This window comes from Notolepis coatsorum (assembly GCF_963971535.1).
Source record: "Notolepis coatsorum genome assembly, chromosome: 10".
In the NCBI taxonomy this organism is placed as follows: Eukaryota; Metazoa; Chordata; class Actinopteri; order Aulopiformes; family Paralepididae; genus Notolepis; species Notolepis coatsorum.
This window is the reverse complement of record NC_140174.1, coordinates 59,303,322-59,364,269: the sequence shown is the minus strand read 5'-3', so window position 1 is coordinate 59,364,269 and position 60,948 is coordinate 59,303,322. Positions and strand designations below refer to the sequence as shown.

The following is a 60,948-nucleotide window of genomic DNA, read 5'->3' as shown; positions in this document are numbered from 1 at the left end:
ATTTCAAAGGAAATATTGTACTTTTTACTCCACTACATTTATCTGAACCCACTAGTGTTACTTCAAAGAAAAATATTTTGCTTTGTAGAAAACATGGCAAAAGATTCATGAAGATAATGTACTTTCAAAATTGAAGCCTGCCAACTTCAAGAGGACCAATCAGAGCCAGCATAGCTGGACCACATATCACTTTAACTTAACTTTTATAGGTCAATGGACATAGGGTTGAATGTTCCAAAGCAATGAAATACAAGAACATCATACAGATGTGTACCTTTACTTTTGATACTTAAGTACATTCAATATCAAATACTTCTCAACATTTACTCAAGTAGAATTTGGAGTATAGGCTATTATTCTATCTTGGTATTTGCATTTTTACATCAAGTAATGGATCTGTGTACACAAAACAGACAACCTGCACCAGAGGTTGAATATTGTAATTTAAAGACTACAATTATGCACAGAGCCAGGACCGGACCCAGCACATTTGGCGCCCTAGGCAAGATTCACCACTGTGCTCCCCCCCAAAACAATTATAAGATACTTTATAAATTTTTTTGAATTTTTTTATTATGTCAAAATATTGGTTGCAGATATAGAGGGGGTGCAAAATTTTTTAAAAAAATATATATATTTGGGTGCAGTCAAATATGTCACCTCCGCCCCTGGTAGCGAGGCAAGATGTTGTACCTTAACCCTAACCTTAACCTCAACCTAGGGCTGGACGGTATGGTCTAAAATTTATATCACGGTATAATTTGAAGCATAAACGGTAACGGTATATATCACGGTATACATTAACTGCCACGCTTATATCCATCAATGTATGATCACTGCCACCAGTCTAAGCCTATGGAGATGTTTACCTTCTTTGCAGGGCTATAACTTTTTAAATTGTATTGCTAAATTGACATTACTATGGCCCATTCAACATCGATTATCTATCGTTCAGGATGTAGGAACGTTTTACTTTTTCATTCATAGATTCATAGATTCATACGAAAATACGTCTAGAATATAAATATGTTTTTATCGTTTTCTGCAGTAATTCCTAGAACGCTAGTTATAGGCATAAACGCATATATAGATTATCAACTGCCGTTTGTTGGCGATACACGCTATATTAAAAATTTCAACTGTACATGATCCTAAACGTTATGACTTATCATGCGCGAATGAACGGGGGGGGGTCGTTTATAATTCCGTGATCGTCAGTAAATGCTTTATGTAGTATGGGTGAATAATAATAAACAAACGCGCTGAAAATGACATCAGCGTCCTCTTACCGTTCGCCGATGAGACTGGAGGACAAATATCCCACTTATTTGACGGTGATCTCCTAGATCCTTTTCCGGTTTGTATAATCATAATAAACGCCCAAATCATATAGATTATTGCGTTATGGCAGCGATCGCTACACACGGACGTCTGTCTAGAGTCCCGCAACAATATGTGAGTGGCGGACGCATTTGCCAGATGCACGGAGATCTCCAGAGATCCATTTCCGGTTGCAACTCGCCGATCATCCACCAGGTGGCAGTATTGAAGCGTTGCAGAGTTGTGCAGGCTCCCACTGTATCAGACCAGGCTCCGTGAGGGAATAATGAATACCATGGTGAAAAAATGAAATATGATCTCAATAACGTTGTACGCCGTGGAATGGCAGAATTAGAATTAACTTGAATCACGTTGTACAACGTTTTTGGCGCAGGATGTGTTAACGTATCTTAAAATGTCTATATAAATGCTTCTGATGTACTCTTGTATAACCGTAATTGCCAGACTATAAGCTGCACCTTTTTACCCATGTTTTGAACCCTGCGGCTTATACAACGATGCGGCTAATCTATGGATTTTTACAGCGAACGGCCACCAGGGGCGCTCTCGCAGGTGTCTAGTGGACACCTGCGGCTTATAGTCAGGTGCGGCTTGTATATGTACACATTTATTTTTCATTCTATATCTAGCTGGTGCGGCTTATATTCAGGTGCGGGTTATAGTCCGGCAATTACGGTACTAGGACATTTTTCACATAGTACAGAGGTATTTTAAGAACATTTATTGTGCAAAATAGAAAAATGCAAAACTTTTTCTCAAGTGTCTGCAGGCAGGTAACGCATATCTTGGATCCAGTGCTTTGACCATGTCTTTAAAGCAGTTTGAAAAGGAACCATGTCCTTACACAAGTAAACAGTGACAGCGTTTGTTATGTCGGTCCACCACTGGCTTTTTTTGTCGTTTAACTTAAAACGTAAATAATCAAAAATAATAAAATTATTCTGTTACAGCTGCTGAGCTATACTATAGCTAATGTCCATCAATATCTTCCTTTTTAATGAAATAGGTTCAAGAATCAAATCAGGATTGTTAGGAGGGAGAGAGAGAGAGAGAGAGAAGGAACCATGTCCTTACACAAGTAAACAGTGACAGCATTTGTTATGTCGGTCCACCGCTGGCTTTTTTTGTAGTTTAACTTAAAACGTAAATAATCAAAAATTATTCTGTTACAGCTGCTGAGCTATACTATAGCTAATGTCAATCAATATCTTCCTTTTTAATGAAATAGGTTCAAGAATCGAATCAGGATTGTTAGGGGAGGGGGGGAGAGAGAGAGAGAGAGAGAGAGAGAGCGAGAGAGAGATGGGGGAGACAGAGTGAGAGGGAGGGAGGGAGGGGGCTGCTAGAGTGGAGCTAACGTTGGCTTGCTGAGGCTACATCAACAGGCTGCTAGGAGTGGAGCTAACGTTAGATTTCTGAGGCTACATCAACAGTTAACATTACATAAGGTTTTAGCGCGACGTGGTCATTCCAGAATGGCGAAGATACAAAGCATGTTAGACGATTGGATCCGTCGCAGAGTTTAAATTACACATAGAAACTGCGCGACTCGCGAGAGAAGACGTGTGCAATGCAGGGCTGAAGAGCTAGTTCGCTTCTAGAATTGAAGGTCCGCTCTGTGCCTCTGTGCTCCAAAATAATTTTTCCAGTTCGCACATATCTATGTTTAGGGGCAAATGCGAGTGAAATAGTCACACTGTAGAGCCCTGCCTAAGCACGCTAACGTTAGCTCCACTCCTAGCAGCCCCCTCCCTCCACACTGTGGTTACTTTAGAGTTGCTCTACCGGTCACAAGGTATAGTCAAAATCCATACCGTAGCGCAAATTCATACCGTTTATACCGTATACCGTTTATACCGTCCACCCCTACCTCAACCTCAACCTCAGGGAAGACTTCACATCCCTCCCTAACCTAAAATAAGAGATTCAATCGTTCATTGATGACCATTAACTGAGGCGCTGTACTTTTCTGGTGGTGTTGGTGGTTAGGTTCCTCTGAGTCATGGCTGGGGGAAGAAGACATAACGTCAGTATGCAGCTTGGGTCTTACATGATTTCAGCATAAGTCATGTGACCCTTGCTGTAAAATAAGTCATGGTAATGGTCTATAGCCTCTATTCATAATGGTACAGACTCCATGTGTGAATGAAGTCTGTGAAAAAGAATGAGGTGCTTAACCTGTACATTTTGCTGGTCTACCAAGCTGTTAATGTAGCTATGTTTCATATGAAGCACAGCTACAAACACAGCCGGGGACCAGCGACGGGGGTTACGCTTGGCTCATTATTTGTCATTTCCAATTCATTATAATACATTTTTCGAAAATGTTTCTGAACTCGGCGTATTTCAAGGTGAATGTTGTTGCTCACCTGAGAAGTCCAGCTCATAGTTAAAGCTCTTCGTAGTGAACGACACGGTGCCACTTGGGTTCTGTTGGTACTGGTTCTCAATGTCCAGACTGGAAACGCTACAGTGGGTCTTTCCCTGCAGCAGAGAGAGAGAAATGGAACTCTTCGTCATCAGCAGCATACGGTAGCTTTTTTGCATGCCCTCTATAGTACAGTAAGTCATTTTGGTCTTATGTCATGCTCAGGATGGGATTCCTTTCCTGGGGATGGAAAGGAATCACAACCTGAGCATGACATAAGAGCAAAATGGCCACCGTGTGAATTATGGCAAATGCCACAAATGAATGAGAAAAGGGTAGAACACAGCTGAGATTTAAAGAACTAAACAAAAATGACTAAAGAAAAGACTGCAATGTCAGGTTGTATTACTTGGTTATTACTTGGTAGTTGGTACTTGGTACTTGACTGTGACGTACGTGGGTTGGTCATTATCATTGTTACTGTATTTGGAAGACCATGTGAACATCAGGTTAGTATAATTAGTATGGGTTGTGTTATTTTTGTTTGTGTGATGTGTCATCTTCTAATTCTGTTTTTCTTTCTCCCTTCCCCAGATACCACTCATCCCCCTGATTGAGCTGATTGCACCTGCTTGGTGCACCTGTGGGCAGCCAATGGAATGAGTGGTTATAGTCTGGAAGATGACACACACACGGGGCGCCTCATTTGAATCACTGCCACGTTCCAGAGTGAAGTGAGGAGGTTGCCTTCTCGCCTAGCTGTAGCTGTGGAATGATACCGTGTGGTTTTCTCTTTGTGTCCCATGACTGGCACAGTTACATTTATATTATTTACTAAGTGTTTGTTTGTATATATGTATGTCTTGTTTGTTCTCCCCTACCTTTTTCCCATGTGCATTATGGTGGAGGTTTCAATCCCTATCACCATAAATATATAATTTACTATTTGGAAAACATCTTGTGTTGTGGCTTTCTTACCTACCTGGGACACTGCTTTAAACGCATTTACTGAGAGAGGCTGTTTTTTGTTCATGTGCAGCCGGCTCCAGTTATTATTCTGTGTGGTCCTTAGACCTTTGTACATGACATTGACCCTTTCAGGTATATGTTTCATATACCAGGTATTCACGTATATATTTTTCAGTTCTTTAAAGATTTATTTTTTGGCGTTTTTATCGCTTTATTTCTACTGGGCAGTCCAGTAGAGAGAGATAGAGGAGGAATGGGAGACAGAGTGGGGGGAAGACATTCGGCAAATAACGACGGGTTCGGGAATCGAACCCGGGTCGGCCGTGTCACGGCTAAGCGCGCTATGTGGTTCGCCACTGGGGCGCCCATATTTTTCAGTTCTTAAGAAGAACTTGAGCTCGACTGCAATCACAATTTTCACGACTTGGGAGTAGTGTTGTCAAAAATATCGAAATATCGATACTGAATATTTAAAACGGTTTCGATACTCATTTCCCAAAATATCAATACTTTCTGCAGTATCGATACCAGCTGGCTTGCTCGCAGTGTTCTACCGCAAGTTGTTGACACGCTGTTCAGAGCACGCTTGCCCCTCCGCCTCCTCCAGCCCTCCCCTTCACAGAGCCGTCTTCAGTTTGTAAACAAACATTTTAGCTGAAGATGGCAAACTTGTGCTTGTGGATAAAGAAAACAGCAGAAGTGCTGTTTGGAAGTACTTCGGGTTTGAAGTAAACGACGAAGGAAAAGCTAAAGCGTTGTTACAGAGCAGTGCCAACGATACAGCTATTAGCTAACGTTAGCTTATGCTAGCTAGCTGGCCACCTTTATAATTACTTCATGGAAACGGAGTAACGTTAAGTCGAGTTCATACTAACTACACTAGTACACGTATGAACTCGACATAACGTTACCCCGTTTCGGGAAAAGCTAAATATGCCCATTTGCAAGCGTTGTTACAGAGCAGTGCCAACGATACAGCTATTAGCTAACGTTAGCTTATGCTAGCTAGCTGGCCACCTTTATAATTACTTCATGGAAACGGAGTAACGTTAAGTCGAGTTCATACTAACTACACTAGTACACGTATGAACTCGACATAACGTTACCCCGTTTCGGGAAAAGCTAAAGATGCCCATTTGCAAGCGTTGTTACAGAGCAGTGCCAACGATACAGCTATTAGCTAACGTTAGCTTATGCTAGCTAGCTGGCCACCTTTATAATTACTTCATGGAAACGGAGTAACGTTAAGTTGAGTTCATACTAACTACACTAGTACACGTATGAACTCGACATAACGTTACCCCGTTTCCATGAAGTGTTTAAATAGCAGCAATCTTGTTGAAAATGTAACGTTAATAAATGCTCCGAGTCCGAGCATAGCTCCGGAGAAATCTCTCTCTCTCTTTCTCTCTCTCTCTCTCTCCGTCATGAACATTGTTGTAGTTGTTGTTTTAACCAAATAAAAAGCAGCAGCACTATTGCATAACTGAGTCATGTTTGCTATGTATTTCTTTCTTTAGGGGAGTTTGTTTCACAGTTTTAGCATGATGTTTTATAGATGGCTAGGTTAAACAGGGTTTTGTTTTTAAGAGGGGTTTGATTTAGATTAGATAATTTAGTTATTTTTAAATGTCTGATCTAAAGATAAACAAAGGGTTTTATATTAATCTTCTCTTATAGTACCAGAGAGAAGCTGAGGAGAATCAACCAGCAACAAAAGCAAAATTTGTTGGGGAGACATTTTAAAGTCAGAGTGAATAAGTGCAAAGTGAAAAAAGAAATCTATGGTACATTTTCACAACTGAACAAACGAAGTGTCCTCAGAGGAATATGGAGTCCCTGGAGTTGTTAAGCTAAGCTACCTGGAAAGTTACTGTTTCACTGATCTTGTTTGAAGCTAAGCTACCTGGAAAGTTACTGTTTCACTGATCTTGTTTGAAGCTAAGCTACCTAGAAAGTTACTGTTATTTTTCGTATAGCTTTGCGTTCTGCTCTATTGGAACTGTCCCTTTAATCATATGCTATCATGAAAACTTTCAACCACATGCACGCTCCTCACCTGCCTGGCCACGCCCACATCCGCTCATACATAAGCGGGGCCATGGCCATACTACCAGCTCCTTCCCTACTTTCACCACGTGAAGTCCGTGTATAGCACCGCTTCAAGTTTAGTGCTTTAAAGTAATTAGTTAGTTATAGGAGCTGTGTTGGTGTTATCTTTTGTTTCTCCCTCTCTCACAAATTTACGGGAGAAAGAAAGGATAATGTCGTCACCATCGGAGAGTCTAGAGCAGGGGTCAGCAACCTTTTTGACATGGAGTGCCTGTTTGAAATATAGTTGTAACTAGTGTGCCTCAACAATATTCCATGCATCGTAATTTTTTTCTTCTCATAATCAGGTCTTTTTAACACTATGATCGCCGGGGACGAGTTAAGACGTCATTCCTAGCCATGCTCATTCTGCCGAAGACGCCGTAACTCGTCTTTGATGTCAATATTTCAAAAATCTGTCATCGAAATCATATTTCCTTTCTGGAGCCCTGAGATGTACTGGTGAGCTCCACTCAACTGTCTAACGGTTCGAGAGCGCCATCTGGTGGCCGATCGGCAGATCGGCCAAGAGGGAGGGGCGCGCCAAACAGGAAGTGCTCATCCATATGTGATCCGGGCACTCGCGATCGGTAGCCGGACTCCATCTCAACACACTGGATGATCAATCGCTCGCCCTAACTCAATAAACAACGTTATTTGGACGTATATAGTATTATACAACCTGGAAATGGTTCATCAGGATCAACATCCCATAATCGAAAACGGTCTACTCCACGCTGATCGTCCAACGGCGCGAGGAACATACGGTAAGATTCAGCGTTATTTTCTAACGTATTCCATATAAACTGCTATGATGAACATATGACCCACTCTGGATGAATCATCTAACGCTGCCCACGGAATTATAAACGATCCCCCGCCCATCCGGTCATCATCAGATCATACGTAGATCATTCTAGAAGTACGTCCAGTTGAAATTTTTCATCTCGCACAGATTCCTACCAAACTGTATTTGATCATCAATATAATGCATTTAGGGCTATAAATCACGTTCTGAAGAAAGCTGCAGAAAACGATAAAAACATACTTATACTTTAGACCATATTTTAGTATGAATATGTGAATGAAAAAGTTTAACGTTGCTACACCCTGAACAATACATATAGGACATTGAATGGGCCATAATAATGGCAATGTAGCAATAGAATTTAAAAAGTTATAGCCCTGCAAAGAAGGGGAACTTCTCCATAGACAAATAGAGCTGGCGAGGGATGGTAAATTATGAATTTAACCCATGGCGATTAAAGTGTTAATGATAATTTTTACATTATTACATCATTATTGTTATTGTTATTATTAACAATATTATTATGATGGTTGTATCAACCCTAAATCTGAGTTGGGGGGGGGGGGGGGGGAGAATGCAATGCAGACAAACAGCTGCATACAGTGCGACCATTTCACTCACATTTGCCCATTCATTTTTGGACACATCACACACCATCAGCACATGTGTGCTGTCATAGCTCCACCTACAGGCCTAATGGAGAACACCAGGAGAACACCAGGATGTGAATGGAGGGTGAATGTGAGGTATATCGTGTAAATAAGTTTTGATTGATCGCAAGACTACACTGTAAAAAAATAAAAATAAATAAGTTACCAGAACTTAAAAATATTGAGTTCAGACTTCCGGTTTGACCGCAGAAGAACATGGCTGCTTAACTCGCGAGCTCCCCGACAGCAAAATGACTTAGCCCCGGAAAACATTTATTAACAACACCAGGGTACATATTTAATAGGGATGAAAAAAGGGGCTATCACGAGACGTATGGCGCACACGATTCCAACTGAAAAGGACGACGGAATGGCAGAGAATGACGAAGTAACGGGAGGAAAAGATGGCGACGATGACTGTGAACAAGAAGCCACGCTGTTGAACATATACAACGAGCTCAAAGACTTCAGAAAAGACAATGAGCGTCAATTTCGGGAGATAAGAAATGACATGAACAAAATGAACGACAGGCTCGATGAAACTGAGGGGAGAATCGGAGAAAATGAAAATGTGCTTGATGCGGCGACGGCTCTAATAAAAAAGCTAATGCAGAGGCAGGCCGACGTGGAGGCTAAACTACTCGACCAGGAGGGCAGGACGAGGAGAGAGAACCTGCGGGTGTATGGTATCCCGAAGGAAAAAGAGGGGAAAGACATGCATGGATTTCTAGACGCCTTGTTTAAAGATGCCCTCGGTCTGCCTCATGACATGGACCTTCGTATCGAAAGAGCACACCGGGCACTGGCCCCGAGGCCTAACAACCCACAGCTGAAGCCACGGTCAATCGTGGTTAAGTTTGGGAGTTACAAAATGAAGGAAGAGATAATACGCCGAACATGGCAGAAGAAGAACGTCTCATGTGGCAACGATCGCTTCTATGTCGACCATGACTTCCCCACCGAAATACTGAAGAAGCGAGGAGAATATGCAGAGGCCAAGAGAATAATGAAGGAGAAGAATCTCAAGTTCCAGACACCGTATCCAGCGAAGATGAGGGTATTTTACGAAGATGGCACCCGCCTGTACCAGAGCGCGGCGGAGGCGACGGCGGATATGGCAAAGCGTGGATTCAAGATCACCGTGGTGAACCCGACTACCGACCCGGACCGAGAGGAGATAATGCGGCTGTCTACCTGGCAGACGATGGGAGGAAAACGGGGACCGGGGGACGACATGCAGACGACGGGGACTGAGCGCCCCACACAGCAGGGCAATGGTCATCTCGGATACCGGGAGAAACTACAGGGATTCAGACGGGGACAGTCGGAGGCGGACAATTGAGATAAAGTTCATGAAGCGCATGAATACAGATAAGTCACGGGGGCATCGTCATAGAGTAAATAACATCAAAAAATGTCAATATGTATATAGAAAAAAAAAAAAAAAAAAAAAAAAAAGTGAAATGAAAATAGAGGGCAATGGTTAGAAGAATATAATAAAAGTATGGGAGGGGAAATATCCCAGATGGATACAGGAAAAATATAACGAAATGAACCACAGGCCATCATGGCTATGTCATAGAAGTTACAATGTACCAAGATATATCTGAAAGATATACAAATGTTAATGCTTGGAAACGTTACCGTTTTGTCAAGTTCAGTTGAATTGATCGCACTGTATATAGATTACAGTGTGAGCCATACGTTACGTCAGGGTTTACAAGATAATAGGGGCACAGTTTTGGGCAATCTGCCTCGTGCTGTATGCACTCCTCTGTTAGTCGAGGGGGACCAAGGTGCATGGGTGAGTATCGATTTCACCCTCGGTACGACTGTTCTATCTGGGGTCATATCGAACGTAGCTTGGGTAAATGTGGGGGGGGGAAGTGTATTTATGTTTATATATGTTCTTTTTTATTTCATTGTATGCTATACTACTGTATATATATCTTCACACTCTCAGGCACTAGACTACGTCATGGATTGCACAGGGGAGATGCACTACGAGAAATATGGGGCTGATTAAAATAATATCGTGGAATATAGACGGATGTCATCATCCCATTAAGAGAAAGAAGATATTGACGTTCTTGAAACAAAAAAAGGCAGATATTGCACTAATTCAGGAATCACACCTGGATGAAGAAGAGTCGGCCAAGCTTAAAAGGGATTGGGTGGGACAAATATACTATAGCACGTTCTCTTCTAGGAAGAGGGGGTGGCAATATTGGTGAGAAAAAACTTAGACCTAAAGGTACACAATAGTTTCTCACATGATGAGGGAAGATGGGTTATACTGGATGCTGAGTTAGAGGGACAGAGGACTACTTTAGCTAATATATATGCGCCCAACGGGTCGTCCTCAGACTTTTTCCATGAGGTATGTGAGGTGATCAGGAAAATAGGGAATAGCAACGTAATCATAGGGGGGGACTTCAACTTGGTTGGAAACACCTTGATAGACAGATCATACCAACCCAAAACCGCTGACAACACAGGGAGACTGGCGGTTGGTGTTCTGATAGAGGAATTGGGTCTAGTGGATGTTTGGAGGGTTATGAACCCACAAGAAAGAGACTACACGTTTTACTCTCACCCACATTCCTCATACTCTAGAATAGATTATTTCCTGATCTCTAGCGCACTTGTAGAACAGATTGCAAGTACTGGGATAGGGAACATTGTAATATCTGACCATGCTCCGGTTGATTTAGTGATCACATCCATGGAAGAAGGGCAACGATCTCGGAGATGGCGATTCAATAACCTAATGTTAAATGATGAAGGATCGTGTACATACATTAGAACTATATTTAAGGAATTTTGGGAACTTAATGAAGGGTCAATAGATGATAGTGGCATAATGTGGGACACATGTAAAGCTTACATGAGAGGACGACTCATACAATACGGTGCGATACTAAAAAGGGCGGAGAAACAAAAAATGACAATGTTAGATGAGGAAATTAAAATACTTTCGAAACAGCACAGCCAAAGACCAGACCCAGAAACGTGGAGGAACCTAAGCAAATCCAAATACGAATTGAACAACATATATCAAAAGAAGGCTGAATATGCGTTATTTAGGACCAACCAAAAATATTATGAACAAGGGGAGAGAGCGGGTAAAATATTAGCGAATCGGGTCAAACAAATGCATAATCAGAATATTATATCCTCGATTCGTAATAAAGATGACAAGATTATTACAGACAAAAAGGAAATTAATAATGTCTTCAGGTGCTTCTACCAGGACTTATATACCCCACAGAAGGCGGTGGATCAGCTAAAAATGGACGCGTTCTTCGACAAAATCAAATTACCGTCATTATCGAAACAACAGGTAAAATCAATGGAGGGGGGGGTCTCGATAGAAGAAATACACGCGGCAATCAACAGCCTTAAATTGGGTAAAGCACCAGGAGACGACGGGTTTACTCCCGATTTCTACAAACAATTCAGTGATATAATCGCTCCGAGATTATTAAAAGTATATGAGGACTCACTGATAAAGGGGGGATTGCCCACTAGCCTGAGATCTGCCACTATTACATTACTACAGAAAAAGGGCAAAGACCCTCAATGCTGTGGAAGCTATAGACCTATATCCCTGAGCAACTTGGAAGAAAAAGTATTGGCAAAGATACTTGCGAATAGAATAGAAGATGTACTACCAACTTTGGTGCATTCAGATCAAGTGGGCTTTGTGAAGGGGAGAAACTCAGCTGATAATATCCGCAGACTCCTACACATAATGTGGAAGGTAAGGAATGATATAGAACCTACAGTGGCCTTCTCATTGGATGCCGAAAAGGCCTTTGATAAGGTGGAATTTGCATTCTTATTTCACACGCTAGAGCGCTTCGGGTTTGGTCCATCGTTTACTGGGTGGGTAAAACTGTTATACACAAATCCGATGGCATCAGTATTGACCAACGGGATCGTGTCCTCGCCCTTTAACCTAGGGCGGGGGACGAGGCAAGGTTCCCCGCTTTCTCCCCAAATGTTTGCGCTTTTCCTCGAACCACTTGCTATCGCACTGAGGAATAATCAGGACATCAAAGGGATAATAGCGGGGCAGGTAGAACATAAATTATTTGTATATGCGGACGATATCTTATTGGTATCCAGCAATCCTCGAACAGCAGTTGGGATCATTGGAAATGTTATCGAGTCCTTCTCCGAAATATCTGGATACACAATCAACTGGAGCAAGTCAGAAGCAATGCCTCTCTCTAAATGCTGTCCCCCTGATATCATACAGATGGATGCCGTCAGGATTGATATACCTAGGAATAAAGCTGATCCCAGGTCTGAAAGAGTTGATGCAAGCCAATATTGCCCCTATAATCGAACACATTAGTGCTCTGACCCAGAATTGGGCCAAAATGAATATGTCCCTCCTGGGAAAGATAAACCTAGTGAAAATGATATTAGCTCCCAAATTAAACTATATCCTATATATGTTGCCGCTGACTCTCCCGACCCAGTTACTCAAACAGTATGACAAAGTCATTAATGTATATCTGTGGGGGGGCAAAAGGCCGCTGTTTGGACGGACCAAAATGTATGCAGCAAAGGAAAATGGCGGTTTATCCCTGCCTAAACTAGACTGGTATCACTATGCATTCTCGCTCTCCCAGCTCTCCAAACTGAATCACTCGTCTGAGGAGGCACCTGCTTGGGTCAGGATCTATCTAGGTCGTCCTCGGGGTCAGGATGGAGGAGGAAATGATATATCCCTCATCTCTGGAATCCTTCCTGACACAATCAGACAGACCTACACCTCTTAAAAACCCTTTGATGGCATTTATCAGGGAAACTTGGAATCAATCGCACAAAATGACTGGTGATAGCCCATACTTAACTACGAGAGCCTCTATATGGTATAATAAGAAACTAAAGATTGGGAAGAAATCAGTCATATGGGACGATTGGGTTAAAAGGGGGATACATGTACTGGGTGATATAGCCGGGGAGGATGGGGTTTTGCCTTTTGAGGATATTAAGGAGGATTTTGATATAGATAATAAAAACTTTTATAAATTCCTACAGATTAGACATTGTATATCGTCATCAATAGGAGGACCAAAGTGCGGCCCAATTACTGCAATTCAAGAAATATTCTATAAAGGATGGCGCAGGAAAGGCGGTGCGTCAAGATTTTATGATGTTATAAGAGAATACAATGCACCCAAATTGGCGGGTTTGAGATTGAGCTGGGAGAACGATGTACACGAGGAGATTACTGAGGAAATGTGGGAGAAACTGGTATCCAAATGGAGTAAATTCTCTAGGGAGGCGCAATCACAACTTATTTTTTACAAAGTACTGAACAGAAGCTATTGGACGCCCAGTAAACTGGCCAGACTGAAATTAAGGGACAGTGACATCTGCTGGAGATGTGAGAAGGAGACAGGCACTTTACTGCACATGTTGTACGAATGTGAGAAGGTCCGGAAAATGTGGGATCAAATTGTGATATTCCTAAGTAAGGTCCTGAATGTGAAGATAAATAACGCCCCAATGGCATGTGTTTTGGGTATAGTACCGAAAGGGATTAAGCTGCCTAAATACCGGGGAATGTGGTATAGAATGGCCATGATATCAGGATGTAGAATTGCATTACGACATTGGAAATCACCTGTTGATATTACTTTTAAAGAATGGATGGAACTAATGTTTCGGACAGCATCATATGAAAGGGTGACGTATAGAGTCGCAGGGAGAGAGGATATTTTCGCTGAGATATGGGACAGTTTTCTACACCTGACTGAACGACCTGAGGACAAATGATTAAGATGGGAATACAATATTATCAAGGATGAATATGAAAAAGGGGATTTGATCTGATGATACTTGTGCTCTGTGATATATTATGTATATATGTACATATATTTTATGTCCGGATGGGGTGTCTATGGAATGGTCAATGTCTCTATCACACTCACATGTGCGCAGATATAGCCACATACAAGTATCTAGGATACACATATTCATATGTGTACATAATAGGTTTACACGCACTCATATACACAAGGATAAGGTATACACGTCAGGGGCACACATACATGCACATACTCATGTATAGGAAATAGACATACATACACCTACATATACACATAGTTGAGATATAGGCTTTCACTGACACATAGGGGGATACACAAGTATATAGGAGACACACACATACGTAGCTGAAACGTGGAAAAAAGTAAAAAAGGAAAAGAAAAAAAAAGGGAAAGAAAAGATGCAGCACATACCTGCCCGCAGGTAGATCGGCCTACATGTAACGTATGACGTATATATATATATATATATATAACAGGGATGTATATGCACAATGTATAGTATGTTTTTTTTTGTACGTGTTTTTTTTTATTTCCATGTCAGTTATTAATGTGTTTGTATGAGTCTCTTACATGTTTTGTATGTTGCTACAAAAACGAAAAAGGCGAATCTTGGATGTTGGATACTATGCTGTGAAAAGATACACTGTGAATAATGGAAAGATTTGTACAAAAATATCAAAAAAAAAAAAAAAAAAATTGAGTTCAGTTACTGTGCATTAAGGTTTTCAGTTTTCAAACCATAATAAGTTAACAGAAAAATAAGTACACAACCACATTATTTCAACCTAATAAAACTATGTTTATTGTCATTGTTTTAAGAACACAAGTTGACTTGGTAATACTCACATTTTGAGAAAAAAATTGCTTTTAACATGTGCAATGTTCAATGAAATAGAAAAATAAATAATACAATTTGTTGATTAATCCCACTGGTCACAATGGTTCAGGTTTCAGGTTTTTATTTAGACTCCACAACATATACAGATCATTAATCCAGCATACATTGCTGTCAAGGATAGTAACGTAAAAGCCTCTTGACTTATTTCCATCGTTGTCCTTGGGTGTCAAGGATGCTAGAAACACACAACTCATTACAGAATTAATCACAATTATTATCTTTGCATAATAATAATGGCACAACCCTAAATTAATACAAACAAAGCACATTTGTTGATACAATGTTCATTTATGTCGAAAGTCAGTGAGCTTCAGGAAGCACCCTCGGGGGAGGGAATTTGGGGGATGGGAGGGAGGGCGGAGAGTGGGGGGTGGGAGTTAAGGATAGGGTAGTGGCTTAGGGTTTTGGGCGTGTGACCGTAATAATGTTTTTGTTATAAGGCTCTGCAAATGTTACTGAATGATGTAGCAATGTATTTCCAGCTAAATTGAAATAATAAACAAATAAAGGGTCTCAATTAAATATGTGGTAGTAAAAATAACCTGTGGGAGGATTTCAACAAGATAAATGTGAAAAAGAACAGTGCAAAATATTTTACTATAATATTTAAAAAATAAAAATAAAAATAAAATAAAAAAGTATAATATATATATTTCTTTATGCTGCCCCCTGTGCCTATGAAAATGCCCCTGCGTGCCTATGCAGGCATGCGTGCCTAGGGTTGCCTACCCCTGGTCTAGAGGATTATTCTGACCCCCACCGGCGCTTCACATTTGGGGAGTGCGCGTCGCTGGGCAGTTCCCCCGCCAGCGTTGCACTCCGGCTGTGCAGCTGGATACTATTGCCGCGAGAGGCAGTCAGCTGGCCGACGGTCTCTCTGGGCGGGTGGTGTCTTGCGACGCGGGCCGCAGATGTGTCAGTTGTGCGTGGTCGGCTGCGCAGGCTTGCGGCCCCGCAGAACAGCCGGCTCCAAGCGAGGATTCCTCCGTTGCCTCTCCATCGCGGGTGTATGGAGGGGACGAGGGGTTCTTGTTTGACGCCCCACGAAAACAGAGGCTTTGTTTTCCTGGGAGCCCAGATTCCGAGTCTAGGGTTCGAGTCCCAAGTCTCTGAGGAGGGATGCCCTCTGCCAGCCGCACTGGACGTTGGCCCCCGCCTTTCAAGAAGAAAGTGGGCTGGCCTCCCGGCGCAAGGGGTGCGAGTTTGCATGTTTTTTAGCCCGAGCTCAAGGCGGCAGCAGGCCGCATAAAACGGGGTTTTGCTGCCGACGCCACTGCATCTCTGGTAACACCGTCCTGCTAAAGAAGAGGCAGTCGGCTGTCTGAAGTGATCAGGCCTGCATCGCTATTCCTCACATTACACAGCTTCAGTAGTAGCCGGTAGCTAACAGTGGTTGTAGTGCACACACGCGCCAGCAGAGGGCGAGACCAGTCCTCACTAGTGGAGCGAGTGGATCCCGTAGATGGACTTGGCTGATGCGCCGTTCTAAATGTCTGATCTGATACCAAACAGTCCTTGTCCCAATGATACAATGCAGGCAGCTTTACTTGGAAAATGATATTTATTTGCTTCACCGTGCAAACAGAATATCTTTGCTTTTGTTCCTTAAACTGATTAAATAATAATGAATACAATACCTAATTGCCTACAAACATTTCGCCCTGTGGCGTGTTCGTGCGTGCGTGCGTGCGGTCAAAAACCATTGCCCTTTCCGGGACAAAACTCCTCCTCATACAGGTGTACCTGACACTTAAATAAAAGAAGCGCCACCCCCTGGTCACATAAATCCACTGCACATTAAATCCATTTTGGCCGTTACATAGGCTATACATTATCCCGCTTATTACATGGCTAACTTACTAACAATATACATAATTCATCAACAAGACGAGATCAAATGCAGACGCAGTTGTTCTGTGGCTCTGTCAGCCCAAATAAAGTGATTATTATTATCGGCAGCCGGCAGGTCTGTGGTCTGATTGCATGACTGAGTGCAGCTGTGCATATGCTGAGCAGCACTGATACAGTGTGTGTAGTGGGCTTGATTGGTCCAGCTGCGCACAGCGGCCATTATTGTTCGGCAGAGGTCCGTTATCGAGTAATATCGGACCTTTTTTTTTGATCCACTTTTTCTCCCATTTTTCTATATTTCCTCCCATCCCAATTTCGTATCATCCAATTTAACCCTGCCCTGTCACGAACGCTGTTTCTTGCCTCCCACAAGCCGGCTGCAATGTGGACTAAGTCATACATAGCACAAGTCCCCTCCGGTACTTGAGGTAACAGCAGTCGCATCTTTTCACCTGCGCAGCTCGATCTCTCAGTGTCGAGGAGTAACGCGTGGGAGGCTCACGCTGCCCCCGACACTTCCTGATTCTACTGCGCAGGCGCACCAACCGACTTGTAGGAGTCGCTTGTTCACAACGTTCGATCCCCACCCTTCAGTTTTCCCTCCCCGTAATACGGCCAATGTGTATTACTGCGGACGACCAGCTAAACTGAAAACAATGTGGAGAGCTGGATTCGAACACGCGAATCCTAGCGTCTCCACAGTGGTGGCGAGTGCCTTGACCCACTACACCACCTAGCCGCCCACACCATGTAATAACTAAGGTTATCCTATAACCCTAGTTATTTGAGTATAGCGAGCACTCTGCTCTGACTCACTGAGGACCCCACGGTCTTCCGTTTCGGCGGTGAAAGACTGGGGAAGGAGCTGGTAGTATGGCCATGGCCCCGCTTATGTATGAGCGGATGTGGGCGTGGCCAGGCAGGTGAGGAGCGTGCATGTGGTTGAACTGTGTAACGGCCAAAATGGACTTAATGTGCAGTGGATTTATGTGACCAGGGGGTGGCGCTTCTTTTATTTAAGCGTCAGGTACACCTGTAGGAGGAGTTTTGACCCGGAAAAGGGCAATGGTTTTTGACCGCACGCACAACGCAGGTCTCAGGTCGAAATGTTTGTATCTAATTAGTTATTGTGTTCATTATTATTTATCAGTTTATGAAGACATCCTGTTTGACGGTGAGGGGAAAAAAAAAAAGCTGCCTGCACGTATCATTGGGACAAAGGACTGTTTTGGTATGAGACCAGGAGTATAACGGCGCGTCAGCCAGTCTAACTACGGGATCAAAATTGCTCAGTAGCTCCGTATAAGACGGGAGCTCCTTTAATATTAGTCAAAAACCACGCACCAGTTAGACTCTCATTTGGAGACTGGGGAAGATTCGCTGCGTTTGGGACGTCGGGAGAATCTCCACCGGAGATAGCATATGATTTTTATTTTATTTTTTTTTTTTAACTTTGGCCATTCCCCTGGCTCTTTTATGTGTTTATCACATTTATACTGGTCAAGGATGACCGACAGAAACAGGCTGAAAGGGTTCAGATGGGGGGGAAGACACTCTGGGAAAGGCACGGCTGCAGTCGGGATTCGAACTCGCTAAGCCCCAGATCCGTGACGAGCACGGTTGTCCACGGCGCTGAAATAGCGCTCGCGGTACGTGGTGAGCTACTGGAGCTCCCCCGATAGCATATGATTAAAGGGACAGTTCCAATAGAGTGCTCGCTATATTCAAATAACTAGGGTTATAGGATAACCTTCGTTTCACTGATCTTGTTTGAAGCTAAGCTACCTGGAAAGTTACTGTTTCACTGATCTTGTGTGAAGCTAAGCTACCTGGAAAGTTACTGTTTCACTGATCTTATTTACAAACATTTTCTGTTGGAAGTAGTAACTTCTAGGCTTATGTCTGGCTCAAAAAACGATTTTGTTTTGATTTATGATAACATAAAATTGAACAATTCTAAGAATTACATATAGCAAATGTTTTCTAAACTAATTGTAATTGCAAATACCCCTCCCCTGAAACTACATTGTGCACCTTTAACATTGGATTAACTTAACGTTAAGCTAACATTAAATTAACACAAGATGGTTGATCATTACTCTGTCCTGGTACAGTTGGATTCAAAGTTTAGTGACTTGAGTACACCACAACCATTACTATGGGTGGGGGAGGGTCAATACAGCATAGTAGCGCAATATTTTGCGTGCCGATATTATATCGATACACTGACACCAAGTATAGATATTTTTATAATAATAATAATAATAATTTTAGCTTGACAATCCCATTTTGAGGTGAAAATGTGATATCGTATCATGGGGCCTCTGGTGATTCCCACCCCAAACTGTTACCTAATCTTTATAAAGTAGAAAAAGAGAGCTGCATCTTACTTTGCTATAATATTTCCATGCTCCATCAGCATCTTGGAACTGCCACCGTGGACCCGCACTGAAAAATATACCATATTTAATAAAGTTACAACTACATATTCTTTTGTTTAGTTTTTCTAAAAGACAAATAAAAACTAGCATACACCTTTCTGTACTAAATGAAAACACAGGAAAATCAAATGTGTATTCCAGTAAACATGTCTCTCTCCTCACCTGCGTCTCTGCTGACTCCCACAGCCAGCGGTCCTCCTCACCGCTCTTCTAGTTCCAATACTGTCATTGATTTGACACATTCCTATAAACGCAAGTAGAAGGTTTAGTGTCATGTAATAGAGATAGGTGTTTCAGCCAGTAAGCACGTGGGAGGACAGAATTCCACCGAACGATTGCCTCTGTGGTATAATATAATGTTCTCATGTAAAGATATTCCCTTGGCATGGCGGAGTGCACAGGCTGAAAACACAAAATCGTGTGAATAATTATTAGGAATAGGATTTACACATAAGCATTAACCTAGTGGCTAATGTGTACAAAAACATTTTAACAACCGTTAACTTAGTGGTTAATAAAACTAACATGATTGATTATGGGAAACTGTTCAAAAATATATATATATATATGCACAATTTATAATGATTCTTGATGAAATTACTTAGGATCCAGTTGTATTTAACCTGAGTTTGAGTGTCACTTTCATCTGTGATTGCCTCAGTTTTGTTGGTCTTTACTTAGAATCAGGCAATTTTGTAACCTAAGTAATTCAAATGTGATGTAATGTGATCATGTGACCACTTCTTCCTTCAGCAATACATTTTAGCTCATTATTGCTAACCATTGTTAATGCTTTCTCATTGATTTCTTTTCATCACATCCCTAGTTCATCATTTTGCAGATACATACAATTGTGTGAAAAGTTTCCTGCTTGTGAAGGTATTAATCTGAATGATGTCGCATCGTTGTTGACAAGGTGTTCTCTGTCTGTCGTGTGGCAGGGCCAAACAGTAACACATAAAAATTTAATAAATACATAACAATGTGGACAATGTGTGTTCAGAAGTCTCTTGGTCCACAGGTCTCTGATGATGTCTCTTCTTGACGATGCAGTCGGGAACATTCACTGGTCGCCGTCCATTCCCTGTCAAGGGTCACCTGTAGCAGTGGGGCGGTCAACTATAGTGGCCTTGCAGACTCTTTCCCTGGAGTCTATGTTGTTCTTCACCACCATCACATGTCTGCCACTGTGCTCACGCTTGACCTTTATCAGGCCTAGAGACATGGCTGTAGGGTGGTCTTGAACGTGCTGTGTGGTGGTTGGTCCCCCCGTTCCTCATCATCGCGGTACTAGAGGGGCGAGGGGGCGGGCGTTTTTGAATGTGTTGTGCTGGTTTCGCTGTCCTCTCCTCGTCATTGCGGTACCACTTGATGGAGGGCGAGGGCCCGCCGGTGTAGTGGCTGGTCAGTAGGACGCTCTCTCTCACACGGATGGCAATCTTGTCATCGGAATCCATCTTGATGGTCAGGGCTCTGGTTCCCTTCTGTAGATGGTCTGCCGCGGGCCGCCGGGGTGAGGCTGCATGTCGTCCTTTCTGTCTCTGCTCCCCTTCCTTTGGGGACATCTGTGTTGTGTGGCTGGGTTGGATGGCGGCTCTCCCACGGTTGCTGTCGTCGTCCTGGTTGTGTCCGCAGTTCCTTGGCGGCGTCCCTGGTGGTCCTATGCTGTCGTGGGTCGCTCAGGTCGCTGGGTTGTGTTCCTCTCTGCCTGGTCCTGCCGTCGTTCGTGGTTCAGGTCACGCGTCGTCTCACTCCTTCTCACTTGTCGTGTCCTCTCACCAATATGATCTGAGGATGATAAAATTGCCTTAGAAAACCTCCTCACATAAATGATTCAACGCCTTTCTGCTAAAGAGGAAAATCAATTTGGGATTAATTCAATTCATTGTAAATAAAATCACTTAATTGAAAATAGGAAATGCAATCCAATTGCATTAGCAGTGATTCCTTATGTCAAGAAGGTCACATTCACTACAATCTTATCAGATCTTGTATCTAACTAGATCTTACAGCATTAGGCTTTAAATAAAATTGTAAATGAATGGCCAAAGTCTTGAATCAGATAAAATAGCTCTTTGTCTTCATAGTCTGTGATGTTAAATTGAAGTTGATCTTACCTGTGCGATGGGTGTGCCTCAGGATACTTACCTCGTCATGCCTTCTCTGGCGTTCTTCACATCTCAGTGTGGCTCATCATAATTTAGCATGGGGAAAAAAACATAAAATTCTAGGCAGCCAGTTAATTTTGCATGAAAAACAATCATTCATTTTCTCGTCTACTCTTAAGTAGCATTAATTTAATTACCTCTAATACACCTTGTGCATTTTGATAATCATTGTGTAAATGATTATCCTGCTTCCAACTGATACAAATAAATCTAACCCTAGCTTGTAGCACTTAACACTTTGATGAACATTGTTACTCAGCTGATAGAGTTGTGCCCTTTTTGATGTCCTGTCATACAGAACCTGTGAGTCGCTTTTGGATAAAAGTGTCAGCTAAATGATCAATGTACGTGTATACCTTGTACATTTAGATAATTGTGCTCCAATTTTGGTGGTTGATATTTGCAGTCATGGAAAGTAATTGAAATTTTTGTAAGGAGTTATTGGTTAAGCAGAGAATAGAAGTAGGAGATTGCAAGTGAAGTTGTTTTCATCATTAATCTTTCATCTCGGGCACTTCTACTTTGTCTGGTTTTATTCAGAATTCATATCTCTAATTCGTGTGCCTCTTGAAAAGAGATGATGAAAACAACTGGTTAGTTATTGTTAGTATGGGAATTAGGTAGACTTTCATGACTGCAACATCATCACTTGTGTCTGATTCATGTTAATTAAGTGGTTCCATCCATTGCTATCCATTGTCAGGTGAGTCCACCAAGCCTGTGGTCAGAGTGCAGGCATTTGCATTGCTTTGTCTCCCTCACGCCATACCCTGTGGGTTTCGAGTGCCCACTCTGAATAGCGTCTGTTATCGTCTTCGTTCCTGTAAAAGAAATTTACATGTGGGTGTTTGGATGCAGATTTGTTTTAAATGGTCAATTTCAATTTTCTCTCAACTCCACACCATCTTCGGTTGAGTCTTGTGGTAACAAAAGAGAAAATCTGCATCTAAAGCGATACTTCCTACTATACTAAGTATAGTGGAGATACTAAGTTGAGTCCCTATAGGTGTGGTCAGAGTCCTCTCTAGGCATTTGCATTGTCTTTCAACTCCACATCGTCCTCAGCTGGTTTGAGTGAGTGTTTAAACACTGCTTTGTAATTCTATTTAGAGTTAACTCAGTCTGCCTCTCCTGTAAACACAAAAAACATGTTAATTTTCCCACTCCTCTAAGATAATTTTTGAGTGTGTTCTCTTTGATTTTGAGTTCAAACACACATCATCTAGTCTTCATCTTATACTGGGAGTAAGTGTGTTACTCATAAATTGTGTTGTGTTCAGTTTATGATGTATGATTTTCTATAACGTGGGAGTTAAAACATACACTGTTTTTAAAATAGAAATGATTTGTTGAATAAACATAGCATGTTTGCCTTATCACTAGCCTTGTGCACATTTCTAAGATATAGAAACCCATTTATGAGGAGCGAGCCTGCCTGCGCGCCCACAGATACATTTACACATCTGAAACAGGCATTGAGTTTATCTTTCTGTGACTTATAACGTGTACAGTAATGAAAAACAATCACTCAAGCGATATGGGATAGCTGTAATTTACTGCAAATGAAAAGATAGTTATGTCATGCATCTCAAGGTTTGTTTCATACTCACCGGAAAAAGCTGCCGTGTTCACGTTGGATCCTCACAGTTCAGTTCAGTTATTGAATAACCATATTAACTTACCCCCTTTTGTGCCCATGTGTATCTTTAATCGAATAGTGGTTCCTGAGGCTGTAGCACGTTACGTGTCGTCAATGTAATGCTCGGCTCGTTTCTCCGGTGGTCTGGGATAATGCAACCCTGGAAACACTCTTCTGCATCTCGCCACAGCAACTCAACACTTTCCAATAGCAGCGCGCACATACATATACAAATGAAACATATACTACACGTGGATTTCACGCACCCTCGGCCTCATTAAACATTACGTTCGCCCATGGATAGTTTCATATAAAATCATAACTTCATGGCGCACACCGTATGACGTCATTGCTCCAAGCGACGTTCATGCGTTCCCATTCGCCTCGGAAATAACGCTTTTCAATCCATGCGGTACTCTTCCGCGAGCTCTCAATAGCCTGGAATTCACCTAAACGAGCGTTTTGTTACCGAATGAACGCGCCTGTGCATATGTGAAAACGTAAACAAACTGAAACGATAAAACTATACTTCCCAAATGGTCGTTCCCGTGGGCCGGTTTTGTTGGTTCCGGAAATTACTATCCTAGTTTGTCGCGTGAATTGCACCTCAATGTTATTCTCTGTATAACGGTAACTCGTCTCTCAATGCTCGGCGCGATATCAGTCGGCATACTGTGCGCATACAAACGAGACTTTAAACAGACAAACAAACTAAAATACATAAAAGTTAACGTGTGTGTATATCTGACTGTATTGGATCGCTGTTCGTTTAGTCGACCAGCACCCGCTGCGACAAGGCTTGGTTACCCTCGGTTTAACTATACATCGTTATTAAAATCATAACGACCGAACCTGACTTTGAAATTTACCAGCGATATATTAGATGTGAATATACCGTTTAATCATACTCTCGGTCTCTTCAACCCGCGACTAATGTCCCGTTTAATGTAGTATGGCGTACTACACCGGGACATCGCGTAATCAGCTTCCCGCTATCTGTATGATCAATTGGTTAATTTAATCCGAATACATCGTTTTCAGGAATGGAAGAGATTGTGGGCTTAGTTTGAGGTTGAAACAATGAATATTATGACGTTACTCTGGTAAATCTAATTATGATTCCATCAGCTTCTCGGTCCTAACTTCCCGCCTCTTTGCAGAGGAATCACAGAACGTTTTTAACAGAGTAGCGTTTTCAAGGATATCACATCTAATAAGCCCACGTTTCTTACCTTGTTGCCTATATTTTATATATATATTATATATATCAGCTAGACTTGGGTTAGCAATCCAACAACCTTTATTGTGCCCTAACTTTCGGTTTGGCAACAGCTCAAATCCGGGAATAACAACCCATCCTCTCAGAACATCTGTCCAGATAAGGACCCAGGTACACGCGTTTCCCCGGTACGATTCTCAATACAGATCAGATATATTAATACACGCTATTCTTACTCAGCCATGATCTCAATATTTGACAACATTCTGTAATATTCACCTGGCACAGAAAAAAGCGGGAAGGTTTTAATTCCTTGCCATACATTTTTGGTCGACCAGTCTATTATACTCACTTTTCTCTGTATAGCTGAAACAATACAGCACGCCGGGAGGACGCAAAAAGGTCCGTCACAAGTTCGTAGACGCCAATTGTGGGATATTTGTGGATATCCTGAAGAAGAATGTTCTCAGTCAACCGAGGTCAAGATAATATGGTTTATTATCCAGACAGATAGAAATATACATAGTACAAGAGAGAGAATGGCTGAGGGCTCTCCCCAGGTAGTCAGCTGAAATGACCCAGGTGAAAAGACCTGGGCCCTCATTCATCAACGTGGACTTTGACCTTGACCTACTTCCACACGTAAGCACGGAATTTAGAACTAGCGCACGCACAGGGAAGTCGGCATTCATCACACGTGCGTAAGCAGGCTCTACGCACACCTGTCATGATGAATCCCACCTTGGCCCTGCGCCGCAGCTCGTGCACGCTTTCACGTATTTGCATACCAAAACCGCCCCGACCAACCAAATATGGTCAGGCCCTCCCCTTCAAATACCATGAGGGAATCCCTGTGCGTGGAATGTTGGAGGATGGCAAAGCGAACGAAAAAGAGAAACTACACAGACACCGAGGTGGAGGTCCTCGTAACGGAGGTGGATAAATAAAAGGCGGATTTGTAAACGGTGATGTCAGATATCAACGGCTCCCTAAGACCATTGCTGCAATTCTGCCTGGACAGCTCAAAATACTAATAAAGACCGTTCGTTGACCACTGTTTGGCGTTGGTTGTGTTGTGTGTCATTATAACCGTGCTGTACAATATGAATGCCTTTATTAGTTGTGTTCGATTGGCTATATGATTTTTAGAGGCATCTATTTTGTTGTCGGCTAATAAAGACCGCGCTGGAATATGACTGCCTTTTCCCGTGTTGTTTGATTAATACCCACGGATTAAAGTTCTCCTCAATTCTATTCCAAATCGCGATGGATCTCCCGTCAATTTTCTACCTGCTGCATGATTTCTAGAGGCATACTACTACAATCTATTTTGATGTCAGTATTGGGTAGCCTATATAAACAATATAATACGAGAGCATATACAAGAACAATGAATCTCACTGCATGTATGATGTATCCTGCCTTTCAATACATGAACTTGAATTCCATCATATAGTCTGTCCACTATCTGCATGGTGTCATTGCAATGCGTTTTCTATTCTTTCTTGTACAGTAAAAAGGGGGAAGAACACTATATGCATATGACTTATTCTGCTTACAGCTTCGAAATTCCACTTGTTTCGTTTAACGTAAAGCCTTTTAAATATAATCAAAACGTTCCCGTGTTTCGGCGGTCTGTGCGCAAAATAATAACGAGTTGAGCTTTATGATTTATGATGAATTGAAAATGGGGGACCCTGATGTAAACAGGACGAAAGTTGGTCTGCATCCCCAATTAACAATTGTATGTACTGAGCTGTACTGTACTGTACCCATTCTGCAATCTGTTAATAAACTTTTCAATCAATCAATCAATCAAGCTACGCGGAGCGCAGTCAGTCAGTAGCCTACACCCCGTATATTCCGATAACGCTATATAAACCATGAATGAATGAATGAATGAGAACTTTATTAACAGATTGCAGAATGGGTACAGTACAGTACAGCTCAATACATACAATTGTTAAGGGGATGCAGACCAGAGAAAGACTTTCGTCTTGTTTACATCAGGGTCCCCCATTTTCAATTCATCGTAACATATATGATATGCTGCATTCATTCTGAGAGAAAGATCTATTATTCCAAATGCTATTTATAGGGTTTTGACCATAATTACACTACTGTTGCTATTTTACAATGAACTATAATGAACTACGGTTCATAGAACATCCAGTGTTATTATGCACAGAAGCTCATTTCCTTGTTGTAATAATATATTCTACCACTGGGCGCGAGGTACGCCAGGTCCGAAATGTGCGTAGATGTAAGCACGAAGTCAAGTTCAAGTTGAAGTTGATGAATCCCACTCTTTGCTTAGGAATGATCGTACGCACGGGTTACGCACAGATCTGTGCGTAGAACACGTTGATGCATGAGGGCCCAGGATTGATCTCGGGAGGAGACTTATATAGTTAACAAGGGGGGGATGTGGTCCCAATTGATAGGTCAAATGGGGGGGGGATACAGGTTTGGGGAGAGGGGCACAGGATTGGGGAGAAAGGGGGGGGGCACAGGATTGGGGAGAAAGGGGAGTGGAATGTCTTATTCCACAGAGAGGGGGGGGGGGCACAGGTAAGGGGACACAGGGGAGGGGAATATCTTTACATGAGAACATTATATTATACCACACCTCCATGAACCACAACAAGCACAACGCAGAAGATCGAGAGATAACACCAGATGGAGGCAATGAAGGATGATAACGATCGATGACAGGCTGGAAACACCGTAATCTTACAGTGTGAGTGTGTGTGTGTGTGTGTGTGTGTGTGTGTGTGTGTGTGTTACCTGAGAAGTCGAGGGTGTATGCAAACCTCTTGATCTTGAAGTGGAGCTGGCCTTGGGGGTACTGCTGGTAGTGTCTCTCAATGGCATTGCTGTCAAATGAACATATCTACACACAAACACAGACACGTGTACATAGAAAACATAACGTTACATACAGAGACGACACCTTTGATCTGCACCACTGTCACCACACTAAAATTAATCATAAGTCATAAATCACTTTTATTTTCAAGTAACCTTTATGCATTGGCTTTTTTGTTGTTGTTGAATCAACTAAACAGAAGTTGGATAAACTACAGTGGCTCGGTAGGTAGAGCAGTCGTCTGGTTATCCGGGCAGCGTGTCGAAGTGTCCTTGAGCAAGACACTTAACCCCTAACTGCTCCAGATGAGCAGGTTGGCACCTTGCATGGTCGCCTCCGCCGTCGGTGTGTGAATCAAGTCAAGTCAAGTCAAGAGTTGTCACGGCATACAGGTATACAATGAAATGCGGCTGGTCTTGCCCGCGACGATGTGCAATACAGTGGTACAACATATACTAGAATCCAATAAAAAAACAGTGGTACAACATATAATAGAATCCAAGAAAAAACAACAGTGCAATAAACAGGTAACATGGTGTGCCATCTCGGTATGTGTGAGTGAATGGGTAAAATGTGAGGAACAAATTGAAAAAGCGCTTTGGATAAAAGCGCTATATAAATGCAGCCATTTACCATTTACATAGAAGTCGAATCAACTAAATAGGAATGATGTAAAATGTTCACTCTCTCCAATTAGTTGATTAAACAAAAAAATAAACAATGCAAAAGGATAGTTGAACATATAGAGTGGTCATTATTACAAATGACATAATGAACTAAATGACAAAATGTAAATACAGTAGGTGTTAACACTATGATCGCCGCGGACGAGTTAAGACGTCATTCCGAGCCATGCTCATTCTGCCGAAGACGCCGTAACTCGTCTTTGATGTCAATATTTCAAAAATCTGTCATCGAAATCATATTTCCTTTCCGGAGCCCTGAGACACACTGGTGATCTCCTCTCAACTCTCTAGCGGTTCAAGAGCGCCATCTGGTGGCCGATCGGCAGATCGGCAACCGGATATTAACCTTTGAACCGGTAGTACTCATCCATATGTGGTCCGGCCACTCGCTATAGCTCCCGCGACTCCATCTTGAAACACTGGATAATAGATCGCTCGCCCTAACTCAATAAACAACGTTATTTGGACGTATATACTATTATACAACCTGGAAATGGATCGGGCATTTCTACATCCCATAATAGAAAAAAATCTGTTCCACGCTCATCTGCCAGCGTCGCGAGGAAGCCACGGTAAGATTCAGCGTTATTCTCTAACGTATTCTATACTAACTGATCTGATGAACATATGACCCGGCCACTACACTGGATGAATCATCTAACGCTGCCCACTTAATTATAAACGATCCCCCGCCCATCCGGTCAACATCAGATGATGCGTAGAAACTTCTAGAAGTACGTGCAGTTGAAACTTTTTATCTCGCACAGATTCCTACCAAACTGTATTTGATCATCAATATAATGCATTTGGGGCTATAAATCACGTTCTGAAGAAAGCTGCAGAACGATAAAAACATACTTATACTTTAGACCATATTTTAGTATGAATATGTGAATGAAAGAGTTTAACGTTGCTACACCCTGAACAATACATATAGGACATTGAATGGGCCATAATAATGGCAGTTTAGCAATAGAATTTAAAAAGTTATAGCCCTGCAAAGGGGAACTTCTCCATAGACAAATAGAGCTGGCGAGGGATGGTAAATTATGAATTTAACCCATGGCGATCAAAGTGTTGATCTGTGGTATCACTGTAACCGATACTACTTTTCCACTGTCGATACCGATTGAGAGTCCTACACTTTAGGTATTGTTCGATACAGAGATCCGATCCATTACTTTTACTGAACTCTAACTGACCATTAGATTGACTGAGATTTAATCCACTATTCTTCATTAGTTACAGTAGATCTATCAAAAGAAATATCAAAATCTATAAAAAGCAGGACACTTCGATTTGATTTCTGAAACGTTATACAAGGCTCATGGCAACACAGTTTAGTATCGGGGAAATTTGCGGTATCAGCCTGGTCTTGGTATCGTCCCTGACAGTATCACTCATCTGAAAAGACAGTGCAGCTACATGAACGTGTCGACCTGAGAAGCTGTCCAACTCACATGAGCTTGATACTCTGTCCATTCTCCCTCGTCCCCCATGAACTCCCACGTGTGGTGGTCAGCAGCAGTGGCGGGTTGTGAGGAAGGAACGGCTGCGCTAAGGGAAAAGCTGAAAGGAAATAAATGGCAACACATTATCATTAAGAACTTCATAAGGTGCTAACAACTAACAACCAGCTTTGACTCTGAAGAAAACACAGTGTGTTGAAACGTTAAGTCGTTTGCACCTTATTAATAAAATATTGAAGTGAATCGGTGTGCTCCAGTATATTCTTTGGGTTCAGTTTGTTCCAGATCTTAAAGGCACTTAATAGGGAGTGTGCAGATCTTATGAGGAGTCAAATCTGAAATCTATGATTGTCTGGCAAGTTGTTGGAAAGCATTGTTGAGTCGTTTTAAGATAAGATTTAAATGTGTATAGTGTATACCTATTTATGACATTAGGACAACATTTCTAATCTTGACATGTCACACCTTGCTGTTGTGGGGAAGACAGAGTTGAACTTTGGACGTCTCCGGACATTCTTGGCTACACCCGTGTAGTGGTTTGTTTGGATCATGGCTACAGAACAAATGGATAGCACACAGAAACATGCCATAAACACACACACACACACAATCAAATTATCAAATTATCAAATGACACCAGTGATGCAACTAGGGAACATATTTTCTTTTAATAAAAAAGAAATAGAACATGTTTAGATGTCTCTAATGGAGAATCATTTTTGTCCAATGACCCCAAACTAATGGTCAAAGTCTATATACAGTTCAGTATAACTAATGGCCAATGCATTCCACCATTCCAATGGACGTCTCCGGAAAATATGTCACATCCAGTTTGAAAGTTTGATCAGTCAACGTCAAATAATGACATTTCACACATTGTTTTGGTGGCGCTCTAGTGGCATCTAGAGGCTGCAACTACTTATCATGCCTTTGAATGCAACCACCTCAGTCAACCCTGCCTGCGCCCATACCTGAGAAGTTCAGGGTATATCCTCTTGAGCCCACAGTAAATGTGAAGCTTCCCTGAGGGTTAAGTCTGTACTGCTGCTCCAAATCTGTGCTGCTGACCGAGGAGACAGCCTGACCGCCGCCCTGCTGGAGGGGTGGGGGTTGAGGCACTTGCATGAGTTGCATGAAATTGATTTATGATATATATATATATCTCACTCTCTCTCTCACTCTCTCTCTCTCTCTCAGTCTTAACCTCTTTAAACAAATTCAAATTTGTTTAAAGAGGTTAAGACTGAGAGAGAGAGAGAGTGAGAGATAGAGTGAGAGAGAGATAGAGAGAGAGCGATAGAGAATGAGAATGAGAAAGAAGTATTTTATATTCAGTACAAATATCCAATCTCACCTGGGATCCATATTCACACCATAGCTTGTCATCTCTGAAGTACCAGCCAATGTCCTCTATCTGCCAGTGAGCTAGGAATGTGAGTCTCTGCACCCCCAGAGCCCCCTGCCGAGTCTCCATCTCATCAAAGTCTAGGTACACCCGTCTGTTAGAACACAAGAGAGTTAATGACACATTGTTGACAGGAGCCTGAAAGTGCCGATTAAATGTGAAATACTGACCCGAGGCTTGGTGTGTTGATGGTCATTCCTTTGGCTCCAGGTTGGCAATAGTGGGTCTCAATCACATGGTCGTTGTGGATGCGCAGCCACCGCTGTCCATCTGACAGCTGCCACTCATAGTGTTTCCCGTTGACTGTCAGGAGGAGGAACATGCAACCGTTGATCATTTGTAGTTCTCAACAAGAGGATTGCGAGATGATTTTGGGGCTTTGAGAAAATATACTGTATGCAAAATGATCATGATCATGTTTATAATATTTGGTATAGATGCTTTTATCTTGTGAAATAATCAGTATTTATAAGTCTAAAGCCCGCCTCCTCCAAGCATCCATCAAGTTAAAAGTCTAAATCCCACCTCCTCCAATCATCCATTAAATTAAATAACACAGTCTGAAATGGGTAAAAAAAATTATAATAATTTTTAAAAACAATATGTTCAAAGTTCACCATTCTGTTTATGCTTGACTATGTTAGGGGGGTACATACTGTATGTGGAGGCCACAAAGTATTCGACCTTGAATATAGAATATTTATTTAATTTGAGTGAAAGTAAGAATCTTGAACATTTTCATATACATAAATGTCTATTTTGCCACTCTCTATCGTCAAATAATATAACACAAGTGACACTAGTGATTCTACTATAACCAGTTTTACATTTACTGTTCTTGGCTGTTCTAAACACTGGTGTGGTAGGACATTCCCGGGAAATCAACTGGCACACAGGAAGTGATTTAAATAACCAGCAGCAACAGCAGTTTGTTTGGAATGGAATGAATAGAAGAGTTAAGTAGTTTGCATACATTTTCAAGTTGGAAAGCAAGAAAACTACATCAGTAATGACCACTTATCACCAATAGATGTCACCAAAATAAACAAAAATTAGAATATTAAGGATCGCTACTTGAATACAAAAGTAAAGTAACACAAAATACAGTAAATTATAACCCTTAGTTAGTGCATACATTAGCGTAGCCTACCTGAGGCAGGCTGGCTTGGTGTCACCTGCCGAAAATCTTCCTCATCTTTATATTCCTGAGTGGAAGAACAAAAGTCCAGGGTATGAACTACATTAATTAAAATATATCAAACTTTGAAGTACCTTTTCTGAATCAGATTGATATCCTGGATTTCTTTGTCCCTGATTGTTTGGTTCATTGCTAAATAGAAATAATAAAACTGAGAATAAAAAAGTTAACATACCATATACACTGCTGTTCCTAATAGGGGAGGTCCGACACGCTGCAAATGCAATACATTTGATAAACCATCATCTACTTTGATCAACGAGATTACAACAAGCATAGATACAACACTGGTTATAATTAACTAAATATAAGAACACTACTACCCGTCCCTTACTTACTTCCTTGTGACCGAAGCAGCGACGTGAGTGACTTTAGGTTTCACCTTCTGAGCGCATAAGTTACCGGTCTTGATTTCACTTTCATTTCAGGCAAATTGGGAAAGCTTCTCCACTGAACAGGAAAGAGACGAAACAACAGCCATCCAGGTACGATTTCTTGTGGTTTATATATTAATAAAGTAGGCTATATAAATTAAAGTACGCTTGTTGTCGACAATCAATGTTTAGTTGATTGCGACTTTTGAAGTCATAATTTATTTGACTATCGTAACCTTTTTAATAGCCAATTGGCTTTGATACATTTAAAACATACATTTCTCAAGCTTGCTACCCTACCTTTAATATAATTATAGTAACCAAATTAAATTGAGTCTTAAATGAATGAATGAATGAATGAATGAATGAATGAATGAATGAATGAATGAATGAAAACTTTATTTAACAGATTGCAGAATGGGTACAATACAGTACGGCTCAATACATACAATTGTTAAGGGGATGCAGACCTGAGAAAGACGTTTGTCTTGTTTCCATCAGGGTCCCCCATTTTCAATTCATATAGACATTTATGACATACATAACATACATGACATTTATGGCATAGGGACATATAGGTATTTAGTACTGATACATTTGTGACATAGGCGGTATTCAAATATACAGTACTGTTACCCCTAGATCCTGACAGAGTATATACATATGATGGGGAGGGGACTGTACATTAGGAGGGGGTGGGTGGGTGGGAGGGGAATATACATACGGCGGGGAGGGAATATATACATGCGGTGGGGAGGAGACTGTCTATTAGGAGGTGGTGGGGGTTTTGGGCATTTACGGTGGCCAGTTTCGAATTGCAGCCTCCCGTAGGTGCTCTTTAAGGGCGGTTTTGAATGTGGGCAGGGATTCACATTCCTTTACAGCTTTGGGTAGGGCGTTCCACATTGTTGTGGCATAATTGCGAAACGTGTTTAGTCCCTTGTTTGAGCCGAATCTGGGTTTAACATGATTTGTTGAGCTTCCTCTGGTGTAGTGGTTGTGGTATTCACTGACCTTTGGGAAGTATTTTGACATGTACATGGGCACCCCGGTCGTATAGTGTATCTTGTAGACCAGGCCCATTGCAAGTTGCTGTACTCTGTCGTCTACTCTAAGCCATCCTAGGTTGGCAAAGTGGGCAGGGGTGAGGTGGGTTCTGGGGTTCAGGTCAAGTAGTAGTCTGACCAGTTTGTTTTGTGATGTTTGTAATTTTGTTTTAAGCGCCTTTGAGGTGCTTTGGTACCATGAGGTGCACGCATAGTCATAGTACCCTTGAATGAGTGCTCCTGCCAGAGTCCTCAGGGTATTCTTGTTTACCAGAGAGGAGATCCGGTACAAGAATCTAGTTCGTTGGTTGACTTTTTTTATTACATTGGATGCCATTTTGTCACAGGAAAGATTTGCCTCTAGGATGGAACCCAGGTAGGTAATTTCGTCTTTCCTTGTGACAATATTGTCACCCACTGTAACTGAGAAGCCGTCGGTCTTGCTGAGTTTGTTATTTGAACCGAAGAGAATGGACTCTGTTTTGCCCATGTGTAATGATAGTTTGTTATCAGCGAGCCATATGCAGATTTTGCCTAGTTCCGTGCTGAGGGTTTTTTCAACCTGCAATTTGTTCTTGTCAGAGACCAGCAGGGCTGAGTCGTCCGCAAACAGGAACAAGTTGCAGTCACAGGCTGACGACATGTCATTTGCATAAATTAGGAAGAGTAGCGGTCCTAGTATGCTTCCTTGTGGAACACCACAGCTCACTGTGAGGGGGGGGGATAGAGTACCGTTTACCTCTACCATCTGTTCTCTCCCCTCCAGGTAGGATTGCATCCAGCTCACTGATAGGCTATCAAAACCAATTGCTTTTAGCTTGTCCATTAGAATGGAGTGATTGACAGTGTCGAAGGCCTTTTGTAGGTCCAGCATGACCATGCCGCAGTATTTGCCAGCGTCCACCTCTTGTTTGATGTGGTCGTTCAAATAGAGGAGGCATGTGTCAGTGGAGTGGGACGTTCTGAAGCCAGATTGGAATTCGTAGATTAGGTTTTTTTCCGCCAGGTACTTTTCGACCTGTTCGTAGACTATTTTCTCCATGACTTTCGAGATGGAGGTAAGAATAGAAACAGGGCGGTAGTTGCCTGGGTCTAATTTGCTGCCCTTTTTGTGTAGAGGGGTCACTCTCGCAATTTTGAAGTCCTTGGGGACGTGCCCCTGTTTTATAGAGAGGTTTATTATGTGTGTGATGACTGGGGTGATGGCGGCTGCTGCGTCTCTGAGGAATTTGGAGGGGATGTTGTCATGGCCAGTGGCCTTGTTAGGTTGGAGGGCGCTCAATTTTTTTAGTACCTCATCGGTTGTTACCATTTCAAGTTTGAAGTCGTCTTTGTGGACCCCTAGGTTTTTGTAGTATGCTACTATGTGTTCTACCCCATAATGCCCTGAGTGGGAGGGTAGTTTGTTTACCAGTGTTGTGGCTATGTTTGTGAAGAAGATGTTTAAGTAATTGGCTACATCCAGCTTGTCTGTGATGAGCGTGTTGTCCGTCTTTATGTTTATGTTTGAGAATCTGGTTTTAAGTTTTTTACTGCAGCCTAGTTGATTATTGAGTAATTTCCAAAGTTCGCGGGGTTTGTTTTTGTTTTCCTCAGTTTTGTCGTTGATGAAATTTCTTTTTGCGGTTCTGATCATGGTGTTTACGTCATTTCTTAGTCTGTTTCTTTGGATTTTTAGTTCAACCACGTGGGCTTGGAGTTCACTGTTTGAGCTTTTGGAAAGCTTTGTCTGACTTTTATGAAGTTCAGAGCATTTTTTGTCTCTGGTTTTCATAGCGGCCAGTATTTCAGTGTGCATCCATGCCTCAGCGCGATTTTTAACCCTGGTGGTTCTTATCGGTGCCATGTTGTTGAGTATTGCTGTGAATTTGGTTTTGAATCCAAGCCATGTTTCTTCAACCTGTGTACCACTGAGCTCATCTGACCAGTCCAAGCTCCCCAGTTCTAGGTTAAAGGCCTCTCTAGAGTAAGTTTTGAGGTCTCTAGATGTGACTGTTTTGTGACAGCCGGCCTTCTGTTTTAGCTTTTTGCGGGTACAGAAAATCATATAATGATCACTTAACCCGCATGCTATCACCCCTTTACTGGAGATCATGGACTTGTCAGAGGTCAAAATGAGGTCAATGGTGGTTTGTGTCGAATCGCATACCCTTGTGGGTTGTGTGATTAGCTGGCTGAAACCGTGCAGGTCAGAAAATCTACTGAAGGCCTTGAAGACGGGTGCTGATTTACGCAGCATATCCGTGTTCCAGTCCCCAATAAGAATTTTTTCTACCCCCTCCACCCCAGCTAAACACCCATCAAGTGTGTCATAAAACCCACTCTGTTCTGGTGGTCTATAGATTGTGCCTACTAGTACCGGTTTCGCCCTGTCTAATAAGATTTCAATCCAAACAGTTTCAATTTCATCATGGTTAAGGTCAGTACGGTTGATGTATTTGGTATCCTTGTGTATATACACACAGACGCCACCTCCATACTGGTTCCTATCCCTCCTGACTATTGAGTAGTTTTCAATTTCAATCTCTGGATCCTGTACAGATGAGTCTAATTTTGTTTCTGTGAAACACAATATGTTAGCCTTACCGTTTAAAAACATTTTGATTTCAGCCAGTTTCGGTCTCAGGCTATTTGTATTCAGATGAAATATGTGAAGTCCATTTTTGCTTGTAATAAGTTTGATGTCGTCACAGTTGAGGTAACTCTGTTCCATTGTGTCCTGTCCTGTGGTGGGGGGAGGGGGGGCGTTGTTGCTGTTTGTGCCGTGGGTGGGGAGGGGGGGGAGGGGTGATGCTTTGTCCTTTGCTGGTGTCTGTATTCCTTTGTGTGAAAGCCCGCGATGTGGGGGGGGGGGCTGGTTGATTACAGATATGTCTGATTGTACTCCATTGTGGGGGAGGGGGGGTGCCTTTTGTCCTGGCCTCGGCCCGGGTAGACTTGCTGGCATGGCGGCCTTGGCGGGGCCAGCCAAGCTAACCGTCGGGTCCTTGGTGGTCTCGATGTCCCGCGCCGCTCTCCCTTTAGCCACTCGCCGAGTCCGCTGGGGCTTCTGTGAGGGTATGTCGCCGCTTGCTGGTCGGCTGGTGCAACTGCTGGCTGAAGCGTCAATTGCGTGGATGCTGTTGATCTCCGGCGCCGGTGTGAGGAGCGATGCCTCGCTGTTTTGTCCCCGCGACGTGCTGGGCGCCTCGGTTGTGAACCCCGGTTCCTTCCCTCTCGCTGTGGCCTCTCGTGGGTAAACACTAAATTGCTCGTTCCACTGTCGAAACATCTGCCCAAACAAGAAGAAAAGATTTACATAATTGAATATCACTGTTTCTGCAGACGTGTAGGCCTACAGTCAGCTCTAGTCTGTATAGGAGCTTGTGTACTGTACGTGGTTCTCAGTGGGGTCCGAGGACCCCCAAGAGCCATTGAAGGGGTTCCAGCGGGTCCCCAGCAAAATGGGGAATCGTTTCATTACCAGGCACGCGGGAACTATAAAACGGCAGGGGGTGCTGGGGGGTCGCCAGATGAAAAAAAAAAAAAAAAACGTTTTTTTTTTTTTTTTTTTGTCAGGCCACTGAACTTAGAAGCAGGCCAGGCCAGTGTTTCTATTTGCACCAGCGCAATAGTTAGATAACCTAGGTGGGGAACAACCAGGAGATCACTGCAACTCACACAAGTTGGAGAACTATCTCTCTCTCTCTCTCTCTTGCTCTCACACACACACAAAGGGAGCCGCATGTGATTGGTGGAGGCGGGATCCTTACGAAAAACTGCTAATCATTGACACATGCTAGCCTGTAATAATCCCCCCCAGAAAAATTTACTTTGCATTTGATTATTGCAAATATATGCCATCACACACACTGGCATTTAAAGGGTTCGAATTATAAAATTAATATGTGGTGTTATGATCAGGGCTGAAGTTGAATAAAATATTGTATTTATCAATTACAAAAAACTGAAAATCCATAAAAATCTGTGTTGTTGCTAATCATACATATGCTAGCCTGTTTTTTAACAATAAGTTGTGATGCCATCACAAACACTGGCATTTAAAGGGTACAAATAAAAAAAATGCCTGCACCAGAATGCAGGAAATTAAGTCTTTGTAACAAAGAAATTCCTGGTGGGGGACCCCCAGACCCCCTGCTTAAAAAGTGGCCTGACTGGGGCTATATTTCCTGGCCTGAATGATTTCCCCAGTCCGGCCCTGGTTAAAAGCCTCCAATGCTTATTAGTGTGTGTGCGTTTGAACGTTTGCATGTTTCAACCATACATTTCCATTTAAAATAATTTTTTTTACCTCCTATAATAGTGGGGGTCGCGGCTCTCTGACACCTTTTTTTTTGGGTCGCGGCCTGAAAAGTTTGGGAACCCCTGGTCTAGCCTGTACCCCCCAGACATGTTGCTGGCCCCGTCAAAACAGTATCCTATCAGCCTCTCCATGGGCAGGTCGAGGCGTAAAAGTATTTTATACACAAAAACAGCGTCTCGGCTGTTGTGTCTGGGCCGGGCATTGTAAAAACCCCAAAAGAAGTTCTGAGCTTCCAAGTTGTCATCGGCTAACTGTATATTACACGAGAATTGTTCTTTTCCAGTGAGTGACATCAGTGGTTCCGTCAGCGCTCAAGCCAAAGATTGGGCTTTTGGATGCTTTGCCTCTAATTTGTCGCTGAATATCATGGGCAAGCAGCTGTAAGATTTTCGTTTTGGATGTTGTTGGACATCCAGTTGTCTCTCTTTTGGAGCCAATTCTTCAACTCGGGATCAGACTCGGTGCGCACTCTTTCCATCATGAGCTGCCATAACACCCCATCCCTATTTGCATCACCCCTCAGTGGAAGCCCCTGGCGCCCGAGGGGGGGTATAGGGGAACAGACTCAGTTAACTCTTCAATACCTGATGCTGAGGCTGAACCTGTCGTCTCTGTCTCTCTCTGACGTTTATCAGATTTAGTGGGACTGTCACTGGGACCGGCGGGACGTTTCGAAAATAAATCTGATATTTTTCTTTTCTGCGAGTGAGACATTCTGTGCTAGCAAAGTCTGACTACTAGCTCAAATCGACTGACTGCGCAAGCACTGTATCACAGTAGCTCAGTGGTTCGTGGCGCGTGGGAAGGGCGGGAGACAGGAGGTGAATACAATTAGTTGTTTCACCTGTCATTCAATCAGTCTGTGACAGTCTGTCATCACTCGGAAATCTACTCGGTTTTACACGTATGATTGTGTACATACAGTAGTGTAATGAATGAATGAAAACTTTATTTAACAGATTGGAGAATGGCTACAATACAGTACGGCTCAATACACACAATATTAAAATGGTGACGTGCTTTGAGCAGGATAAACTTATAATATACAGTGTTACAGTTATACAGTTACAGTATATACAAATATATAAATACTGCCATAAAAAAAAAAAAAAAAAAATTATATATATATATATATATATTTTTTTTGTGCAATAATTGAGAGGGGGTGCTGCAGCACCCCCCGCACCCCCCCTTCCCGCGTCCCTGTTCATTACTAATGTTTTCTTAAAATTTGAAGTTATTACAGTGAGAATTTGTATAAGAGTGTCTATTCTATGTTGTCTCCTCTGTTATCTCCACCTATACAGTATATAGACAGTTGTGGAATTCTGGATTAAATCATATGTAACAGCAAATCTCTTCTCAGATGGGGGTCCCTGGGACATAATCTTATCAAATGGGGGTGCTTGACCAATTACGTATCAATTTGGGGGTCCTTCACACAAAAAAGTTTGAGAACTCTATGTAAATAATAGCCTAATCTCGTGGGTGGAAGTGTTTTCTATGGGGGTACAGGGTACAGCTTTTACAGCTACACTGTAAAAGAAAAATATTTTTTTTCACAGGAAATTCACTGTATTATTTACAGATTACTTTTGTTTTTCTACTTTAAGTGTAAATGCCATACAAATACAGTAAATGACCTTTTATGCAAAATCTGCATATGGCTCGCCGATAACAAACTATCATTACACATGGGCAAAACAGAGTCCATTCTCTTCGGTTCAAATAACAAACTCAGCAAGACCGACGGCTTCTCAGTTACAGTGGGTGACAATATTGTCACAAGGAAAGATGAAATTACCTACCTGGGTTCCATCCTAGAGGCTAATCTTTCCTGTGACAAAATGGCATCCAATGTAATAAAAAAAGTCAACCAACGAACTCGATTCTTGTACCAGATCTCCTCTCTGGTAAACAAGAATACCCTGAAGACTCTGGCAGGAGCACTCATTCAAGGGTACTACGACTATGCTTGCACCTCATGGTACCAAAGCACCTCAAAGGCTGGCTTCCCATCCAGGTCAGATCTGACTTTAAAGTGTTGCTACTCACTTATACAGTTTTGAATGGGCTCGCACTGCTCGATCTATCCGATCTCATTACACAATACTCGCCTCCTCTTCTCCTCCTTTTTCCTCCTCTCAAAAAAAATTTGCTTTTCATTTATCTATTTATTTAACTGTATTAAACAATATAAAACGAATTCGCCATAATTGACTGAGCAAACTAATGCTTGCTGCTGTAACCTACTAATAACACTTAAGTAAATCTGAAGATTATATAGCAGATGCCTTGGAGGATAAGTCGTGGACAACTGTAGCGTGTGCTTGTTTATACATAACCCCTTTCATGACTGTGATGCTTGAATACAGGGGCAGGGCTTGCATCACAGTCATGAAAGGGGCTAGTTTATAGAGCTGGTGGTATGACTTGCTGGCTGAAATACGGACGAGAGGGAACTAGGTAGCGGGGCTATATTACTTTTAACATGTGCTTAAACCCAGTGTTCTCGACAATGGAGTATGGTCGCAGATCTGCTGCTATAAAAACACCTATGGCGTTTGTTATTGCTTTGGCCCGGTCTGAATTAATAGCGAGATGCTGCTTTGAATGCAACAGGAAGCTGGGTTTGCACTAGGATCGGTTTCTTCCGTGTACCAGTGATATTCACATTCGGGTAATGCCGTTTCAAATGCGTGATAAAGTTCGCAATAAAGTTGAACAATGACATGGCTCTGGCTCAGTGGCTTGTCAGTTAGTATTGACTCGCCATACTAAGGCTAATATGCTATGCTGAATTACAGCTATCGTTCAGTGTAGCTGCGCGCTGCGTGGGAGGAACAAACAACATCCGGTTAGTTGTGCACGTTATATTAGGGCCGGGGGGATTTAAGTTCCGCAAAAAAAGGTTCCATACCGTTGCAATCGTTCGGTGCACAGCGCGTACTGTACCGGAAGACCACATTGAGGCGGTACAGTACGTATCCGCGTACCGTTACACCCCTACAGGCTATATAATGCATCATTAGCAGGCGTTTTAGGTCTAAATGGGTTAAACATGTTAAATTTGTGAGGAGATGATAACGAGGAAGAGTATGAGGAGAATGAGAGCCACATTCCCATCTCCAATCTTCCCTTCTTATCCAAAATATTAGAACGGATTGTCGCATGGCAACTCGCTGACCATCTATCAAGTAACAACTGTAGAGCATTGTGTTAGTCCGATACACAAGCTTGATACGTGATGGCCTCCGTACTACTCTGACGTCACTCTGGAAGTAAACACCGGTCAGGATAGCAGCAATACGACTAGGCTGTATCGTGTCATCCCCTGTAAGCTATCTATATTAAATCACCATCTATGCTCACCTGCCTACCTCTCGTCTTTTCTACATGGTGTCAGACGTTGTGGACACAGTCGTCAACCCGCGTCCGAAAGTGAAAAGTGAAGGTTTAGGAGGTAGCCTATAACTAGGCTATATAACGCGCGAGAGGCTCCCGCCAACCGGAGACTCATATTCAGCATGGCGGAAGGATTCCGCAAACCAGGTCCACTCGTGTTTGACAGCCACGTTGCGGAGAACTGGAGAATATTCGAGCAAGAGTATGATATATTCATTGCTGCCGCACACTATGACAAGCCGCCTCGCTCTCAAGCCTTCATCTTGCTAAACCTGGCTGGCTCGGAAGCCATAGAGCGGGAACGGGCATTCGTATATGCAGCAGCCGTGCGCGATGGAGAAGAGGGGGAGGGACAAGAAATAGTCCCGCACAATCAAGAGAAGACCCGGAGTGCCTGAAAAGGAAATTCTGTGAGTTTTGTAATCCACAAACAAACGTCACAATGGAAAGGCACAAGTTTAATACAAGGAGCCAGAAACAAGATGAGACAATTGAAGCCTATGTCAGCGATTTAAAAATCAAAGCAAAGAGCTATCAATTCGGAGATTTGCGCGAAGAGCTAATCAAAGATAGACTTGTGTGTGGCATAATGAATGATGGCATGAGAAAGCTACTACTCCGTGACAGCAAACTAACTTTAACCAAAGCAGTTGAGATATGTCAGATCCACGAAATGACAGAACAACACACTAGGACACTGGCTGCACCAAAGCAAAGCACAACCAACGTAGATAGCCTACGGCACAGAATGAAAGAACGTGTTTACAAGAAAAAGCCAAATACAGAGCATACAACTCGGTCCATAGCCAGCTGCAGCAACTGTGGAGGCAGCCACGAGGCCAGACGAGAAAGGTGCCCTGCATTCGGCAAACAGTGTCACGGATGTGAGAAAATGAATCATTTCAAGCAGTACTGCAAATCCACTCCAGGAAGTCACAGAGACAATCAACAGCACCAATACAGAAAAAAGCACGCTGTGAACCAGATTGACAGAACAGTATCGTCAGGCGACAGCGACGATTCGTTCTACTGTGACTGTGATGGGGTCACAGTTAGAGCTGCCGCGATAACCGCATTACCGCGGTATCGCTGTTGCATCACGCCCACCGCAGAGTTGGGCTGAATACCGCATCACCGCTGATTTATTTAATAATAATAAAGTAGCGCCCAGACGTTGGACTTGCGGCTCTGCAGATATACCCTACTCGGTTCCAAGCGACCCTATTGGGTAGAAGTGGTACCAGAAAAGTCATGTGAAACATTGCAGACCACTGATTGGTCAGAAGAGAGACGCGTCACACATTGGAGTGTCTGAACAAAAACAGAAAGCCGCCATCTTTACTGCCTCGCTAAGGATGTATTTCATTCAGGATTTGTTTGCGACAGCACCAAGTGTAATAAACAGAAAAGGATGGATTCACTGTGTATTCGGCCTCATTTATTGATGAAACAAAACCGACATCAACCCAATTTACCACAGAGCGGAAAGTTTAGTGTCACAACAAGATCGCTGATGTGTTAAGTTTGTTGTTATTAGCCTAATACTAACGTCAGCAGATATACACGAGAGGTAACGTTAAACCCGGGTTGCTTGGTAGAATAGACACAATGAGGTAACGTTAGCTTTAGCACAATAGACACAACGAGAGTCTGGTTAATGTTGTTATTGATTGATTGAAACTGTGTTAAACTCTGGCTTGCTGCAAGCCCTCGGACATGCCCACGGAGCTTTCAGTGTACACAAGCGGCCCCGCCTGCATCCCCACACGGAGACAAACGGATTTTTTTTTTTTTTTTTTGCACTGTGCGGTAATAACCACGGCGGTAGGAAATATTTCGCAAATTTGTGCGGTAAGGAAAATATCAATACCGCGGCAGCTCTAGTCACAGTAGCGACGAACACAGTCAATACTGTGGGATCACCAGCGACACAAAAGAGTGAAATATTCTGCAGAGTCCAGGTCCACGGAATCCCCGTCGAGCTCAAAGTGGACACCGGAGCCAAGTGCAACGTGATATCTCGCAAAAAACGTTCAACCAAGTGAAATACAAAGAGAGAGTGGATCGCTCCAGAACAGCGAGGCTGATTGCTTACGGAGGAAATGAAATATACACCTTGGGGACAGCAACCCTTATAGCATGCTACATAACAGACAAGTCCCACTCCCTACAGTTCCACGTGGTGCAACAAGACGTTCAGACGCTGCTGGGTTTACAAGACAGCCTTAGCATGGGACTGGTCACACTCAGTAAGGAGATACACCAGCTACAGCTGACAGACGATCGACGTTTTTCACACAAGATGTTTTCGGACTATTCAGACCTCTTCAAAGACGAGGTGGGTAAGCTCCCCTACACCTACTCCATGAAAATCGACCGAGAGGCCACGCCGGTTGTCAGGCCAGCACGCCGGATCCCAGTCGCTATGCGAGAGAAGGTCAAGATGGAACTGGACAGAATGGCAAGCACAGGCATCATAACCCCAGTCTCAGAACCCACTGAGTGGGTATCTTCTATGGTAGCAACCCACAAGAAGAACTCAGACGACATACGCCTCTGCATTGATCCACGAGACCTAAACAAGGCGCTCAAACGCCCACATCACCCAATGCGCACTGTGGAGGAAGTAGCAGCGCATATGCCAAACTCAACCGTGTTCTCAACACTGGATGCCAAGAGCTCCTTTTGGCAAATACCACTGGATCACAAATCATTGCTACTGACCACATTCAGCTCGCCATTCGGACGATTCCGTTTCCTCAGAATGCCCTTTGGCATAAGCAGCGCCAGTGAAGTCTTCCAACACACAATGGAGCAAATCTTCGCAGGATACCCCTGTGCAGTGATAGTCGATGACATCATCGTTGGAGGAAGCAGCGAGAAAGAGCATGACGAAAATCTCAAGAAAGTCCTCGACAGAGCATGTGAAGTCAACTTACGGCTCAACTCCAAGACATGCAGGTTCAAACTGAAGGAAGTCGGCTACGTTGGACACCTGTTCACAAGTCAGGGTCTAAAGCCAGACCCATCAAAGATGCAAGCGATCAGCGAACTGCCTGCACCAGAAGATGTAACGGCTCTGCAGCGGTTCCTCTGCATGGTAAACTACTTGGCCAGGTTCGTCCCAAACTTCAGTGAAATCTCAGCCCCCTTGCGACACCTAACGCACCATGACACGGAATGGTGTTGGTACAAGCAGCACCAAGATGCATTTGACGCGCTGAAACAGTGTCTCTCAAACCCACCCACGCTGATGTACTACGACGTCCGCAAGCCTGTCACACTCACGTGCGACGCTTCCCAGTATGGCCTAGGTGCGGCATGTCTACAGGACGGTGTCCCAGTTGCTTATGCATCCCGCACCTTGACGGAGACGGAAAGGCGATACGCGCAGATTGAGAAAGAGCTTCTCACAGTGGTGTTCGCATGCTCTAAATTCAACGACTACATATACGGAAAGCACATCCAAATCGAAACTGATCATCAACCGCTGGTCACCATCCTGTCAAAGCCCCTACACACGGCTCCAGCCAGACTGCAGCGTATGATGCTTAGACTCCAAAGGTACGATTTCGAGCTGAGGTACAAGAAGGGAAAGGACATGTATCTTGCGGACACGTTGTCACGTGCTCCCAGACAAACCACAGACCGGCTTAGTGGTGAAAAGACAGACTTTGAGGTCATGGCAGTGAGACACATTTCCTCATCACGCCTGAACGAGCTCAAGGAACACACAGAAAGGGACCCAACCCTGCAGAAAATATGCAACATCATCAACCACGGATGGCCTGCGAGGGAGTGCCGGCAGGGGCTCGCCAATACTTTGCATTCAGAGATGAGCTCACACTCGACGATGGCGTCATCATGAAGGGCTCAAGAGCCGTCATTCCCAAATCTCTGCAAATGGACTACATCACGATCCTGCACAGAGGCCACCCTGGCACAGAGTCAACCAAGCGCAGGGCGAGGGACATTGTGTTTTGGCCTGCCATGGCAAAGGATATCGAGGAGAAAACGGCATCATGCCACGTCTGCAACAGCACAAAACAACACCAACAAAGGGAGCCACTCAAGCTGCATCCCATTCCAGACTTACCGTGGTCAACCGTGGCGACCGACATCTTCGAGTGGAATGGACGTCACCACCTGGTGCTGGTCGACTCATACTCAGGTTGGTTCGAGGTGGACCTGCTGCGTGACATCACATCCAACACAGTGATAACAAAACTGAAAAGACACTTCGCTGTGCATGGAGCCCCACACAAAGTAATATCGGACAACAGGGCCCAGTTCACAAGCCAGCGCTTCAAGGAGTTCGCCTCGGCCTGGGACTTCGACCATGTGACCAGTAGCCCCGAGTTCCCGCAGGCGAATGGACTAGCGGAGAGAGCTGTGCGCAGCGCGAAGCAACTCATGGAGAGGTCCAGACGGGACGGAACAGACGTCTTCCTAAATCTGCTCAACCTCCGTAACGTTCCACGTGACCAGTCACTTGGGTCACCGGCTGAGCGGCTCATGTCAAGACAGACACGTACCACCCTACCCATCTGCAAGACACTACTGGTTCCTAAGGCGAAGGACAACAAGATGATCAAGCAGGCCCCTCCAGCCACTGGCCCAGGGACATGTAGTGAGGTTACAGACTCCACATGGATTCGACCGGATGGGCACAATCAAGAGCATCTGTAAGGAACCAAGGTCCTACGTCGTGGAGGCAGAAGGAGGAGAGTACAGAAGGAACCGGAGACACCTTCTTCCCGTCTCGGAACCGGAACCGCCACAGGGTGACCTCAGCGACCCCAACATCACTCTCCAACCTCCGACTGGCCAACCTGAAGGCAACAGTCACCCCGTCACCGAGGAGGCAGACGCTCAACAACACGCCCGAATACAAGAGACTGTTCAAAAGACTCACCCACACACTCAGTCTCCGCACATCTCACGGGCAGGCCGCGTCTGCAGGCCAAACAGTAGATATATGTAGTGTTTGTCACAAGGACTGTAAAAAAAAAGGGGTAATGATGTTCATACTGTTATACCTGTTGTGTATTACCACTTGAAGTACAGTTAACCTATGGTTTGTTCAAATAGCCACATGCTAGATATTAGTAGTAATCACTTTCTTGGCTTAATTTGTTATAGCCTACTAGCCTGTAGAGTATTGTTAGTATTTGCATTAGAGCACAACTTAAGAGGAAGAATGTAGAGCATTGTGTTACTCCGATACACAAGCTTGATACGTGACGGCCTCCGTACTACTCTGACGTCACTCAGGAAGTAAACACCGGTCAGGATAGCAGCAATACGACTAGGCTGTATCGTGTCATCCCCTGTAAGCTATCTATATTAAATCACCATCTATGCTCACCTGCCTACCTCTCGTCTTTTCTACAACAACCTTCACAAATCTTTTAAATCTGGCTTTAGAACCTCCCACTCCACTGAAACTGTGCTTACTAAAGTCACAAACAACCATTTAATGCGCATATAATATTTTTTACCAAAATTACCTTCTTAAATCCGTCCTTTTTAAACCATGGCCGATGCACGCCCAAACCTTCATTTATGCGCTTGTCTCATCACGACTAGATTACTGTAATGTGCTTTTTTCAGGCCTACCTAACTCAAGCCTGAAAAATCTTCAACTTGTGCAAAATGCAGCTGCATGGATACTATAAAACTAGAAAATGTTATCATATCACACCCATTCTGTCCTCCCTCCACTGGCTGGCTTCCCATCCAGGTCAGATCTGACTTTAAAGTGTTGCTACTCACTTATACAGTTTTGAATGGGCTCGCACCGCTCGATCTATCCGATCTCATTACACAATACTTGCCTCCTCTTTCTCATCGATCACTAAATGCGGGGCTCCTATCGATCAGACAGATAATTCATCCCCAGATAATGTTGCCCCTTTAAACATTGTCAAAACAAAATGTCACAAATTCAGGTTGGTAAGCAGTGTTACTGTACTTAGGAAGTCACAGCCAGTGGTATTACAACATAATAACATATTGATAATGCTGTTACATTATGATTCTGTTGCAGAATGTCAGTGTTGTTCTTTGGCTGGGAGACGTATGACTCTCACGGCAGGGAGCTTGGGAAGACACAGGCTCCTAAAGACCAGGGCGTCTATACCATGTACCACGGCACCAGCGTTGCCAGAGCACGCCTCATCATCAGCAACGGCTTCAGCCAGTCATCCAAAGGCATGCTGGGACCCGGAGTGTATGTGAGTCGCAGCCGGAAGAAGGCTGCACATTATCCGTTAAAGTCTCACCACAGTGACCGGGTGATCCTCGAGCTGTGTGTGCGCGTTGGCCGCGTCAAACGCATCGACGAGGACCGCCACCCGCTGCAGTACACCTGGAACAAAGAGGGTTACGACACCGCCTGGGTGCCCCCACAATGTGGTCTGAAGGCCGTGCCCAGCGGCCTGGAGGAGAACTGCGTCTTTGACCCCGAGCGGGTAGAGGTCAAATGCATCGCCAAGGCACCGAGCACCACCATACTGAACGAGCTCAAACAGCTGATCGCACAGAGTCCCAGGAAGCGCTGGGAGGGAGGAAGGAGAAAAGGAGGAGGGGGAGGTACACAGGGGAACAGTGGGGGTGTTGTGTGTTCTCTGTGTCGAAGCAAGACCCTGCATGGTCACACACATGCCACAGAGCAGTGCTGGGGCTGCGGGCAGAACTTATGCATTCTCATGGCCAAACATGTCTGTCCCGCCAGAGCCTTCGATGGCGAAGGAGGAGAGGAGTGTGATGAGTGATTTGAGAGATGCTGGGGGTAATGCTGATGAGGCATGTGATGAGATACCGGTATGTAGGGTATCAGTATGTGTCAGTAGGCTGGAAAGAGGGGTGGGGGGTGGCCTGTGTGGAGCAGAAAGTGGATGTTGGGTAAGAGGGGGGGTATACTGGAAGCAGGTTGTTGTGTCTAGATCCCATCCCCTGGGAAGGATGTTTCCTGGGATCCGGAAGGGGATAGTCACTTTTGGCCATACTGCAAAGTCACAGCTATAGTTTTCACCTAAAAGTTGTTTATAGATCCATCCACTTTCCGTGCCAGCTATGCCAGTCCTATTAACCCTGTTGCGTGCCACCGCTCTATTCAATGACAGAGCTCTCACATTTGTGAACGCATAAACTATATCTTAAATTATGGCTATGTGTCTAATATATAATAATATGTCGCTTATCAATGACTTGTTTGCAGTCAACATTGTCAAAACGGATTGTTTTTTAATCGGTTCATTTCTGTTTTATACCATTTTGAAAAACGCTAGTTTTTTTTAACTTAAAAAAAAAAAGATTCTGCAGGAATCGCGCTTTACTGTAATACACAAAACACGTTGTAATTTTTCGGCCTATTTATGAATCGTTTTCAAATAAACGCTAGATTATTGATAGTATATGTGTACTTATGCACGCTATAGAAGCGGGCTGAAAAATCCATTATCTTATTTCCTGATCAGCTACACACACTCACAGCCACATACACACATAGGGGACACGTTGATATATAGGTGAAAACAGCTCTGATTATCCCAATACTGGTAAAATAAATTCCTTACCTCAGATCAGATGTTTTAAAGATTATTCCAATTCCTGATCGCCATTCCAAATATCGATCGCGTTTATTGATCCAACGCTGGGTGGTCAAAAGACATATTCCACGGTGTTCTGATGGTGGGATCGTCTCCGGTTACTTGCCTGACAAGTAAAATGTGGAATCCGGACTCTTTCTTCCCCATGCGTTTCATTCAATCCAATCTAATGGGGTGCAGTACCATCTGGAGAGATGATAGGGGGCGGTATTTTCCCTGTTCGAGCTCAGACAGATCCCCACTGGTAACGTGAGGCTATATTGATGAAATATGAATGGAAATCGCGAATTAAAAAAATAACGATTAAATGACGAGATTTCTCGTCGTTGGCACTCAACGGTTGGCATGAACTAACGAGTTTCCTGTCGTTGGCACTGAAAGTGTTAACTAGGCCTGCCACGATAACACATTTTGCTGGGCGATTAATTGCCCCCGAAAATATCGCGATAAGCGATATTATTGCGACCGGTTAGAGAATTTTTTTTGAGAAATTTATTTCCCAAAACTTTTATTTTGAAGCCCACCGCTCCGTCTTTTCCGGTGTTTGACTTTTATTTTGAAGCCCACCGACCGGACCGGAAGTATTGTTGTTATTATCCTAAGCAGAAACTATGAGCCGACAACATGTCTCGTCCGGTTGTTTTTGAGCTAATGATAAAACAAATTGTTGGTGAACAACTACCTTTCGGTTAGTTTTAACGTTAGCTACTAACGTTAGATGCAGCTACTACAGGCAATCAACGATGAGGAGGAAGCGTCAAAGCAGTAATAGAATAGCTGTGGTGCGTAAGCACTGCAGCATGACTCGAAACTACCGGAGTGTTATAATAAATTAATTCATGTTTAACTTGTCCCCGTGTCCAGTCCTTTGACTAGCCCCACCCGTTCATTGTAAACAATGATGCATGTAATTGTATTAACGTTATTCTGTGTTGTACTTGTAGCTATGCTATACGTTGTATTTCGTTTGTTAGATATTTAGCTAATGTTGTTAGCATGGAATGAGAATCAAAGCTCTATCTTTCATCTTTATTTAGCAGTCCAGTTTCTCCGGGCAGTAGCGAGTAACTACTTGGGTCTAAAAATAGCTAACGTTACACTACAAATAATGCTACTTGGTTAAAAGGAGCAACACTATTGAGAAATGTCTATGTGGCGTTGCCCCACGGAGCTCCCGTGCTGTACTCTAGTAACGTCAGCGGCCCGCCTCCCAACACGGACAGTGACTGAAGGGGCACTGGTTCCGCCTCATTAAAACAAACGCGCAAATAGCAATTAATCGCGCCCGTCAAAATCATTGCATTCATTTTAATTATCGCAGCAATTAATCGATTTATTGCTTATCGCGGCAGGCCTAGTGTTAACCTTCTGCTATCTACCAGCTACAGAAGGGAGATCCCCCCTTAAGGTTTTTCTCCTCCACATTGCCTGTGGTGCATTTTTTCCTATTGCTAGGTTTTAGTGAGTTTTTCCTTACCTTCGCGTGGGGTATGTCTGGGAGTGTTGCATTTATGGTGTTTTGTTTTGTTCCTGATTTATTGTGATGTTTCTTCTTGACTTGTTTAAAGAAGATGTGTCCAGCTCATGGGGACATTAACGTGTGTTGTCGGGCCTTACAAATACATTTGATTTGATTTGATTTGATTTGATTTGATTTGATTTGATTTGATTTGATTTACAGCCAACAACCTTTCAGGCAATGGGATCTAGACACTACCAAACAAGGTTAGGCCCGATATAGATAACAAATTTATAACAAATTTATAACGTTGGCTGTTATAGTAGTCGGCTATTCTACTCTCCTTCTCTCTCACCTTTAAGAAATGTAATTCTTCCTAAATAATGTGCAGTTGTGTAATTATTGAATTAGAATAATCGGGCTGGATGCAGGAGCCATATTTGTAAGTCTCAGTGTTTATTGGGGCCCTGGCGGTAATGGTAGTAGTCATATGTGATTTCATTCACCTGTTCACCTGTGTTGACATTGACAGAGAGAGGGGCTGTATATATTTTATTGACCACAACCAGGCACGCATGTAATCTATAATCCGGTAGCTGGTACCAGTTTATGCTTTTTTACATGTTGTTGTTCATGAAGTGGAAGAATAAATTGTCGAATGCATATTTTGGACATGGAATTTAATTATTTTACTATGTGTGTCAGTGTTTCTACTCTGTTTCTACTGTTTTGCCCCTCACAGCTTTTTTGAACAGCCTACATGTAGCCACATCATGTATGTTAATAATGTATATTGCCAACCAGTTTTGATACTACCTTGTTCCAATAACAAATATTATCCACAAGGTCACGCCCTTCAAAAGATTAGCATGCAGTCTTGGGCAGGTGGGTAGCGTAGACCGTAGAGGTCTAAGCACTCGCCTACCACCGCAGACTCTGGGTTCAAATCCAGCTGTCAGCGGTACCTTCGGCTTGGTCAGTCGTCCCTATGGACACAATCGTGTTGGTCGGCACGCCTGTTCAGCAGGGGGGGATCTGGGGGAAATAGCATAAACCTTTGCATGTGTTACATTCCCCAAATGAAACTCCTCGCTGTCAGGTGAAAAGAAGCGGCTGGTGACTCCACATGTATCGGGGGATAGTCACATGTTACGGGGGATGTAACGTGATAGTCTACACCCTCCCCAGACCGACAGTGGGGCAAATGCACGCAACGAAGGGAATTGGCAAGAAAAAACAGCCAGGCTGATGGATTAACACAGTAAATGACATTTTGTGTCTGGTAATCACAGTTCACATGGTAACCACTCAGTACTCCCAATAACAATAATCATGCTACTAATAGACAACTAATCTTGTGTTAAATAAAAAATCTCACAAATGTATCTTGATGAACTGTCTCTATAAAACATGGCTTTCAATGGAATGTGAAAAGTTTCCCATAGAGCAATGGAAAGATAGGCAACATTGTGAATACATGTTGCCAGCAAGAAGCATAATTATTACAGTATGGAAAAACATTCAAATTGATGCATTGTGGTTATAAAATAATAATTGAAATCACTTCATCACTCTCTTTTCACATTCATCCCAAAATACTTTTCAATACTGAAAAGTCAAAGACGCTTTGTATTGTTTTGGTCCCAAAATATGAATACAATGAAAATAGAGGATGATATTATTTGGTTGTACTTCTGTAAGGCATTCAGTGCAACAAACAGTAGAAAATGAACTACAAAAATGAACACTATACAGTCAGATAGCTGTGTTTGGTGGTTGCATGTTGTTCATTGTGCCTACCAGACCATAATATAACAGTCAGATAGCTGTGTTTGGTGGGTCAGTGCATGTTGTTCATTGTTCCTACCAGACTATATATAATATTATAACAGTCAGATAGCTGTGTTTGGTGGGTCAGTGCATGTTGTTCATTGTTCCTACCAGACTATATATAATAATATAACAGTCAGATAGCTGTGTTTGGTGGGTGATTGCATGTTGTTCATTGTGACAGAGCCCTTTAGATTTGTTAGGCCTAATTACATTGGATTTAAGTTTCCATCAGAGGGCTATAGACATTTGCCTATAGCATTCAATCACAAACATCTTGGTTGCAAACAACAGGTGATTGTAATTAAATAGCAGGCGATTATCATTAAATGACAACTGTGGCCAATGAGCTGTGGCCCTGCACCATATTGTATGGCAAGAAATGTCATGAAAACTATGAACAGCTCAGGTTAAATATTATTAGATGTAGTGAAGCAGTTTGAAGAAGCTAAATAGAAGGTATTTGATGTGTAATCAATACATATTTAGATGAATCCCCATTCCCCACCCACTCCAACTATAGTGTTGCTACAGCAGTGAATATGTTTGAAAAATGCAAAAATCAGATCTATTTGGGGACATCAGAGAAGTGGGAAAAATCGTAAGGTATATTTTCACAACTGAATAAAGAAACTGTCCTCAGAGGAGAATGGGGTCTCTGGAACATTGTTTGAAGTAGAAAGTACCTTAGTGACTGTTTCACTGTTGTTGTTGTTGTTGTTGTTGTTGTTGTTGTTGTTGTTGTTGTTGTTGTTGTTGTTGTTGTTTACAAAGGCAGGGGATGTATTCATATTCATATTATTATTAATAATAACAATAATAAGAATTATTATGATTACTATTATTTTCTTTTACAAATATATAGGCGTATGTTTGGTTCAAAGTGCCTCAAATGGAGTTTGTTTTGATTTATGATGCCATAAAATAGAATAATTGTAAGGATTGTATAGTAAATATGTTTTGTAATTCCATGACAGCAAAACATCGAATTAATGTAAACACATTTCCCTCCCTAAACGGCATAATGCACCTTTAAGAGGAGGGAAAGTATAGAAAGTATCTGTCCCTCTTCTCCACCAGATGGCACCCACTGAACACATAAAACTCCACATAAAACCACTTGAATCAAGCACTTGATAGTTAGGTCATCTAAATTAGTTGTATCCATATAGGCCGACTTTATTGTGTAGGCCTACATTTAGAGGAGACGTATCCTCTGATTTAGCTTAACATGCATTTTTAGATACCGGAATAATTTAACTAAACATATTGAAGCATATAAGCCTATAATATTAGTGCCTACTGTTATTATTACAAGTATTGCTATTATTTCAAATCAAATCAGTATTCATTTGGCACTGCGAAACAAACATAAGCTATAATGTTTATAAACAACATACTCACATACTGTATAGTGACAGTAAAAAAGACACAAACAGTGTTCCAGTTCTGAAAAATATATATAGAATGTTTTCACCTCTCTAGATCGCCCAAAACTACACGTGCACCTTTAAATGTTTACCATATCAGGATAGAGAGCATATTACATCATATGTTATATTTGATATATACAATTATTAACATTCATACTGATACTAAGCAGCTACCAAGGGTCGGGGCATAGAGCAGCTTTCCATCCGCAGAGAGAGAGAGAGAGAGAGAGAGAGAGAGAGAGAGAGAGAGAGAGAGGGAGAGAGAGAGAGAGTGTGTGCGGGCGACAGAACATGTGTGTGAGTGTGTGTGTGTAGGCTACTTGATTTTGACAGAGCAGCATAATAGGCAGGACGGCGCACCGCGCGAGTACACAACAAATATTAAACTGTGACTATAATTCGCTCCAAACCGCAACCGACAGGTGAGTTATTGGTCTATTTACAGTATCTTGTTATCGCGCAGGGATTGTGGACTGTAGTGCTCAGAAGAACCCATGTACCTGGTGAAGGTGACACGGAGTGTGTCTTTTGTCTTGCGCAGTCCAGTTCGGACAGGTGCGCGTGCATACTGGATAGTAATGGTTTTTGGTGCACTTTAAAAATCGGTCTGTGTTATGTTCGCATTATCTGAACTATAGCTGCATTACTGTAATGCAACGCTGAATAAATAGCCTGTGTATAAAAGTATTTCCAACAAGCCTCGAGTTGACTTATTTCGGTGTATGAAACTGAAAGCAGCCCATAGTAGCTATATACTAGGCTGTACCTCGAACTAATTGCATTTTACCGGGGAAGTTATCGAATAAATTATGTATAATGAAATATATTATAGCCTACTAGCCTAATATATTAATATAATGTTAATAATCATTCCATGTATTATTATTATTATTATTATTTCATCTAAATCAATTTAATCGTTTTTTTGGGTGGTGGGGGAGTCATATCATAACTGTGTGTGTGTGTGTGTGGCGCGTGTGTGTGTGACTTGTGTGTTTATGATGAATTGAAAATGGGGGACCCTGATGTAAACAAGACGAAAGTCTTTCTCTGGTCTGCATCCCCTTAACAATTGTATGTACTGAGCTGTACTGTACTGTACCCATTCTGCAATCTGTTAATAAACTTTTCAATCAATCAATCAATGTGTGTGTGCGTGCGTGTGTATGTGCGCACGTGAACTAAAGAGTTGGCGAGTTTCAGTATGCGTCTGTTGCCAAAGAAAAGAGTGAGAGAGACAACTTGGGAAATTGCCTCCTAAAGTCAAAAATAGCCTCACCACTGTCCAACACTCCAGACTGTCTCTACCTATACGTCTCTACCTATATGTAACGGTTGTGACAACATCACCTCAAACTTCTATGCCCCGAGTGGGAGTCGAACCCCAGTCTCCCACACCGCAGGCAGCAACACAGACCGCTATACCAAGAGGTGATTGGGGGGCAGTGGAGAAGAGATGGTTCTTGAGGCAGAATTGGAAAATAGAGAGAGACTCTGAGAGTAGGCTTGGGCGGTATCATTTTTTTCACACCGTCATACCTTGATTACCTAATACCCCGGTATACGGTATATGACGGTATGACTTTCATTTTCATCAGCGGGGGGGGGGGGGGGGGGGGGGGGGGGGGGGGGGGGCAACCCGTGTTACCAAGTAAACAAATCACGGAGATGGCCAGTTCGCCCGCAGCATCCTAGTGCTAACGTTAGCTCTCAGAATGGAAGCAGTTCGCCCGCAGCATCCTAGTGCTAACGTTAGCTCTCAGAATGGTAGCAGTTCTCCCGCAGCATCCTAGTGCTAACGTTAGCTCTCAGAATGGTAGCAGTTCGCCCGCAGCATCCTAGTGCTAACGTTAGCTCTCAGAATGGTAGCAGTTCTCCCGCAGCATCCTAGTGCTAACGTTAGCTCTCAGAATGGTAGCAGTTCGCCCGCAGCATCCTAGTGCTAACGTTAGCTCTCAGAATGGTAGCAGTTCGCCCGCAGCATCCTAGTGCTAACGTTAGCTCTCAGAATGGTAGCAGTTCGCCCGCAGCATCCTAGTGCTAACATTAAGCTCTCAGAATGGTAGCAGTTCGCCCGCAGCATCCTACACACAACAACAACACACACTCTCGTTACCACAACGTAAACGGTATTTTCACAGCACTGTCGCAACATTACCGTAAAGCGTGAACACCGTTGTGATCATACACAACAGTTAGCTCTCAGAATAGCCAGTTAGCCAGCAGCACCAGCAACGGTAAGCGTGTCTCATTTAAAGGCCAACTTCCACCACTGAAGCGGGGTTTCCCCTCCTCCTGTGTGTAGACAACCAGCTCTGCGTGGCTCGCTCCACTAGTGAGGACTGGTCTCGCCCTCTGCTGGCGCGTGTGTGCACTACAACAAAACTCTGTTTTTCTAAATACCCTGGTATACCGTAATACCGTCATACCGCCCAAGCCTATCTGAGAGTCTCGAATGTCATGGAGGAGGGGGTTCCAGAACTTCCAGAGCCTGGGAGCTGCCCTGGAGGAGGAGGCTCTGTCCCCCAAAACTGTGAAAGAGTAGAGTAGGTAATCTGACCTCTCTGGCCCATGGCCCGGGGATCCGGGGATCCAGGGATCTAGTGATTCAAGGTGACAAGGGAGATGAGATGAGATAAATGAGATGAGAGATGAGAAGAGACAGCATTTTAATTAGTCAGATTTCACTGAACTTGCCATGCACCCCAAGCAGTTCAGTTTAGCAGCAAAAGGGTTTCTTGGACACATACATGACAAACAGACAGCTGCAAAGTATAAAATTGACGTACATCATTTAATTCTATGTTATCTATCTATCTATCTATCTATCTATCTATCTATCTATCTATCTATCTATCTATCTATCTATCTATCTATCTATATACAGTATTTGTATTGTAAACAGTATGGGAGGTGGAGTGGAGCCTAAATCACATGAATAATGGAGGATAGTATCAACTTCCTCTTGTTTGTGAATCATAGATCAGTTGTTCAGCGTGTGTTTTCTGTGTGTATGAGAGCATTATTTTTCTTCATTAAGCATGAGCTGAACATCTGTAAAATGTTTTATTGTTGTTAATACTTTTATCTGAACGAGAAGGTGCTTCTAGAACAAGTATTTCTAGAACAGTTGAGTATTTCACATAGACACCTATAGGAAATAATACCACACTGGTTAATGATGTTGTGTACAACAGTTATATGAACGTAAACAACACTGTAACACGTTACTTACAAATAATGATTCAGAACAAATTTTCACTAACAAAGCGTAGGATCAAAGATTATTTAACTTATGGTTAACTTTTAGAATTAGAAGTAATCCGGTAGAAAACGTAGTGACGTAGAAGCCATTGTGAAAGGATTCCCCAGCGCTGGGACATCTGAGACGTGAGTAACTGAGGATTACTGTAATCCACAGTTGTTGTTAAAGTTAGTTCCTCATTAGTTCCATATTCATTATTATTGTAAAGTGTTATTTCCACCCACCAATCCATTCATCATACATAAACATAATGAATGCAGTCAATCATCCATTAATTCGTCCATTCATCCATTCACCCGCACATAAACATAATGAATGCATTAATTAATTTATTAATTTATCCATCCATCCATGCATCCATTCATTCATTCATTCGTGACACGAGATGTAGCCAGCCATAGCAACCCCTTCCCTATACTTCCAACCCACACATCAGACCAAACAAAAAATTTAAACAAAACACAATACCAAGCAGGGCTCTTTTGCCTAGATGTTGCTGTTTGACGACATTACAGATGTTACCTTTAAAGGCTAAAGCGAAACATTATTCTCTCATAGATCATGTAATTACACTCTGTGACTCTGCAACATCTTCATTTCTGAGATTATTTGAGACGATAATCTCAATGTCACGCGTCTCCGCTGTGATTCAGTCTAAACTCTCCTTCACATCAGAATGAACGTGGCCTACAGAGTGAACTCACTCATTCTGCCTTTTCCATGCGATTCCTCTCTTTAGTGATGGTTTGTGTTTCTCCTTGGCTCTTTGTCCAGTCATGGACACCAGCCGTGGTTTAGGATAGAAAAGAAAGACAGTGACTTAGGGCTTCCCCCTCTTCAATTGTTGACCTATTACAGTAATCGGTGGGTTTGGTCTTAGTCCATTAGTCAGTTTCTATGCTTTTTTCAACACTGAATGAGATCTTCTCTGAAAAATTATAAAAACACAAATGGCAAGCACATGATTTACATAATGGGTATTGATGCGTGATTGTGTGTGGGAAACACAATTTCACAGATTTGTCTATTCGACAAATTTGTCTAATATTTGACATACAGATCTGACTAATTGATTAGTCGACAAAAATCTTTGGCTATTAGAATTTTTTTTGTTGAGGAGGACCTATAGAGTGGATAAAGTGGACTTGCATTTTCATTTCACACTGATTTAATAAAATACTATAAAATAAATAACCTCCATGCCATATTGATCTCACATTTTCCTTGAAATATTCCCTCTGTGTTTAGCTAGAGTGGTTTTCCTTTCTTGTTGGCTGTTTGCAAAAAGAATGTATCCAAATTACATACATTACTCTGTAATGCCGTCAAACAGCGACCTCTAGCCAAAATAGTCTTTGTCTACATGTTTTGCTTTTGTCTGATGTGTGGATCTGATTTCAGTGGATTATAGGGGAGTGGTTGCTCTGCCAAGGGTCCACCAGGGTCGTCACTTAGCAGCACTCGTCAACATTTTCACCTCACGTCCCACCCTAACCTAAAATAGAGATGAAAAATTATATTTTCATGATCATCGATTTCCGAAGATATAGCGATTTTCTATTAATGGGATAAGATTCATTAATGGGATCAGTTTCCAGTGGGTATTGTGAGGAAAGGACAAATTGGAGAACAGGGATTTATTTCCTCCCGCAGAAATATAAGGCTGGATGGTTTGCACATCATTATGTCTGCCTTGCCTGATGCTGGGAGAGAGTAGCAGTAACCCCACTTATTAATATTTCATCATAGTCTGGAGGCTATCAAGCAGTTCAGCTCAACCTTTGGATTTCAGGTCATATGAGGCCAGAATAGAGTAGAATAACAGAATAGAATAGTATCCTTCTGGGACCCGACCCAGGCAGGCTCATTGAAACATATCACAAACATACTACCCATGCTGGGAGCCACCAGAAGAAGGCCAACGACCGACTTTGGGTTGTTATCCACTGGATAAAAACAGGATATCCCGTAGATTACGGTTGACAACTAACTATTCCCATCACAAAAATCAATAGAGCTGTCCCGAGCACAGCCACACAGCTTAGAGATCAATGAGCAGGACGTCGACAGACAAGCGTTTCATATACATCCTGCCATCCTGTTTGATCCCTCCACCCGTGCCGTGACGTGACCTGTCAGCGCGGTGTCCCTCTGCCACCTGGAGGACTTTCCATCTTGTCGTCAGCGTGACAACACCGGGTCTGTCCTCACTGACACCGCCTGCCTCCTGACCGCACACACATGCAGCTCACACCCGCACACAAAGGTGTGTTTGCTTTGTGCTACACACAACACAGGCCCCATGACACACCAAAACGTACTGACAGTCACAGGGCTTCCTCTCTGCCTCTCACCCCATGGTGCCTTCTTAGTACAGTACCTGTTGTTTTCCATTGTGGACAACAGACTCTATTTTCCATCAAGGCCGATCATGTGTGGCATTCAACAATGTTGGCTAAACACAAATGAAGAGTACAACTGCTTGCTTCCCTCTTTGCTCTCCCCCCTCTATCTCTCTCTCTATCTCTCTCTCTATCTCTCTCTCTCCCTCTCTCTCTCCCTCTGCCTCTATTGAATGAATGAATGAATGAAAACTTTATTTAACAGATTGCAGAATGGGTACAATACAGTACGGCTCAATACATACAATTGTTAAGGGGATGCAGACCTGAGAAAGACGTTTGTCTTGTTTCCATCAGGGTCCCCCATTTTCAATTCATATAGACATATATGACATACATGACATACAGATAGTCAGTACTGCTACATCTATACATTTATGACATACCAGATTTGCAAATACAGTACTGTTTGTGATACAGAAGGAGTCAAGAAAAGGGAGTATATACATTTGACGTAGAAACTGTACATTGGAGGTTGGGTGGGGGGGGTTGGGTACATTGGGATATTGACAACCATACTGGGTAATTTACATTGGAGGTGGTTGGGGGGGGGGGGGGGGGGGCGGGGGGCACACTGTATAAACAAGTAACACTGTACATTGAGGGGGGGGGGGGAGGAGACACTGTACAAACAAACACAATTGTACATTGAACTATTGACAAAACCATACTAGGTAAATGACTGTACATTGGAGGGGGTTGGAATGATTGGGTTAGGATATTTACAGGGGCCAGTGTTGAATTGCAGTCTCCCGTAGGTGTCCCTTGAGAGAGGTTTTGAAAGTGGGTAGTGATCCACATTCCTTTACAGCTTTGGGTAGGGCGTTCCACATTGATGTGGCATAATTGCGAAACGTGTTTAGTCCCTTATTTGAGCCGAATCTGGGTTTGACATGATTTGTGGAGCTCCCTCTGGTGTTGTGATCGTGGTATTCACTGACCTTTGGGAAGTATTTTGACATGTACATGGGTACCTTGGTCGTGTAGTGTATCTTGTAGACCAGGCCCATTGCAAGTTGTTGTACTCTGTCGTCTACTCTAAGCCATCCTAGGTTGTCGAAGTGGGCAGGGGTGAGGTGGGTTCTAGGAGTAAGGTCAAGCAGTAGTCTGACCAGTTTGTTTTGAGATGTTTGTAATTTTGTTTTTAGCGCCTTTGAGGTGCTTTGGTACCATGAGGTGCAAGCATAGTCGTAGTACCCCTGAATGAGTGCTCCTGCCAGAGTCTTCAGGGTGTTCTAATATTTATTAAATATATTTATACTGTATAACTATAAAACAATACTTGGGTAATTCAAAACTGCTCTGCAGAGAATTTAGTTTTAGTGTGTAATATATACAGTATGTCATTGAAAAAGTCATGGAATTTGATCAGCAGAAATGTGTGGCACTGGGGACCCTTATGAATGATTGATTGATTGATTGATTGATTGATTGATTGATATCGAGGGGCATATATCTAATAACAATAATTTCTTTTCTCATTATAGAGCACGTCTGCCAGCAACCAGAGGATGAGCTAGAATCCTACTGACATCACCAGAGAAGAAGACACACTTCCTGTTTGGTGTGTAACAGATTGATTGCCCTCAGAGGCTCCAGTCCAGGTGGACTTGGTGAAAATGAGCGAGCGGAGATCAGTACATCTCCTTCTGCTGTTGGTCTCTGGGTTGTCTCAGCTCTGGGGGTTCCCCTTCAGCCCCGCCCTCGACCTGGACATCACCCCAAGGACCACTGTCTTCGCTGAAGGTAACGCACATGGACACACACATACACACACACACACACACACAGAGATAGACAGACACACGCACACACACACACACACACACACACAGATATACACACACACACACACACACACACACACACACACACACACACACACACACACACACACAC

General features: G+C 42.9%; 3 protein-coding genes across 3 annotated transcripts in view; 2 read left to right on the top strand and 1 right to left on the bottom strand.

Annotated features, from left to right (window-relative positions):
- Positions 1-238: 238 nt before the first annotated feature.
- On the bottom strand, positions 239-32,213 carry LOC311235348 (uncharacterized protein). The gene is made up of 12 exons (XM_084322783.1): positions 32,095-32,213; positions 31,872-31,926; positions 30,892-31,024; positions 30,671-30,815; positions 30,288-30,411; positions 29,782-29,869; positions 29,308-29,416; positions 27,080-27,185; positions 19,429-19,510; positions 19,216-19,273; positions 3,711-3,825; positions 239-3,347 (listed from the first exon to the last, which is right to left on the bottom strand). The coding sequence occupies exons 1-12, from the start codon at positions 32,194-32,196 to the stop codon at positions 3,289-3,291; spliced, it is 1,176 nt and encodes a 391-aa protein (XP_084178909.1). The 5' UTR covers positions 32,197-32,213; the 3' UTR covers positions 239-3,288.
- A 102-nt stretch (positions 32,214-32,315) lies between these two features.
- Positions 32,316-47,823, top strand: LOC311235584 (uncharacterized protein; the record flags this gene model as incomplete). The annotated part of the gene is made up of 2 exons (XM_084323050.1): positions 32,316-32,404; positions 47,097-47,823. The coding sequence occupies exon 2, from the start codon at positions 47,098-47,100 to the stop codon at positions 47,821-47,823; it is 726 nt and encodes a 241-aa protein (XP_084179176.1). The 5' UTR covers positions 32,316-32,404; position 47,097.
- Positions 47,824-53,705: 5,882 nt separating this feature from the next.
- The window catches only part of sema4gb (sema domain, immunoglobulin domain (Ig), transmembrane domain (TM) and short cytoplasmic domain, (semaphorin) 4Gb), a 146,092-nt gene continuing 138,849 nt past the window's right edge, over positions 53,706-60,948 (top strand). Inside the window, 2 exon segments of the mRNA XM_084322784.1 lie at positions 53,706-53,804; positions 60,537-60,795. Of these exon segments, the coding sequence (XP_084178910.1) occupies positions 60,669-60,795 (127 nt within the window). The 5' untranslated portion in view covers positions 53,706-53,804; positions 60,537-60,668.

Excerpts from the sequence above, each read along its gene's own strand:
- LOC311235348 (XM_084322783.1), bottom strand. The coding sequence starts at position 32,196 with ATGCTTGTTGTAATCTCGTTGATCAAAGTAGATGATGGTTTATCAAAT. Across the intron at positions 29,417-29,781 it reads GTCTTCCCCACAACAGCAAG|CTTTTCCCTTAGCGCAGCCG; the intron begins GTGTGACATGTC and ends ATTTCCTTTCAG. Across the intron at positions 27,186-29,307 it reads GGACAGAGTATCAAGCTCAT|ATATGTTCATTTGACAGCAA; the intron begins GTGAGTTGGACA and ends GTTTGTGTGTAG.